The following is a 72,089-nucleotide window of genomic DNA, read 5'->3' as shown; positions in this document are numbered from 1 at the left end:
TTTAGTTAATTCACTTTTAAAAATGAAACCTAAATAAACATGATCATAGTGAAGTTAAATCCTGCACACAATGAGAGAATGCAGAAACAGACAGAAATGAAGATGGCAGTGCCTTACGTTTCTGTCATTATTTTAAACACATGGAAGAAAAGTAAAATAGGATTATCTTAATGGACTGTGATTTTAATTTATTATTAATTAATTAATTTATTTTTTATAAGGCAAAAAGTACAAAAGTAGCAAACACATTGCTTTAAACTTTAATTATCTGTATATGCGGCATGTATACAGTAGCTCTGGGGTCATGAAGTTCTCAGAAGATAACATTATCCTACATAAATTTTTTTGATGTGTTTTTTTTTAAAGGTGAATGAAGGTTATACAGTGTGTTGTTAATTGCAGAGCTCATCTATTTAAAAACAAGAAAAAGTTCTGAAAGAGATCAAACCTCAGCCAGGTCAGAGGAAGTAACACAAAAGTAAGTGAAAAGTAATGTAACACATTACTAACCACAAAAAGTAACTAAGTAACACAACTAGTTACTTTTTGGGGAGTAACTCAATATCGTCTTGTGTATTTAACAGAAGAAGCAGAAGCAACTATTTAATTTTTTAATATTTTTTTTATCATAATGACAAAAATGTACAACCCTACTTTTACTAAACTAATGAACACAACTTCTCAGAGGCAGATGCATTTGCTTTTAAGTGTTGCAATATACACTAATCTGTCGCCTATCCAAGTTTTAGGAACAACAAATAATAACTTGACATCTAGTTTATCATTTGGTATCAGAAGTGGTTTATATGAAAGGCAAAAGCCTTTAGATTTCACTTATTTTACCAAAATAAAATATGATCATGCCTTGATTTTTAATCATTTAATTAGAAGAGTAAGATCTGACTTTGCTTACACAAAAGTCTTGTCATCTAACAAAAATAATGTACAATATAGAATATATTGTGATGGTGCAGTGGAAAAAGAATTAATATTGTGTATGACTCCATTGAGCTTTGACGACTGCATTCATACATCACTGCAATGGCTCAAATAACTTTGTCAAATAACAGTCATCTGGATTGGCAAAGAAAGTGTTCTTGCAGAACTCCCAGAGTTCATCCAGATTCCTTGGATTCATCTTCAATGCCTTCTCCATCTTACTCCAAACATGCTCAATAATGTTCATCTCTGGTGACTGGGCTGGCCAATACTGGAGCACCTTGACCTTCTTTGCTTTCAGGAACTTTGACGTGGAGGCTGAAGTATGAGAAGGAGCGCTATCCTGCTGAAGAATTTGCCCTCTCCTGTGGTTTGTAATGTAACGGGCAGCACAAATGTCTTGATACCTCAGACTGTTGATGTTGCCATCCACTCTGCAGATCTCTTGGATGCCCCCATAGTGAATGTAACTCCAAACACGATTCTTCCTTCACCAAACTTGACAATTCTGTAAGAATCATGGGTCCATGCGGGATCCAATAGGTCTTCGGCAGTATTTGTGATGATTGGGATGCAGTTTAACAGATAATTCATCAGAAAAAAAAATCTCCCTTCTGCCACTATTCCAAATAATCAGTTAGAAGTCAATTTATTATTAGTTTCTCTTACAACTGACTTTTGTCAGGTAATGTAGTTATTTCCGCATGCAGTTGGCTTTTTACTTTCAATGATTTTCATAGACAATGGTGGTTTATTTTGCTGGGGTAACCCCTGATCAATAAGGAACCAAGCCAAAAGAAAACAAAAGAATTAATCAATAATTAATCAATGGGCTATGACCCATTTCAGAAGTCAACATTTCAAATCAGAGCTATCGAAAAATATCTTCATATTATTAAGATGAATGTTATGTTCAACAATGGCAATCATGAGGTCTCACTGAGAGAAGATTATACTGTTCCTCAAAACATTTAGTGAATATAATTTAAAGGAACGTAAAAAAAGAAGTCCATCAATTCCAGAATCAAAACAGAACTAGTTTCAAAATTGCCAGAAATTATTTACAAACTAACAATGGTTCAAATGTATAAATTACCAATTCAAACACTACAGTAACTGTGTGAGTTAAGCACCTCAGATTAGCAGGTCGGTCTTCATGTTGCCCTGTGTTAAACAGTTAGTATAGCAGAGCCCGCCAGGCTCAGTCAGGGGCAATTGGGCCTGGGGTTTGTTTTCCCATGAGTCATCTATAAACTCCGCTCAGGTGCGCAGCGCCTTCATCCAGTGTTTTACACACATCGTGTGATGTCACCCAGTCGCTGCACAGCCAGCACAGCAAAAATAATATTTAGCCTCAAAAAGCGTTTCTTGGATTAGTTTCTATGGTTACTTAAATATTGTGAAGAGCATGGTGGGACACCCATAACACTATAGAGAACAAAGGTTAAGCTCAAACTGCCTGCCAGTTTCACTAGACTTTAGGCTCTGGATGATCTTTAAAGGTGCTTTGAAGAAACACAAACGCATCTGGATATTTTAAAACACATCAATGGACGAATAAATAAATAACTGATAGAGATCTTCTGAGCAGAAAATCGTGGTGTAGTACAAAGCTGCTGTAGGGCAGGACTGTCCGGTGCTGTATGTGTGGGGATAGATGTAGTGTTTTTCATGGAGGATTACCAGGTTTACCTCTGTACTGATGTTTGTGAGACTGCACAATGGTCCGCAGCAAACCAAGTCCAAGAACTACCCCCCTTCTGCTCTCCCCTTAAAAATAGCCTTAAACAAGAGGTTCTCTCACTCGGCCAACATCAACATCCAATAAAGCTCAAAGATAAACATGGGGCGGGTTCCATGGCAGAGTAGATTTCATCCCTTGGGAAACGTGGCCAATTCTCCCCCATCTGCTCAAACACGAACCTGCTGGCTTATACGCCAAGAGATTTTTTTTTTTAAACGACTCCCGTTAGAAAACTTTACCTGGAATTTTTACGTGATTGTCTTCGCGCTGCTAGGAGCATTATATATCACATTGACCTTCAGTTTTGATTGGCTTGTATCAGGGACAGGTCCGTTTCTCTTGGACTCAGCGCTTGTATGATTCCCTCATGCACACTTTTAATGGAGAGAGTGGTCTGAGTTTAAAAACATCAGCAACGTTGCCATCTCACTTTCACAATGTCCTTGACTGTGTACCAAGATAAAGAGAACAATTTTAAGCTGGAGCCAGTTCAAGACATGGACGAGACGCAGGTGTTGCACTGCAAACAGAGGAACCTTCTGGAGATAAAGATGAGACTTAGATGAGGTATAACATTAGAGTATAGCATTGCAGATAACCAACGTCTCACATTTTGGATCCTTGACGCATGTAACTTGTAAAAACAATAAGCTCAATAGCGGTTAAAGTCATTATTGGTTGTCTGGCTGCTGTTTCGCTCTGCTATCTGAGAACTCTTTATTTCCATCAAAGGCAAAAAACCAAGTTCAACAACTATGGAACATGGTTTAATACACATCTGTGTAATTGTATTATCGAATCATCTGAACTGACTATGTGAAAACATCTCATGTGTTCTCCCATCGTCTGGACCTCTCTGTGTGTTGCTTGAAGTCAAATGACTGGCGTATTGGAATATTTCAGCCATTCAATACACTTCTCCCTTGTCAACAGATGTTTCAAGGCAATGAGGCAGCAGGAATCATGTGACAGGGGAACAGTGTGGGAATGAGAAACAACGGTGAAATGTGTGCTTTTGTGTGAAAGTCAATTCGTGCATTACACCAATCTACTGCAGATTTGCCACTTTGTGCCAGTCAGCAGATGTTAAGCTTTTTAATGATGCAGCATCTGGGATTTCTTACAACAGCATATGATACAATAACGCAACTGTCATTTACACTGAACCCAAAATACTTTGCTAAGTACACAGAGTTACACGGAGTGTTTACAAGGGTCTCTTTTTAGGCACATTACCAAATTTACAAAAGTCACTTCCAAGAAATCAGTTTTAATATACGGTCTCTGTCAGAGTGCTACTCTTCAGGATATTACAAAAACTCGGTGTTCTTTTAATCTCAATTTCATATGTGGTCGGACATGTGCATGTGTCATTATAACAATTTCACTAAAATCAAGCTCTAATTGAATTTTTGACCAGCCAGAGATGCATTTATTCAACTGTTAAACCTACCACATATAAAGCAGTAAGTGCATCATATTACACTGATCAACTTACATATTAAAACACAAAAGATGACATTAAAATCACCATAGAGGATTTTTCTTTAAATTTTACTGAGGTATTTGAACTTGTGTATAAAATCTGTCTGTCATATGCATAACTTGAAACTTTAATGTTTTAAAATATAGCCATATTCCTATAGGACAAGAATTGCTAAGCGGTTATTTGTGTAATATACTCACGGCTACTTTATTAGGTACACCTTATTTGTACCAGGTTGGACCACCTCTTGCCTTCAAAACTGCCTTAATCGTTTGTGGTATATAGATTCAACAAGGTACTGGAAATAGTCCACAGAAATGTTGGTTCATATTGACATGATAGCATTACACAGTGGCTGCAGATTTGTCCCAAAGTGTGCCAAGAAAATATCCCCCACACCATTACACCAACCCCACCGGCCTGAACTGTTGATACAAGGCAGTATGGATCCATGCTTTCATGTTGTTGATGTCAAATTCTGACCCCAGCATCTGAATGTCACATCAGAAATTGAGACTCATCATACTAAGCAACGTTTGTCTAATCTTCTATTGTCCAATTTTGGCGAGACAAATTGAAGCCTCCGTTTTCTGTTCTTAGCTGACACGAGTGGCAGCCAGTGTGGTCTTCTGCTGCTGTAGCCCATCTGCCTCAAGGTTGTACATGTTGTGCGTTCAGAGATGCTCTTCTGCATACTTGGGTTGTAACGAGTGGTTATTTGATTTACTGTTGCCTTTCTATCCGCTTAAACCTCTCTGGATATTCTCCTTTGACATCAACAAGGCATTTGCATCCACAGAACTGCCACTCACTGGATATTTTCTCTTTTTCTGACCATTCTCTCTATAAACCCTAGAGATGGTTGTGTGTGATTATCCCAGTAGATCAGCAGTTTCTGAAATACTCAATCCAGCCCGTCTGGCACCAACAATGTTACATTTACTTGAATCATATTTTTTCCCCATTCTGATGCTCAGTTTGACCTGCAGCAGATCATCTTGACCATGTCTACATGGCTAAATACATTAAATTGCTGCCATGTGCTTGGCTGATTAGAAATTTGTGTTAACGAGCAGTTGGACAGGTGTACCTAATAAAGTGGCCGGTGAGTGTATGACATGTATGCATCTTATAAATCACTAGGTAAGAATGTGTGAGTCAGATAAAGCTGTTGAATAAACACTTATGTATAATTGCACGTGTCAACCATAGACTTTGAATCACTCATTATTGAAAATCACTTCAAAATGTTACAAAAAGAATCAAAGCCAAGAGAAAAGTACATGACTGTGTTATGGCATTAACGAAGGACAAAACTACAATTACATCAGCATGTTTTGTTCATCTCATATCTCTTTCTTTAAAGCATCATGAGTAACGTATGTCTGCTATTAAACTACTTTCACTTTTAAACTACTACATTAATTACTGTAAACACAACAGATGTGTTCAACAAATGCATATACAATCACAATAGCGTACAACAAGTCTGTCCTTCTAACAACAATTCACAAACAATTAGTTGTTGTTAAAAATAAATTTTTACTTTGGACAAAGTGAATAGAGTTTTCACTTCTGGATCCAGACTGCAGCAAACAGCTAACTAGAAACTGCATAGAAACTGCATGTAAATAACATCAGCACATCAAAAAGCAGACAACCCAAAAACACTAGCATCACAGTTGCCGTTCTAGCATGGATAAGCAGAACTGCAAAGCAAAATCACTTGATTCATCCATTCTAATGATTGCAGTAATAAAGTTAAGTACAATCATGGACAGCTAAATTAGATCATCGACAATAAATGGGACGGGAGCTAGATGAAAAAGAACAGGGACATACAGGGGTCTTCCAAATGTTCTCCGCCTACAATAACTCTAATGAAGACCTGGAATTGCCTGTAATCAAATACACCTGAATCAAGCTGGTTCTAATCCCCATTAAAGATCACGTTATTATTAAAAGTCCTGTTATTAAAGAATGAAGTCCAAAGAATTGCTTACATCATCTCTCTGCCAGGGGTAAAAACCATTCTACCCTGCTATAACAAGTTGTTTTGCACTGGTAACAACCATCTCGGAATTAAAACAGCTGGTTTACATACTAAAAACAGATCATTCTGTGCAGATCAAGGAACTTCTGCAGTACTGACCGTGTTTATGTACTGAAGCTACATTGTAACTGGCAACTTGCCTAAGACAAAAGAAAAGAGGATGACTTGTGGAAAAAAAAAAAAGATGTTAGAAGAGGTATCTGTTACTGATATGGTTTTGGTTTCAGCACAGAGTGTAGACGATTATATGGGTAATCCCATTACCCATCTAAACATTAGGCTACAAGCCAGAAGGATCTAGAGCTTTAACTGTGATTGATTCCCCCTCATTTAACACATACAGGCCCCTTAAAGTGAAAGGAAATCATTTTCGCAAATCAAGTGCTATAGAGGGATCATTTCACAAAGACCTGTTCTCAGCCGGCTTTCGTCCACATTTTAAAATATCATAAAAATGATGGATTGCAGAACATGGATAGACATAAAATTTCCAAAATGTGCATATAAAAACTCCACTTAAGGTGGACCTTTTTATTCTTAAAGACGACATAAGGGAAACACATTCAAGAAAAAATTCTTTATTTGCTTCAAAGACGTGTCTCGATTTATGTAAATGAATAGCTCAAACAGTAGAGTTTGATGCTAAGGTCATGGGTTCGAGTCCCAAGGACTGCATGAACTGAAAAACAAGCGTGCCTTTAAGAGATTTGCAACCCATGGTGCTGGGCTGAAACATCTACCAAAAATGCATGAAGGAAAATTAAATAAGAAAAGAAACCATGTTGCTGGCAATTCCAAAGGCGTTCATCATTGAGACAGGCCTTTATTTTTACTTCCAAACATAGAGCTTTGGAATGGATTGAAATGTTGTTTTATTTAGCATTTCTGTGATAATTTCCGATGGTTTGGTGTGTCATGACCCTTTCAGATATTCAGCAAAAATCCTCACCACATCTTGACATAAAGATGTTTATTTTCTAAACATATTTCATTTAATGCAATGAAATGTGCTTCATAGTTTATGCCATCAGAAAATGCTATTTTCCAAAGCCCTCTTTGTCTAGCACAAAACGTTTAAAGGGCACTATACCCACACTGACCACACAAGAACTTCCAGGAAGAACATTTGGACCAATCAAAAATATTTGCGTGTATGCAATTTTGACAAAAACAAGCTTCAGCTATAGTCAAGCCACAAGTGAGTGCTCCAAACACCATGTCCAATTTCAATTCTTCAGCGTTTTCATTGGGTTATCAAATTAAATCAACTCTGAGTTGGTCCTGGGCATTGTAAGAGCTATGTGGGATTCTGGACAAGTAAAACAAACCAAGAACCTAGAAAAGTGAGATTAGAAGCAGGCCGGTTGTGTGCATTTGGAGAAGATGCAGATCTGAGGGGGGCCTTAAGGTCACGAAAGACTAAAAGAGCTTTGCCACAGAGAGAAAAAAAAAAGAAAGAAAAGAAAAGGTGGACGTGTGGGCCGTGAGCCAGACAGTACTGATGGTTAACTAGCAAGCAACTGTGTTAAACTCCTTCACCCGGAACAGCATCTGTAAATATCCAGCTGTGCAAATACATACGTGTTTAGTGCTCCAGGCCGGGTGCCTTGACTGAAGGAATGAGCAACACAAACAAACAAATGCAAAGCCGTTTAAATATAATGACTTCTGTGGTGTAATGAAATCAAGCATGGCAGATATGTTTCAATACTCTTCTTCCGCACATTACCCCTCTATTAAAAGCCGAAAAGGATCTTATCGGTTTGTTTTGCTTCATTCTTGCGGGTTCATATTTGAGTTGGTACACTGGGGGATTATAAAAGCTTATCTAAAGCAACTCGAAGGAAACTGTTTGCTGCGGGTCCTGTAGATCATTGCAACTCTATTATCAAGACCAGTACATTTAAAAACATTAAATAACAAAAATAAAATACAGTTAAAAAAAAAAACAGTAATAAGGATGGACCACTCCATTGGAGTGAGATCTGCGAGAGATTTGAGCTACTAGATGAAGTGTGTTGAAGGAGGAAAACTTTATTGCTTATATTGCATCAAATGCTATTTGTTTACCAGAAGAAAATAAAAATAAAATAACCAATAATAACCATATCATAGATCTCTGAAATTGAGGCCTGAAGTAATAGTACAATTAAATAAATCAGAAATCTGCCACTTTAAATCAAAAGACTATAGAATACACAAGACATGTCACTCATATAGTTTGGGAAAAGTGTAATGATTAATATGGCGAATGAAGCCCCTCCTACTAGTACAGGAGCCAATCTTCAATCGCTATAGGTTGACGTTTCTCAGGGGGAGAAGCTCGGACCAGATGTGTGCTAATACGACAGTTTTTGTGGTAAACAAACACACTGGAATCTCATTGAATACTTACTTCACAAACATAAAAAATTCATCCAAATAAAAGCAAGAAATCTATAGTTTTTAAATTAACCAATTATATTTGAAAATACTTTTTTTTTTTGGTTTTGTAATCGGTATGAAACGAACGAGAGGTACAGTCCATCCTGTCAAACGCACATCACATGACAGCAGCTACGCAAACTTGTAAACAGAGTCGCTCTAATTTCTGGAGGAGATTCGCCATCCAGACCAAATTGTGAATTACTTTAAAAGACCAGCACGATCAGACATTCATTATTCAGGGAATGATAATGCGTAGCATGGTCATAAATGAGGTAGGTGTCGTGATCTTGTTCCTTTCGAGTGCACATGCGCATTTGCTTGAGTAACCTAAAAAATTGCAAATTTTGTTTCATTCGAACATTTAGAAATGCTACTTATGAGACAGTTGTGGTTTTATTTTATGGTGATTCCAAATCAGAAAGTCTGTGGGGTCTTAAAAAGTATTAAAAGTGATTATGAGAAAATAAAGACCCATTTAAGTTATTAAAAAGTCTTAATTGCGTTTTTACGAGGTCTTAAATTTTGTTTAAGTGTTTGTCTCCAAAAAAAGCATAAATATATTTATTTTCCTTCTAATATTAACAATTGCATGCTCGATCCACATGATTGGTTCGGACCGGAATATGTCATTTTTTGTATTTTTTATTTTATTGGAAATAAAAAAATTAAAATATATACAAATACATAAAAAAATGTAAATTACAAAAATCATTCAATCTAAAATAAAATTAAGAGTGAAAAACAAAAACAAAGAAATCAATATAAATCAGATATCAGCTATGGCAAGATATATGATACAAACAAATGAAACGTTTTTAAGGCAATTTTTGTTTTCATTTCAGCCAGGGCATCTGAAAAGATTTTAGTGGAGTGTAGTGGAGGGGTTTTAAAATATCTGCATTTCTAAATATTTCAGGCCGGGGCGTGTCCGGCCAAGCTCATCCATCCAGATGATAGTTTAGATCCTGCATAGTTTAGCTGCAACACTAATCAAACACACCTGAACATGCTAATCAGTGTCTTTAAGATCACAATAAATCTATAAGCAGGTGTGTGTGATTAGAGACTGTGCAGGACACCGGCCCTCCAACACAGAGTTTGCCCACCCCTGGTCCAGGTGATGTCACGTACTTTGCGACAAACGTGGGAAGATGATGTGAAGATCTCCACATGGAGTGAAACCACAGACCGAAACAGATGGCAAAATGTAAGTTTAAGGTTTGATCCGGATTTGAACTTGAAGTGGCAATGAGGTCTTAAAATATTCTTAAAAGGTCTTAAAAAGGTAATGAAATTACCTTTAGGATTCCTGCATATATATATATATATATATAATGTAATCATAAGCTTGGCAAACAGTTGCAGAGAATTCCATGTTTCCCCTTTCAGACAGAATGCCTGAGATTACTGCCCAAGAAGCATTTCAAAGATGGCGGCCAAGTGAAACGGCTTGTCTTAAAGGAACTTTGTTTAAACTTTTTTTCATTAAAGGCTACAAAGAAACTATTCAATTCAATTCAGCTTTATTTGTATAGCGCTTTTACAATGTAGATTGTGTCAAAGCAGCTTCACATAAATGGTCATAGTAATTGGAACAGTGTGGTTCAGGTTTTAGTGTTTAAGTTCAGTTCAGTTCAGTTTAGCTCTGTTCAGTGTGATTTAATCATTACTGAGAGTTCAAACACTGAAGAGCAAATTCATCGATGCGTAGCTCTACCAATCCTGAACCATGCGAGGCAGTGGCGACAGCGGAGAGGGCACTCACTTAAACACTAAATGATCCATATTCCATAGCGAAGATACATTACATGTATTATACCAAACTGATCATCTTTCCAATGCATCATGGCACATGTTTTGGGGGGCAAACATGTGCTTCAAGCTCAATAATAAAAGTGTTTTACAAGCCATGGTTAAGCTGAAGGACTAACCTTTGCTTGGTACCCACCTGGCACATGAACATCCTGCATGACATCAGAAGGCCTGGAGGCCTTTTAAATCATGTCCCAGCAGAGTTTTATAACACCAAGGGTCACTGCAGACTGCTGGATAACATAAGCAGGTGAGGATGAGCAATGCCTACCACAAACCACAAAGCCAGAGAAGGTCAGCTTCTATGGCATCACCTTCACACTACATTTGGCTCCTGAAGCTGGTTTGGGCTGAGAAAGCACAGGAACCATCTCCCTGACAGGACCAGACCCTGCTGCAATGGGAGGAAGAGTTCCATTAGCTCAGCTCAGAATGAGTCACAAAACCCTGACACGTCAATAGTGTGAAGTTCCTTTTCATGAAGAACTAGGGAAATTATGAAGGACATTTATGACTGGGTTCTTTCATCGACTCTGGACTCTTTAATGCCGCTACTATGACATTCAAGACACTCTATAAAAAAGGTACAAAAGCTGTTACTAATATGCCCCCATTACAAAAGGTACTGATTTGTACCATTAATACAGCATCAAAATGCTTATCATTGTGATGTACTGTCAAAGACTATAGAATAAACAAGACATGTTACCCTTGTAGTTTTGAATGGGGAAAGGTGTAATAGTCAATGTGGCGAATGAACCCCCGCCTACTAGTAGAGTAGCCAATCTTCAATCACTATTGACTGACATTTTGCCAGGTGTAAAGCTAAGATCAGACATGTGGTTTTACAACTGTTTGGTGGTCAACAAATGCACTGGAATCTCAGCAAATTCTTGCTTCACAAACATGATAAATACATTTAAATAAAGCTTGAAAACTGTGCTTTCAAATGAACCAAGTGCAGTTGAAAACAAAAAAGTTTTCTGGTTTTGTACGCTGTATAAAACGAACATGAGGTACAGTCTGCCCTGTCAAACACACATTACATGACAACAACTACTCAAAGCACACAAACTTGTAAACAAAAAGATGCTGTCATTGCTGGAGGAGATTCGCCATCAAGACCAAGTTGTGGATTACTTCAGAAGAGCAGCGCGATCAGACGATCATTATTCAGAGAAGGATAATATGTAAAATGGCCATAAATGAGGTTGGTGTCGTGATCTCGTTTCAAATGCACATGCACATTAGCTCGGACAACCTGAAAATATGCAGATTTAGTTTGCTTCAGATGTTTTGAAACTAACCTCATTAGACGGTTTTTGTAATCATAGCCTGGCTAACAGTTTTGGAGAATTTGATGTTTCTCCATTCAGACAGAATGCCCGAGCATACTGCCTGAGAGATGTTTCAAAGACGGCCACTGAGTGAAATGACTTGCCCTAGAGGGGCTTTTGTTCTGTACACTATCAGTCACTTTTGTCCAAAAACCTGTTAAACTGCTCGTTCAAATATCTAAATAGCAAAAACACAATAAAAAAAAAACTTTAGTATGTAGACTAGGTAAAGACAGATTTGTTGATGTTAGGTATCAAAATAGAGATGAAAAGTGACTTTGAATGTGCCATAGCTGTTGATCACAATTCAGTCAGCTAAGAAAATAATCTATTGCTACTAGTATGCAGGAGCAATGTTGCTGGTAAACTGATGTCATTAATGGGCATTCAAATAAGACACAAGGTAGCTAATTAGGGCAAGGGGGCACATAAACAATATTGTTGTCCATTGGTAATAGCAAAGTAGCCAAGAAACAAAAAGTACAAAGTATGTACTTATGCACTTACACACTCAACAGGATAGTATATGTATGTAGTGGCGTCCCAAATGGCACACTAATGTTTTTTGACTAAACGGAAATTCAAACCGTTTCCCTGATGACGTTTGACGGTTGCCAAATCAGTGAAATAAACGGCCGACTTATCAAATATTACCTGCCATGAGTATTGCCGCATTCACCATCGGGAGGCGCTATAATCACTCTCGTAGGAGAATTTTGCTTTCACCATCCAAAATAAATAAAGTTATTCAACATGTGCGTCCGATAGCTCCACCCCTTCCGCTACACAAGCAAACCTGCGGTTTGTTGAGTGCGTGAAGTTTCCATCATTCCACAATTCATTTTAGCGGCTAAATGAGTGCATAATCCGGGTAATTAAAGTGCACTTATTATTTTTAGAGTTTTCAGTGTGAACACACTACTTACACTATTTATACTACAAAATGGCGTAGAATAGTGCATAAGTATGCGATTTGGGACGCAGCTACAGACTCAACAAAATGGAGTATATGCACAGAAACCTTTCATTTCAGCCAGCCAGTCTCAGCACTTCTGGTAAACCATCTTTCCATTATAAAATTGGCACGTTTAAGGTCTGATTTCATAAAAAAAAGCAGTGATCTTCACTGTCTGATGGATATACAATATGAAGTGGGTCTCAGACCACACAAGAAGGCCTAGATTAAATTACATTTCCCCTGCCATGTCTTTAAAATATGAGTTTATTTTACCCCAGTATTTTCAATGGAGTTTCTGTGCTCACCTGCTGCTACTGACGGCGCTAACAGTTACAGTCTTTCATGTCGTTTTACACTTGAACAACTAAATGAATGCTTAGGTCTATTTAATGGAATGCATTGTAATTACATTAAAACAATGATGCTGTAAAAGGAGCCTTATAAAATTGAATATAGTCGCATTAAGCTGTCACCGGAAGTTTATCGTTGGCTATAAAACTCTAGCTGTGCATATACCCCATTGGACAACAAAAGACTAAAAACGTTTGCTTGGTTTAATGAGTCTTAGGGCCTACTCACACTATGCTATCCGAAACGCGCCCAGGCCCGTTTCTCAGATTGTTTGAGAAGTGTGTGAGTGCTCTGAATAGGGTTCACTTGGGCTTTGGCACAGCTTGTGTGTAAGTGCAAAACCCGCCTGAGCCCAAAACTAAAGGCAAGACGTGACTTTTAAGGGACTGTTTGAAATGGATTAATTAATAATTCTTACTGTTCAGTGAACGCAAACAGTCGTAGTTTATTAAAGACGCAAACCCCTCACTGCATGACAGCTGCGCACATTTAGCAAACCTCCTATTTCTTGCAACACAAGGAACTTATGATTGTTTATGAGCGTCAAAAGTTGCTGATCTGTTCGGTGGATTATTTGACTGCGTGTCACTGCATATCAAACAACTTAAAGGATATAACTAAAGAAATCTCCACTGTGCTGAGCGAGAGCGCTTACTGAACAGCGCATCATCGATGACGTAAGCATGCATAGGCCCGAATGTAATGTGAGTGCAGGCCGTCGGGGGAAACGGGAGGGGGGGACAAGCGTGCTTTGGCCCTGTTCAAGGCAACTGTACATAGTGGGAGTACGCCCTTATTTTCAGCTGGAACACTTGGATGGTAGGGTCAGACAGGAAGACTTGCACCAAGGTTGTGTAGCTGACACATATGCAAGTCTAAATGGTGCTATCATGAATTGCCCAAAACTCCAAGGACTGTTTCTAGCTCACTGCCATTAAAATATAAGGTAGTTATGAAGGCAAAACGTCCCAGTACTTGCAAGATATAAATAACAGTGTTTGATGCAAGTGTATGAGTGAAAAAACGTTTCCAATTAAATTAAATGTACAGTAAAACCTTAGTGAAAGATTTTGTCCTTAAATAACTGATGTGGTGGTTTTCTATTGGTTAATCTCATTTGGGTGACAGAATAATAGGGCCAGTTGTTTTCATTAAAGGTCACAAGGCCACATAAACTAAAACGAAAAGGATAATAACATGTACAATAATTAATACAGTATTCTTGATTAAAGAGTATGTTCATTTAAACTTAAGGACTGCAGGAATAATTTATTTCTAAAGATTTACCTTTGTACAGTTCTTCATCCCAGTATATTTTCTTCTGAGAGCACAGCAATACATTTAGATGAAAGAATTATCTGATACCTCTTTTCCACTTTGATCCAAAGAAGCTTTAAGTCACATCTGAAAGATATACTTAAGATAAAAATATCATAATGCATGGTTAATTTATTACTTTAAAGCTGTTCTGGAGATGAGGATAACTATAAACTGTGGAAAATGACCAAATGTTTTGTATTTGCATATGTGGTATCCATTTTCAATAGCATCCAAAATAAAGTAAACATTGCGAATAATAAAAAATGATAAAAATGTCTACACATATTCTCATTGTTGCCCTCTTCTGGTCATATTTGACAAGGTGAATCATGATCCCTGATTCTACAGTCTGCTCCTGAAAAAAGGACTAAATGACAAGCACAAAGCTTAAAGAAAAGACAATGATGTTAAAAAAAACAAACAGTACTTTTCCTGTAAATGAAGATAGATGTTGATGAAGATGGCATACCGGTACATGAAAGATGAAGATAGGAGTGGTGGATTCAGAGGTCTGGAAAACATTCAGAGCTGTTATCAACAGGCAATTCTTCTCAAAACCTAAAGGCAGGCAGAAAGTACAAACACTACACTGATCAATCCCTGGCAGCCTAATTAATTCTGACAGAAGGATTAGAGCAGGGTGACTCCCAGGTCATGTGATCAACGGTGTTATACACCGAAAAGTGAGACCCAAACATTTACTTTCCTGTGGTCCTGGGGTCAGGCTCTCTGGTCACACACACAACATAGGCAAGACTAGCAGAGCAGTACAGAACTGACAGTCGGGGTTGCCATTTGAAGTTGCTGCATATTCTATTTTTTTTTTTATAGAAATAAATGTTTATTTAAAAAAAAAAAGCATTACATTAAATCAAAAGGTGAAAGCAATTACAAAACAAATGTCTATTTCTTATCTTTTTCAAAATATCCTGAAAATATTAGTTTCCACAAAAAAGCAACCAGTGCATTACTTAAACACGTAAATCTTTCCAAAATAGTAAAAATTTAAATATTGGAATTAGCATGTGGCACTTGAGATTGGAGCAATGACTTCTGGAAATTCAGCTTTGCCGTCACAAAAAGAAATGCCTTTTTAAAATATATCAAAATAGAAATAATGTTTTACAATAATCACTTTTTTACTTTATTGCATGCAGTCTTTAGTCAATAAGCATACTGAAATACTACCAAACATTTGAATGCCATATTTATTTCACTTATCTTTTGCAATATAGTATTACATTTTTGTGTCTGTGTGAATTCAATTTTAATGCACATGGGGACATATATGTTACCAGTGGGGACCAAAATTAAACTCATCATACATTCTTATAAATTATTTAATCATAAGATTACCCACAGGGATATAGGAACTGTGTGTGTGTGTGTGTGTGTGTGTGTGTCTCTCTCTCTCTCTCTCTCTCTCTCTCTCATTAAACACTCAAAAGGAATAATCCATTTTAGGAGAATAAGTATGAAAATGAGTATGTTTACATGGACACTAATAATCGGACTTTTATACGATTAAGACAGTACTCTGATTAAGCGTCTTCCATGTAAAAAGCGTTTTTTTATGACCTTAATCCAACTAAAGTCATAATCAAACTAAACATAAATCAGATTAAGACGTGGAGTATGCAGATTTTAGTAACAGTACAGACATGTAAATACCCTAATCAAACTATTACCATCATGTAGGCTTTTTGCCGCATTTTGCGACAGGATAGTCTATTCACACACCTGTTTGACACTATTCTCTGCACCTACCAAGTCTGTGAAGGACCACAGACACCTAAATTTTAGGTGTTCCCCCCCCAACAACATTCTTCATACTCGCAGTTCAATATTTTGTTTGTCATGGGGACATGCATGAAAATGTTCCTGATTGAGAGTGAAAGTGTCAAACTGCAGTTAAAGTCGACAATTAAAAAGAAACTCCAGGGATAATGCGATGATGCAATGACATTACTCAAATTATGTGCAATAACATGTTAAATGGGATCATGAAAGAAGCATTCAAAAAGCAACTCATGTAAACACCTTAATCATAATATTGTCTTATTGAGATTAAGGCAAATAATAAAATTTTATTCCTTCCTTTTTTCCTTCACTTTCGTCAATTGGCGTTTCATCAAAATTTTGTTTCTTGTCACTATTGCCACTGGCTTGCTTGTATTTGCATCAATGGATCTGCTTTTCAGTGTTTTCACTTGCAGCGAAATTTAAACCAGCCTGAACTGAACTTAAATGAACTTCAACTTAGAAAACTGGACTTACAGTTTCAATTTTCTAGAACGTATATTATATGTTTAGCTGCTTTGACACAATCTACATTGTAAAAGCGCTATAGAAATAACCATGAATTGAATTGATTACTGATGTCTATGTAAACTGGGTCAATGATGCACAGATATAATGATGCATAGTAACTATAGGAGATGTAAGCTCTGTCTATGTTTATTTCATTGAAGGACATGGGGTATAGATGGATGCATGTACGCCCAATCTTTCAGAGCAAAATTTCTAAAAGGAATTTGGGGGCAGATTCTTGCATTTGATTTGTTTACAAATCTGGAAATTAAAAAATAAATGAATAAATAAAATAAAAAAATCGTACTTTTGCATACAAATTAAATCAGTGCAAGTTCTCCACATAAGGCTACAGGATATGATCTTAACACATATTTTATTAGATTTACCCATGTATTTTCTTACAGCTCTAACAGCAATGATTGAATCTGAAATCAAAAAATACCATCTTGTTAAAAGACATCCATTTGATACTGAGTCAACAAGAGAGAGCAAAATATCATCTGATAGAAGTTACCCGCTGAAAACCTCCTTACGCGAGCAAGCCACAGATAATGGTTGCAATGTTGTCGATGGCTAAGTGCCAAATTTCTTGTTGCTTTAGAGAGCATGGAAAAAAAACACTGCACATTTACTCAGCCGTGTGCTACCCAAGTTAAGTGGTACAAATTGTTTATTTACAGGTATTAATCATAATACTATCCAAAGAGATGAAGGACACATGTGTTGGTTTAGATAACTGGGCTAGATACTGTCCATCATCCACTGTTTACACAGGTTCAACGTCTTCACGGATCACATGCTGATATCAGACCCAAAATTGGAACAAGAAAACGCAAATTCCACAGTAAGTTAAAAAAGTCCTAAGGAAATAATAGAATTAAATCTTTGACGGTCCCAGATATAAAAGCTCACACAAAATAAAGTTTTAAAGTAAAAATTAGGTAAAAGGCTCAGGGTTGTTGATCAAACAAAGGGATGTGATGGGAAGTTTCAGTCATCCGTATTATCCACGTGTGCTCTTTAAGAGTTTCTGGGGGGGAAGAAAGAAAGATAAACAATTACTTGGAGAGGTAATCACTGCACAAACAAAAATGAGTGTATTCAACTTATGCTTTTTAATGACTTTAACACATGTATATCAATCTAATACTTTCTTAGCATTTATCGACGAGCTACCCTATAAAAAACTTGTTTTGTTTTCATTTATGAATGTATTCTATCGTATTTATTGGTGTTTTTTGTAATATACAGTTGAAGTCAAAAATTTTAGCCCTGCTGTATATTTTTTTCCCCAATTTCTGTTTAATGGAGAGAAGATTTTTTTAACATTTCTAAATATAATATTTTGAATAACTCATTTCTAATAATTGATTTATTTTAGCTTTGCCATGATGACAAAACAATATTATACTAGATATTTTTCAAGATACTAGAATTCAGCTTCAAGAGCAATTTAAAGGCTTAACTAGGTTAATTGGGGTAATTAGGAAAGACATTGTATACTGTTTGTTCTGTAGACAATCAAAAAATATTGATTAAGGGGTGTAATATTATTGACTGTACAATATATATATTGTGGATATACATCATGGATGTGCAGCAGACAAATCTGCAGCAACTGCGTCATGCTATCATGTCGATATGGACCAAAATCTCTGAGGAACATTTCCAGTATCTAGTTGAATCTATGCCACAACAGATTAAGGCAGTTCTGAAGGCAAAAGGTGGTCCAACCCGGTACTAGTAAGGTGTACTTAATAAAGTGCCTAGTGAGTGTACATAAAAAAAAAAAAAGATTTTAAGAAAATAATAATAATAAATAAAATAAATAAATAAATAAATTACAGGAGGCCTAATCATTCTGACTTTAACTGTAAATTATATTTTAAAGTGTATTAATCTTATTTAAATTAACAATTTAAAATGAAAAAAAAAATGTTTTTAACAAATAATTTTAACATAATTCAAATTATTATTTTGAATAATTACAAATATTCACTATGTAATATAACAAAAACATGCATAAATATGAATATCATAAGATTAATTATTTCTTATAAAGTAAAAACAGATTTACTACTGAAACTACTAAACATGCACTTTGTCCAAATGGTGGCTGACCCCTGATTACAAAATCTTGTAATAGCCCTCATTATTCGCCAGCACCCAGTTTCACCTTTTTTCCCTCTCTCTCAAATTCCCACTTTCCGTGGTAGAGCTCTAGATTACACACCTGTTTTCAGAGGCGGCCATGCTGAACCCGTCTGCGCCTGTAAAGCGTGTAATTCCTAACATGTTTAGTTGTGACAGGCCATCATGACTTCTCTCTTGATTTGGAACAAGCAGAGCATTTTTCGTGCCCCTGCTGCTCAAGTGCATCTGTACAAGGAGGACTCTGCACACAATTACATCTTAATCAAATAAGCTGGCTTCCCTCATGAAAATAAACGCAGCGCGATGACTCAAAATTGGCCGGATCTCTGTTCAATGTTACTGTGACTCATTTGATGTGGTGCCCCGTTCAAATCTAAAGTGCTGGAGAAAAATATCCATCAAAGAGTTGGTTGTAAGATGATGTAGCCTGATTCCTTTTGCATTATAAAGTGGGGGTTGCTTTTTCAGATCATGTAGAGCCTGAACTTCAAAACAACAGATGAATAAATAAATAAAAATTACAGGAGATTTAGTTGAGCCTAATCTTTAGCACAACATTAAACTAAATCCGACAGCAATCAACACAGCAACTCTGCCAAAGAAAAAACTGCATTCACGGTTAAATTTCTGACAAATGCTCTCATTCCTGAAAATAAAAAAAGTCTGGTGGAAAAGGTCTGATCAGTTTAGGGTAAATAAAACAGAACATGTGCAGATCTTTTCATTCTTAAATTGGACGAAATGTTCAAATTGGTCAAGAAAATGTGTCAGTGGAAAAAATGCTAATGGTCATAAAATTAGGCTTCAATTATTTATGGAAAGTACCATTTCGTCTTTTTCTGACCTTGGCACGTTCAGGTGAGTGGGAATGTGTTTTTGTACGGATTCATTTGCAACAAAATACCACTCCAGCATGGTGTTTAAAGTTCCTCTGAAATCACAATTAAAGTTTTAAGGTGTTATAATATCAATATGTTAGTCTTAAAGTCCAGCTTTCATCAAAATATCTTATTTTGTGTTCAGTCTTATTATCTTTTGGCATAAGCCATGTGATTTCCAGTTAAAAAAATAAAAAAAAAACACTTTCTGGTTGAATATATTTATTCATCATTCGTTCATTCATTCATTCATTCATTCATTCATTCATTCTCCTTCGGCTTATTCCCTTCATTTATAAAGGGGTAACCACAGCAGAATGAACTGCCGACTATTCCAACATATGTTTTACACAGTGGATGCCCTTGCAGCTGCAACCCAGCACTGGGAAACACCCATACACTCCCACATTCACACACATACACCATGGCCAATTGAGTTTATTCAATATACTTATAGCACATGCCTTTGGGCTGTGGGGGAAACCAAAGTACTCAGAGAAAAACCCATGCGAACACAAGGAGAACATGCAAACTCCACACAGAAAGTCCAACTCGCCCAGCCGGGACTCAAACTAAATCTTCTTGCTGTGAGGCGACAGTGCTAACCACAGAGCCACTGTGCCACCCACGAATATATTTATAAATACACCTTTATTTATAGTCAGCATAAAGGCAACTAGGACATTCAGAATGAAGTCCTAGTTACACCCAAGTGTGCCGCAAGCCTACGTTTGAGTGAAGGTTTCGGCCGTTAGATCGCCCCCTGGGGGCTGGCTGCAGTACAAGTCATAAAGCCCGCCTCCTCCGTGTTAATGAAGGAGACTTGAGCCCAAATAAAAAAAAATATTACACTTGCAATAAAATGTCCCGAAAGATAGTTCTGGTCGATTAAGGCACTGGTTATTGTGCTGAAATAGGTGCAGATCTTCATTTTTGTAAACAGTTTGTTTTTAGCAGTAATTTAATGCTGGGCGTGTCATCGTGATTGACAGCTGTGATTGACAGTTTCTCAAAGCGCGGCGTCTGAGCTTCGGCAGGAGACTGAAATGTTATTATTCGATTTCTGTGTTATTTTACCATGACAAAATGAGTTCAGCAGTAAACTATAGTTTCTGACATACATGATCCTGGTGGAACACTGTTTATTCGCTAAGTTCAGGGCTTTTTTCTGGGCTTTATTAGTTTGCTGATACACGCCTAGCCACCCAGATAGCAAAACACAGTTCCGGCTAGATTCTCGCCTGCCGGAGACTTATCTCTTAGAGCTCAGACTGACTAATGTTACCTCTGCTGGACCTACTCCGGATGCCTGGACTCACTGCCCGATTCCAGTCCGAGTCAATCGAGCCAGATGCGGCGGCCGAGCGAGCCGGCGCTGCCGCATGCGAGCCGGAATCAGCCCGCGACGCCGCGAGTAAGTTATGCGCTGCGGCCTGGAGCTGGCGCGATTGAATATATAAAACCCTCATATTTGTTAACGTTATTACATCCATTTGTGTTGATATGACAGCAAACGCATGCTGAGAAGTTCGGGGGGCGTAGTTGATTTTACATAAAGCGTTTGATTGGAAGCTCGACTCTGCTCATTTTCGCGGCTCCTCCTCTGGCTCCATCAGACAATCCTTCTGCGCATGTCTGGCTCCAATTTCAGCAGTCTTTTGCGACAGTTTGTGCCCGTCAAGCAGGCGTTTTGCCCTCAAGGCGTTCAATGGGAAAAAGGGCTGTCGCGTCGTCCATATTTTTTACAGTCATTGGTTACACCTTTACTATTTTTTATATGCTGAATGAAACACAGATGATACAGACAGTTTAGTGAACCAGTGACCAATCGTTCATTCACCTTAATGGAAAGCACATTCACAGTGTTCTTATATATTTCCCCTATGACTGTGGTATTTAAGCAAACAAAATTGTAAATGAGTGTGTAATAGACTCAATTTTGATTATGTTAAAGTTGTGGGTCGGTGTAAACAATGCTTTTTGTCTTGCATGCTACACTGTAAATTTTTTTTTGTTTGTTTTTTTGCCATTTGTTATTGAAACCTGATTTACTTAACTAAACTAATCACAGTAATAAACGTGTGATTTCAGTTGAAAATGTTTATCATTTTCTTATACATGCAAGTGTTTAGGCCAACACTTGATTACATGCATTACAACCAAATTCAGATGCATCTTGTATGAATAAGACGCTTCAGTTTTTAAAGAGCTAGATCAGATATGATCTAATAAGAAGTTGAAGTGTGCAATGATGTCATGCCATGTCAGCATTTTGCCTTCAGAATTGCATTAATCCTTTGTGGCATAGATTCAACAAATACTGAAAATATTCCTTAGATATTTTGGTCCATATTGACAAGATAGCTGAGAAATAAGCATTACAAACTTGCATTCCAAATCTTCTAAATGTCAATTTAATCTTTGTTATGGAGCATCCTTATAAACATTTAAAAATGAACACCTTCAGACTGTGTCCATTACAATGGACATCACGTCAGTCCATGTTTTTTTTTGTGGTTCCTGAGCATTTCATCGAACTTAAAGCCTGCAGTCCATGAGAGTGGATGATTGTCATCTAAAAAAAAGGCAGTAAGGCTCGGCGTGTTGTAATTTGAAAAGAAAACCTCTATACTCCAGACTCAGACGTAAGCAATGTTTTATTCAGACTTATTGATATGTTTGTAAATATTTCTTAAATTGTATGTAAAAAAAAAAAAAAGAGGGATTGCATTTACTAATTAAAGTTTAAAATCTTTTTTAACATTGCAAGCTTTAGATCAGAATATTTTCAAATGTCTGTCCATTAGGATGTACAATGGGATCTGTTACTAAATCTCCAATAATGCTGATTGAACTTTTTTATATATAAAAAAAAAGACTATATTGATGGGCTAATTCATTGTTGCAACAATTTTATATGCAGAATATACAGATCTTGAAGTTCGAGTGTATAGCAGATAGAAATATCCCAGATGTGGACATAATTATGAGGAAGATGAAGATAAAGTTTGTCATAAACAAGGTGCAATCTAAACAAACAATAACCTCAAAAGTAAAGTACAAAAATGCTACCTTAATGCTATCTTAATAATTGTGATTTTGAAAATACATTTCAAGATTATACCAGCAATTATGTATGTTTTTAATTGTATTTTATGTTGGTAAGTCTGAAAATAATGTTTGGAAAGTACAACTGTTCTGACCTGATGTCCCATAAATATAGACAAAAAAAAAAAAAAAACTTAAAGGGTGTTGAATTTTTATTATTAGAATTTGGTCATTTGAAGAAGCCTAAAGAACTTTAAAACATACTTTCATTTCTGAAACTTGGAACATAGTTTAAGTTTGAAGGAGTTAAGACTAATATATTGACACAAACATCCTAAAAACAAAGATTTCCCTTTCAGATTTACTTTAAAGTTATATTGAAATCAATCGTAATAATCACAGGATGCACAAAGATGGCAATACTGTCTCCACTAGTAATAAACTGGATCAGGAGATGAGCTGCCATTCACCTAATGTAGCTCTTGGCAGCTCACTAATGACCAAATTGATTGCTGTAACACATACTGTTGAGAAGATCAATATAGGGTGGCCACGGGTGACATCTGCTAACAATGCAGCCTGATTAAATTAATATGCATTGGAAACCTAATCCAGCCAATCTCAGGTACCCACTGTGCTTGTTAGAGAACATTACTGTCCAACATATTGTTGAACCTCAGGCTAAAATAAATCAATTGGAGTATTAAGAGGGGAAGTTGGAAGAACATTTTGTCTGATAGTTCAATGGCGCACAGACCAGAGATAAAAGAAGTCCCTTTCTAACCTTTGTGGAATAATAAACGCAACTAACTGTTTACATGAGAGACCTGCACTCACAGAACAAAGGTTCAAGAACAAAAGCAGACCACAATTTATTTCTAAGTCACATGTGGAGAGAGGAAATCAGCATATTTTGTGCATAAGACCATGTGCATTGGATGTGGATGAAAGTTAAGATATACAGTATGTGCATGACTTCAGCATGACTCAACAATCATGCCTTAAGACATTTTACAATTATTTTTTTACAATAAACACTACAAAATGATATATATCAAATCCAAACATTGATTGTATTGTATACAATAAAATAAAAAAAAATCCCATTTACAGGCTGACAACATTAACTACAAATATAAATGGGGTCTGACACGTTTTGAGTTAGTCCACTCATAAAAACCCACAGAGGCAATCCAAAGTGGACAAAAAAAGACAAAATTTACTCCCAGAAAAAAGAATCATATATGGTGAGTAAAGTTATTAAGTCCTAAAAGTCTTGTAATAACCCTCATTATCCCCTTTAGGGTTTTGCCAATGAGAGTTTGAATGAATGTTTTATAAAAGGGTTAAAACACCAATGCAAACAGATCTCAGCACTGAAAGAGGGTAACAATAAAAAAAATAGGAAAAGAAGAAATACAAATGAATTTGCTTCCAATCGTATTAATAATCAATATAACATTTAATTTAAGTCTCTTATAATTTAATACAATATAAACAACTAAAATAGTCACACACAAAAAAAACTGCCATATATGCATTACATACCAAAAATCTATGAAAATAAATGAAATGTTTTTCAAAATATTGTGATTGCTCAGTCATTAATTAAATTTCTCAATATTATTGGAGATTTGGTTTTTTTTGTTTTGTAAAGAAAAGACATTTTGCTAAATGTAAAAGTAGGTAAATAAAAATATATATTTGTAACAAAATCTTACAATATTACTAGGGATGCAAGATATATCGACGACCCTATCGTTATTGGTCGATAAAAGCTATTTTTAATGCTATCATTATTGGTCCGATGTCTAAATAAGGCCGATGTCTTTAAGCTGATCGATTATGTAAATGTACAGAACTGCCTGCCTCACGTGTTCAGGGGTTGAACTTTTTACCGACTTGTCCAGTGCACTATAATGAAGCTCACCTCACATTGTTTATTCCTTAAAAGTTCGTCCTTTCTTTGTGTGGTACCGCTGTGCGTTAATATCTCAGTAAGTAACCATATTCCTTATCATTGTAGATATGTTTGATAGTGTCATTGTGTATTTTGGTTTTAATCGCCTCAAGAAAAATTAAACGTGTAAACATAAAACACACATCACACAGCGCCCGCAGTTAAAGTTTCAAACTCACAACAGTTTAAAATAAACATTTCATTGATAATTTTTCCCGCAATTGACAGCAAGAATAAACATAGAAGTGCTGTCTGATTGACAAGCAGCACCTGCATATGTTCAAAATAGTCTAAAATGCCAAATGGGACAAGTGTATGCACATTTTCTAAAGTAATACTATCTTTATTTAGCTTTTTGCTTGTACAGTGGCTCTGAACTGTCAAAACTCCTCTAAATACGCTTTTTCAGATATTACATATTTTTAAAATGCACATTACTGTAACACATTTTATTCAAGAACATTTTAGCTGGATTCAGTTCTTAGTTCTTTCATTTTCATTTTATTTAAAATCTACTTATTTTACTTGTTTGTAAATTAAATCCCATTTTGTTACTGAACCAATTTTTTTATATGCAACAGTCAAGTTGAATGTTAATTTGCTAAGCGAAAAAAGGAAATAATTTATTTTTGGATTCATGTGAAATCGTGAATATATTTATATACTCACCTTGCAATTTTGAAATGAGTGCTTTTTTGCTTTGAGTAGGCTATTCAATTCATAAGACCAGTTTAAACTTTTCTGAAGTTTTTAAAATAAAATCTGTTGTTTACTATATAAAAATATAAAAATATATCGACTATAGTATATCGGTTACCGGCTTCCAAATTTTAAAAGTTATCGGTTATCGATATAGGCCAAAAAATCCATATCAGTGCATGCCTAAATATTACTGATTTTATTGCTTTTTTATCAAATAAATGCACCCATGGTGTGCAAAAGATTGTTAAATATTAATATTCCCTGATTTTTGACTATATTATGATACATTTTTGCTTTTGCTGAGAATAAATCAAAATGACATCAATCCACATAGTCAGCTACTCGATACTGTGGGGCATACTATTTGTAAGTTTCATTCTGCAAACTGAACTAATGCAGATTAAAGGCCCTAGTTTGAATAATTCTTACGACAGCTTTGTTTGATACCTTTGCAACAGCTCGAACATGGTGAGTTTTGATGGTTGCTGATTTTTCCTCAAAAGCTTTTACCCTACACTCCTCCGCTAGACGATGCAGGACCATCAGGAGGTTGAGCTGAGCCTGCGGACACAAAAAATCATCAATCACAAGTTAATTAAACATGTCTGACACTTATCCAGAGTCAATTACTGCTCAATTATTGCAGACATCATCTAAGAACTCTCCAGGAGCACAGCATGTGAATAAAACACACTGAAACTAATTACAATTCCTAATAAAATAATGTTATAAACTGGATTAAAATGCAGAATTTCTAATAATTGCACAAATATCCTTAGTTTACAGCTTAAAACAAAAGGCATACTGGTTTACTTTAGTCAAAAATGCTGCTAAAACTGAACCAGAGCATAAAAGGACCCCAATGCTTGAGTGATGGACAACCATGTAATCAATTCAAGAGGTTCTTTAGTAACTTGGTGCACAAAAGACTAAGCGTTTGGAGTCAAGAGGACTATCAGATGTTTTGTGACACTCAAGTGAATATTATCCTCTGTTGTTCAGCCAGGTGTAGTACGCAGAGTTCGCCCCAAACCTGTTCATGGATCTTCAGATAAGTACCACAGTAAAAGAGGATTGGGTTACAGGAACTGCCAGGCAGGTCCAACAGGAGGGGGTGTCCGAGGAAGATAAATCTCTCAGCCCTCCCCAAAGACGCAGGCCCTTGTGCAACCTTGTCGGATTAGACCAGGAAATTGTTTCATTTTCAGCACTTCATCTGTCCTAGTTCATCTTGTCACGAGATGCTGAATGGGGGTCTGCATTCGGGGATGGATTTCAAATGAGCCACGGTCTCAAATTGGGTTTATGTACTCAAAATCACCACCGCTTGTGCTGGAACATGTGCTGACAGGACAACACTGTATACAACATAATCTGTAACAATAACATAAGCACACAGAAATGTAATTTTACTCTTCGACGCGAGTCTGTCTTCCTTATGTGGCTCATAATGCAGATATGAAGTAATTCAGTTGCCTCAGGGTTCACTGTTTTACAAAAATCTATGCGCATATGAATATTTATTATCTAAAACACCCATATGAGACCTCAAAAGCATTGGCCATCACTATTTGACATCACTTTCTCACAAGCTTCTGTAACATTCAAATTAACAGTAATTGTTAAGGTCCCGTCTTAAAAAGCTCATGTTGTTTTACATTTACATTTAGTCATTTAGCAGACGCTTTTATCCAAAGCGACTTACAAATGAGGACAAGGAAGCAATTTAGACAACTAAGAGCAACAATGAATAAGTGCTATATGCAAGTTTCAGGTCTGTAGTCTAAGAAGGGAAGTATTAGTGGTATTAGGATTTTTTTTTTTTTTTGGGGGGTACAGTTAGTGTGATATTAAGAGAGGCAATTGCAGATTAGGAAGTGAAGTGGAGACTAAATAGTTGAGTTTTTAGTCGTTTCTTGAAAATAGCGAGTGACTCTGCTGTTCTGATGCAGTTAGGGAGTTCATTCCACCAACTGGGCAGATTGAGCGTGAGCGTTCGCGAAAGTGATTTCTTCCCTCATTGGGATGGAACCACGAGGCGACGTTCATTCACAGAACGCAAGTTTCTGGAGGGCACATAGATCTGCAGAAGTGAGAGCAGATAAGAAGGAGCAAGGCCAGAAGTCACTTTGTAGGCAAACATCAGAGCTTTGAACTTGATGCGAGCAGCAACTGGCAGCCAGTTCAAACGGACTAGCAGCGGAGTGACATGTGCTCGTTTAGGTTCATTGAAGACCACTCGTGCTGCTGCGTTCTGGAGCAGTTGAAGAGGCTTGATAGAGTTAGCTGGAAGCCCAGCTAGTAGAGAGTTGCAGTAATCCAGTTTGGAGAGAACAAGAGCTTTAAACTGCAATATTAGGCTATATGATTTTCTATTAGGGGTGTCAAAATTATTCCTACTGGTGCATCACGATGCAGATGAGGAGCATTTGGTGTTGATTTAGCAATAAACCATAATGGGTTATGATGTATAGACTGATGTCATTTGTAGCAGTAGCACACTACGGCGAGTGAGGTAAGACATGTGTGCAAGTAGAATACTGCATAAACACAGGCAAAGGAGGTAAGATACGTGCAAAAACTATATTAAAACACACAATTTGCTGCTTGAGAGTTTGTTGAAACAGTCTTTCACTGACACTGAAGGAACAGTAAAACCTAGAACCAGGTTCAAAGACCTATTTTCCATGATAACATGACATCTTCTGATAAATCAGCCCTGTAAAAGAAGTCTGTGACTATTTTATTTATTTTTTTGGTAAAAAAAATTAATAAATAAAAATGCCACAGTAAACATCTGTAACCCGTTTAGAAAGTTTCCTTATTATATACAGCGAGCGAACACCCGTTCAATTTTCCAGAATTCCCTGCATGTGACACTTTTAATTTATTTTTTTTGTTGACATTATTGGTCCTTTTCATTTTTTTTCTCTTGAGTTATGCCCATTAGAGTTTTATGTTATACATTTAATGTTGATAAATGTTTTTTGTATTGCTTAAATTTGACGTTACCATATTGTGGTGTTTAGTAGATGTGTGTATTACACTATAGCTGTGTAGTAGTTTGTACTTAAAAAAAATAAAAAAAACATTGATGTATGACAAAAAAAAGTATTACCGTAAAATTTATACATTTATGTTCCTATCCAAAGTAGGGCCTGTGTAAACCTTTTGTTTATTTGTTTAATTGTTAAGCTACAAAAAAAAGTCAACTGAAATTAAATGTTTCAATGAAATGTTGTGCATGAATCAGATTTTTAAAAATGTAAAAACTGTCACTCGAAGATGAAGGACAATATATAAGACATCGACAAGCAAATCAAAGGCAAAGGAAGGTTCAGCTTGACTCGTGTATTTAGCATTGAACTGCTTTGTTATAAATGTGCTCGTTTATGTTTTTATTGTAAGAAGTTTATTTTAAAATGAACTAATGAACCAAAAAAAATACTGAAACCCTATCCAATACTTCTATAATACATAAAAAAAAATTAAGAAGAATGGAGAAACAGAAACGGGATGGAGTCAATCTATTGCGCGGTAAGGACAAACTTCGCATGACTGTGGTGAACGAAACATGGGGTACATCTTATAACAGGACAAATAGTTTGTCAGAAATCTTCTAATTAAGGGCTGGCAGAGCTTTGTCGGTTAAATAGTAGCGAGACAGCATTTCAAATCGAGGTTCAACATTTGTTTTTGAGGTGTCTTATCAGGTTTGTTGTGTTAAATGTAGCCATTTCCTTTCCACCTTCTGCAATGCCAAGTTTACATATCTCGCAATGTTGTCGTCATGAACTTTGTAATACCTTTGAACCGCAGACATACTCACACTTTCTGCTACAAGCTGCTTCAGTGTTCTACTTTTCCAGCATTTAACCAATAGCGTCTCTGCAACAAAGTAATGTCATGCCGCACATATATACTGGACATCCCTAATAAATTGCACTTTTTTATTACATTAAGTTAGTAAATAAGAAACAAATGGCTGATGACAATCTTTATACTTTATTTAAAAAAAATCAAATAACAACAATTATAGAAAAGTTTTGTCATATTAGATAACATATTAGTAATAGATTATGGCTAAGTGCTGAATGATTGCAATCTAGCCTTAAATCAGTCAAGCAAACAATCAGTTTTAACAATAAATATACAAATTCTGCCAATAAATGTTTTGACTCAAACTATCCTCTGGAACTCAACACAGAGATTTACACAGATTCCTTTTTTACTACTGTAATACTCCTAAGACTATATTAAAAAAATAAAGCCTGTTTTTACAGCTTCATAAACTGAGTGCACAGAGAAATAAGCTTTGCATTGTGAACATATTCATAATTACAAAATGTGAAACCAATTTCCTGCACCTTCACCTCTACTATGGTCTGCACTGTGTTCTGCAACAAACTGCTAGAAAGACAGTTCTGTATATTATCTCCTGCACTTTCTCTAGATTTCGAAAAACACGCATACACAAGTGAAACAAGTGACCACATCTGCTGAACCTTATCCAGCTAGTTTTCCTAATGATTTCAGCTGAAAAAAGGCAGCGCTCCTCGTGCATCTACAAGACAGCCATTTGGATGTAATTTAAATCTATTAATACCTCATTTTCATAATTGTGGGTCATCTCCAGGGCGTCTGAATACTTCTCCAACAGCTGGTGCTGAAAGTGTTTTCGAGAAGGAAACTGAGAAGCCCAGGTTTCCCCTGTGCCAGAGGCTTTGCCAAAACATAACGACCGGGCTGAACTGATTACAGCAGAGGCCGTCTCTGATGCCTCAGCGAGAGCAGGAGAGTGCAGAGAAAACCGGTCTGAGCAGCATTAGCAACATTAAAGGGAATTTGCATTTCTGCCTTGGAGTGTGCGGGACAGATGTTGCGCTGTCCAAACATGATCTGTCCGAATGTCATCTTGTTCTTATAACAGAAAGAACAAGATGAATCTGGAATTACATTTCCTGGAGGAAATCCCTTTGCTTACATGGCTGAGAAAGAGTAGTGTATAAGGCGAACTTAAAAAGCTTATGCTACCCTAAAAACATAAACACTCTCATTAAAAGAAATCAACAATATTCTGAACTGTAATATCCAGCGACATTTAAAGGGTCACGAAACACCAAAACACATTTTTTGAGCTGTTGACAGTCGTATATGTGTCCTACACTGCTAAAAACACTATAAGGACACCTATATTTCACTAAAAAGTGTAAATTGGTTGTTTTTGCGTTATTTCAAGCAAATTTGTACTTCCTGTTTGAAACGAATTTTTGAAGCTGCGTCACGGCCATGACATAATAGCGTTGTATTCCAGCGTGCAGACTGGGCGTCTGTGCCAGAGTGAGTCTTATTACGTCTTACAGTATGTTGCATTAATGCATGAGTAAGGCTTGGTTCAAACCAATCAGCGCGCTCTATTGTGGAACTTCATTAATATTCATTAGTGTCACCGTGTTTACGCCACAAAGACGCCACGTTGTGTTGGCAAAACAAGCGTGAAGTATTGCTTTTATAGTTTGCTGCCGTTAAGTTTCGTTTTCATTTTCTCTCTGTGAGAGCTCAGTCTCACGTGTGGATTAACAGTGTACGCGACGCTCGACAACAATAACTTACGTGTCTGAGGAACATTGTTTACCTAAGAGCTGTTCTCATCTGCAAACGCTGAAATCTGAATTCGCTTGTAGTATTCTCTCCATAAAGACGCGGCTCTAGTTGCTGGTGATTGTCCTGTCTCTACAGATTTGGTAAGTGAGCGACCAGTGCTCTTTGTTTATTCAGTTTGTTCGTATCGAATTAAGTTACTATTGCACTGAGTGCAGAAATGTTAGCACCGCATTTTGTGACCGGAATAACACGCGGCTTTCTGATGCTACCTGCCGTGTGCATCTAAGTTTCCGGGAAATGCGGAGTTTTTTTCTCTCTCATTCGCCGTGCGGTATCAAACATTGCATGAAAAATACACGCTTGCAGCAGTTTCTTGAATCAAATATCTCGTTTGTCGCGAGAGGCATGAATGAATTCCCTGAATGAAAGAGACAAACTGCAGTTAAAGTCCAACTTTTAATAATTTGGCAAATAATTCGACTACAGATGTCCATGTAAACACAGTCACATTGTCCGCTGTGGGTGTGTATTTTGACTCTGAAACTCGCGCGTGCACAAATAGACACTCCTACACCATCCCACTTTAGTTCCTCCGACACTCCCCCCTAAACAGAGCTGGACACGCCCACTTTTCTGACTTTTTCCAAAGTGGAGGTGCTGAAACGAGGGGGTTTCATGGCCCTTTAAAATGCACTGTTTTTGGGTAGGTTTTGTTGAGGGAACAGCCTACATTTTGTGATTGTGAATAATAAATATGTTAATACACTACGTGATAAGAGTCTTGTCACCTATGAAAGTTTTAGGAACAACAAATATTAAATTGACTTCTAGTTTATCATTTGGTATCAGAAGTGGCTAATATACAAGACAAAGGCCTCTAGATTACGCTTATTTTATCAAAATAAAATATGATCATGCCTTGATTTTTAATTATTAGGACAGTAAGGTCTGACTTTGCTCAGACAAAAGTCTTGTCACTTGACAGAAATAATGTACAGAATAGAATATAATATAGAATACAAGTCATGTTGCCGTGGAAAAAGAATTAATATTGTGTATGACTCTCATATTGCATCCATACATCTCTGCAATGACTCAACTAACTTATTAATAAGGTCATCTGAAATGGCAAAGCGATCTTGCAGGAATCCGAGAATTCAAGATTATTTGGATTAATCTTTAACGCCTCCTGCTTCATCTTAGCCCAGACATACACAATAATGTTCACCTCTGGTGACTGGGCCGGTCAATCCCAGAGCACCTTAACCTTTTTTGCTTTCACCAAACTTGACTGACTTCTGTGAGAATCTTGGGTCCATGTGGGTTTAAATAGGTCTTCTGCCATATTTCTAATGATCGGAATGCAGTTCAACAGATGATTAATCAGAAAAATCTACCTTCTGCCACTTTTCCAAATGATTAACTAGAAGTCATGTTATTATTTGTAGCTCTTACAACTGGGATCGACAACAATCCTGGAACAGATCGGGGTTAAGGAGACTGGTGTGATGGATTGCGCAAGGGTGTCAATAACGATAGTGAGCGGGGCGGGGGTGTTGCAGACAAAAGTGAAGAGTTGGGGAGTCGCAGAGGAAAGTGACAGTGAACAGCGGATAGGGGAGAAGGGCGGTTAAGGAGGGGGATTGGTAAGATGAGGTGACGGATCAGATTTCAGAAGTGCCAGATCTGGATCCGGCATGTTCCGGCACAAACTAAGCCTTGAGCGGCGGTGAATTAATTATTTATGAATTAATTAATTTGTTTTCTTTGTTTTACCCATAACCAAATCATAAATAAATAAAGATAAGTTAAACACAAATCACCACCTGGCAATCACTTTTTTCCGCTGGAGTGGACATGAATAGGCAGAGTGATCTGTGTATTTATAATGACGTCAACAAACTTGGTTGGTAAAAAGGTGCACAAGCAACAAGAACCAACGAACAGTATCTGAGCTTTTCGCTAAAATTACAAAGTACAAGTGTGAAAGCTTTCCCAGAAATGGGTTGCGGCTGGAAGGACATCCGCTGCGTAAAAACTTGCTTTATAAGTTGGCGGTTTATTCCGCTGTGGCGACCCCGGATTAATAAAGGGACTAAGCCGACAAGAAAAAGAATGAAAAGAGTAAAAGCAAACGATTGAAACAGTGTACTGATGAGGTGACACCTTACCTGATAGATTCAAAAGACCGAAGAGTCATTAGATAGAGACAAGATTACTTAAATATCACGTTTAACAACTACAGTGAGATGCGATCCAGCGGTACATCCTTGATAAACTGTCCGACGTGCACTGCTCTCTGGGGTGTTGTGCTCAAAGTACCCGCTGACTGCCTGAAGCTCAGATGTGCCGTTTGCTGCAGTGCATGCCAGAGTGTGTGTGTGTGTGGTCACGTGATGTGCGTTTTAAAACTAAGATGTATTAGTGTAAACGGGGCCTGTGTATGTTTTTCGTGAGTGGGTTGCTGCTGCAACTGGGGGCTTCGTGGAGGATCGCAGTGGACGATGGCATCGTCTATCGACCCAACCCAAGTACTTATTTACAACATTTTATCATCTAAATAAGAAATAAGTAATTCTAAAAATAATGCTAAAATTATATTTAACAGAGACGCTTACATTGTGTTCTTAAGTGACCAGCAAATGTAACCTAAAAGAAGAGTATGCAAATAAACACAAGAAAGAAGGTCAACACCATTTTAAGATTCTGGCAGGATAAATCAATTCTAGCAATGCAGGATTAAAAATGATCTTAAAGTTTAAAATATAAAGTAAAAAAATGCATTTATCTATATTAAAAATATATATTGATTAAAAAAGTCTGAACTGAAATACTGATATCTGTATGATGCATTGTTTGAGAATAGCTTCAATAATTCCAGCGCACAGATTCAAAATATTGACCTCACCAGACTCGACAGGCCAGGATTTGCATTTATCAGCTCTTAAATCATCCAATTACAAGCCAGACACAACTTCTATGACCTGGTGTGAAACTGCCAGGGGGTCTTGGCAGCGGCCTCCAAAGCAGAACCTTGATTTCTACACTTTCCCAGAGATCTTTAACACGAGGGAGGAAACAGTGCTGTCGGGGGCAAAAGCAGCCAGGTCTACGATTTTAGGGGAAGAGATCTGGAAAAAGAAAACAGACACTTTTTCACAGCTTCCTCACAGGATGCAGCTGATTATTTTTCGTGTTCAATCAACCATCAAATGCAGCATAGGCTATCTCAGTTCGACAGGGAGAACAAAGCTCTGTCTTAAGCCACTGCTCCACTCAACAGGACGCACTTATAAACAAAAGAGATCAAATAGTATGACTGGGATTATCTTCTGATGCAGAGGACAGGAAACATGATTCAAAGCCATCAAGGTGATTATCGTGGTATGCTGGTAATCTGGATCTAAAGTTTCTGAGGAAAAAGAACAAGTGTACCTGTTCTTGTTTTACAGTTTCAATTGGTGTATCGACTGTAAACACCACTGTTTTTAATTTGCCATTTAAACATCTCTGTCAGGCTATTTAAGCTAATTGAGGCCTAAAATTGCTTCATAATTATATAACTACCTGGAGTTAGAGCAGCAGAGGCTACACCTACCGTTTTCTGTAGAATTATTTTTGTATGACTTCAAATTCAGTCTATTCCTCACAAACACAAAATTTAATAAATAGCTTCAGGAGATCTGGAATACTGAATAGAAAAATTACATTTATAGTTCATTTACATTCTCTTAGACCATTGAAGATGTAAGTGACTTTTATGCCATTGAAGCAGCTGATTTCCATTTCAGGGTATATGCAGGAATCCTGAAGGTAATTTCAGTAAATTTTTAAGGCATTTTAAAATATTTTGAATATCTCAGAATATTTTATCTTATTGCCACTTCATGTTCTAATCAGTATCAAACCTTTAACTTAATAAACAGTTGTTAATAAACAGGTGCAGTTAAATAAATCAATGGAACACAACCATGCAACAGAACTCACATAAGCTCGGAGGAAACAAAGCACGTGGTTGTTTTCAGCGACAGGCTTCAGCAACTGTTTAAACTCGTCTTTCTCCAACCAGGAGTACACAAAAATACATTTGTACATTTTGCCATCTGATTTGCTCTATGGTTTCGCTACATGTGGAGAATGTCGCAAATTACGTGCATCACCCAGACAGAGGATCCTGGCCAGATGCCCCCCAGCTAGAACCAATCATGTGGATCGAACACGCGGAGTCAAACATATTAGATATTGCTTGAATAAACTTTAAGACCTCGTAAAAACGCAATTAAGACTTTTTAATACCTTTTAAGGGCCTTAAATTTCTCATAATTGATTTATCAACTTTTAATACTTTAAGACACAGCGGACACCCTGTATTTGAAATGCCACTCCTTGGTGATTCACAAAATGCAAGCCAAAGATTACAGGGACTATATTTATAAAAAAAAAAATAATAATAAAAAAAATAAAAAAACGTACGAAGGCCAAATAAAATCAATACCTGTAAAATAAAATCCTAGAAAACAACAGTCCTGATAAGACACCTTTCAACGCAAAACAACTGGTCTGAACGTTATTTAGAACATTATTACCTTTAACCCACAAGTTTGGCAATTGGTCCTAAGCACAATCACAACAGACAGATTCAACAGACTGACCGAACCATTTTTGTGTGATTCATAAGGAGAGATGAAGCATTAGAAAACAAAAGAGAAAAAATAAACTGTATAACACATTGAATTTAGAATGTAATCACTCCATTTGGATTTTTTAAAAATGCACTCAGTGCTGAAAATGCTTAACAAATGTATAAATAATTCTACAACCAGAAAAAAAAAAACAAGATTAACGGCTTATTTGTAAGCCAAAGCACAATAATAGCTTGACCAACAATTTGATGGCGACTCATTCATGATGCAATGTAAGGCAAAGTGCAAAGAGCCTTATTAGGAATTTTGTCATTAAAGGCAAAAGAAACCAGATCAAACCAGTACATATTCATAGGAAGGTAGAAAAGAAGGCTTTCTTTCATTATTTTCCTGCATTTTTCTTTTAGTTTAATGGCTGGATTAGACCCCTGTAAAGCAGAGCACCTTTCAGGCGGCTTTTACATCCCCACCTCCAGTCTCCATAAAGAACAACCAGCTGCAATGGACCTTTAATTAGGACCCTGTTAGCGCACGGACAACCTACACATACACACACACACACACATCCACAAAAAGAGAGTATAATCAACCAAGTACAGTGCCCCTCATATTAAAAACAACGGATAAGCAATTCCCCTATTCCCATGGAAAACACTAGGCAAACTTGCCAAAAGGCAAACCTCAATCAACCTAAACCACCGGACTCCCCTTTTGAAAACAGAAGTTCCTTTTAATCATCCTGAGCTATGAAGTGGTCAGTTTTAGGCAATCAAAGAGGCGGCATGTGACACTGCCATATAGCTATTGCATGTAACAACCCTTACAGTGGCCACCTCACGTGAGGATGCATGAAACAAATTGGATTCATCAGTGCCGCTCGGATATAAAATGTTAAACAAATGTAAACACATCTGCTAATTTAAGAGGCCAAGTTCCTTAAAATAAAATCGACTTCAAAAGTCACTACATGGTGGTTTGATTTTAATGGCTTGTCCGCCCATTTGTGGTTTCCTGATTCTAGAATTAGTTCTTTTCTTAAGTGACAAGATGGGTAAGAATTTTACAATGTTGGCAAACAAATCATTTCTGTTGGAGTCATGGCCTCGCAGTCACTGCACAGCTTCTGATATATACTGCTCATGGAAAGGATGTGAGTTTTAACAACAACAACAAAAATCAATACAATGTACACACCCAAAAATCATTTACACTGACAGTGATCGTTCATACAAGTATAGACATTTTTTTTATTAAATTACTAACACTTAAGTCATGGATTACTTTAATGCTCAGCAGAAAAAAAAACATGAAATAATATAAAAAATAAAATACAAATGAGCAGCAAGTATTGTGCCAATTCAGTGACTACTGACAAATGTCAAAAACATAGAGGCAAACCAAAATCAATATATGTGCACAGAGAGAACTACAATTGTATAGTTCAACAAAGTGGTACCTACTTGTCATCCCAAATGCTGCAATTTCTGCATGAAAAGTTACACACCAACAGTGTCAGCATGCGAGTTAAAATCCATACAGGGCCATTTGCTGAGATTGTGGTTTAAAGCAAAGTCTCTTTAAGGCAAGACATTTCACTCGGCGGCTATCTTTGAAATGCCGCTCAGGCAGTATGCTTGGGCATTCTATTTAAATGAATAAACATCAAATTCTCCAAAACTGCTGGCCAAGCTTACGATTAAATTCCGTATTACGAATAACCAATAAAATTAAACAACAACTGTCGATTTAGTTTAATTTCTAAATGTTCGTATCATACAAAATCTGCAGAAACTCACGTTAGGTCTAAGCCCCTTCCTCAAAGAGTTGCCATTATATAGCAATCTCTGATTGGCTCAAGTACTAGATGGCGAGTTTTATTCGCCATATAGCAATCGCTGATTAGCTCCTGTACTAAAAGGCCGGGCTTATATCGCCATATTGATTGTTACACTTTTCCCCATTCAAAAGTATACGAGTGACATGTCTTGTGTATTTTATAGTCTTAGTTTAAAGGAACAAAATTTAAGATTTGTTTATTAAAATTACCAAAACCCACTAGAACGGTGTTTTACTTTACTTTTTTTGTGTTTTACGGTGTCTGAATTATGTACTGACGTTATACCAAAAGTGTGGAAAAGTCTGCAAATGTAGAAAAAAAAGCAATTGTAACTTGTGTCATCATGTTAATGATACACAGACTCGATTTCTGATTTGGTTTTATCCACTTGTTAAGTCTGATGTCATGTGAAGTGGTTTCTGGGTTCAATTGCTCTATCAAACTGGTAGACTCAACCCATGGCACTAATAAACGATTACTGCAATACTTTTGAAAAACCATGATCACAATATATACAGTGCCTATATACAGCCTGAAGTAAAATCTTATTCCAAATAACTTTTCCAGCCTTTGAAATGTTTTTGTAGTTTTCTCCTAACCTGAGCCTTTCTACAACTTTAATCCAAAGGTCGTTTGAAGCAGGGTGTAATGTGAGTAAAGGTATACATTTTCACAGGGTATAATGATTTTCAATAGGCTAGGCATGGGACGATAACCGTCTTCAAGGTATACCGCAGTTTGGAAAAGTCAAGGTTTTAAAGCCACCAACATTTTCTGTAATATGGTTCCTAGGGTATGTGTAAGATTTTTAATTGTATTTTTTTAGGACAACAGTATCTCCACCAGACAAAATATCCAAAGATGCTGTTTTAAATTCTGTGTTTTTAAAACTAATGAAGACAGCAAAAGTCAATGATTTATTTGAATTATTTAGCCTAACATGTTTACTTCTCCAAAATATTATAAATCTTTTAAAAAATACAATATATTGTGTTCAAAGGGAAAAAAAATTATGTTAATTTTACCCAGACATTTAAAAAGACAATATTTTAGAGCAGTAATCACAATACTGTGATATTTTATGCATACAGTGTCTACTATAGGCACTGTATATACATTCCTAATGTAAGATGGCCAAAAAATGATTTATTTTTATAAATTGTTACAATTTTGGTGTCTGTGATGCAGCAAGTCCTGAGATTGTACCCCGAAACACTTTTGCATATTTCACGAGTTACAACTTAGACCAATAGAAAACAAAAACACCAAGGATGGCAGTGTGTGCATTTTTTAGACTGCACTACCATTTCCTACTACCATATGTTTTAATCGTTTACATGAGCACAATGTATTGAAGATGACAACTCTGATGATTCTACAATCTGTCAGAGAATCATCACACTATGGCTTTTATTTGGTTTTTATTTTATCCTGTGAATATACACATCCTCTTGTTTTTTATAGATAACCATGGGACCAAAGTTCATGCGGAAAATCTACTTTAATGTTCCGCTGGACAATAAAAAAAAAATAGAAATCTATGATGTTCTGATGATATTTAAATGTTTTTGGCAAGCTATGCCTTTAAAGACAAAAATATTTTCTATGAAGTTTCAATCTGCTAGCTAGTAGCTATATTGAAAAAGAGAACTTTCTAATTTCTGCATATTAATGCAAAAGAACATTAAAATGCATCAAAATAACATTACACAGTTTCAATTTGCCTCCATGTAGAAAAATAAATCACAAGGACTATTTTTTTCCTTTACTTTGGAACATTTTATGAGCTCTGTCATAATGACATGTGCAAAAAGACAACATGAAAGGAACCCACAATGCCACATGTATCCAGCTCTTCACATTAGTTTCCTCTCTTAGCCAAACAGACTCAGCCATGCAACAAACTATCTATAGTCCAAAGCATTTGTTACAAATCAAGTAGGGGTTTACAAAATAGCATGGTATAGAAAGGGATGCAGACTACTATCAGATCTGCTGACGTTAGACACGGAAAAAGGCAGCCTTTGCCATATTGTAGTGTACTTTAATGTTCGCCTGACAAAATGTTTAAATGAATTGTGCTGAAAATGATTTATACAGATCATGTTCCTTCAACATAACAGATTTCAAAAGGTTCACAGAATCTTTCAATACACGATAAAGTAACAACTAAGTTACAGCTTACCTGGTTAATGACAACTTGTATTTTGTCACTATCTCCCTTGGTCTTTAACATTGTCTAGACTAGATTTTTAGTCTTCGGTGTGCAACGTTACGCTAAGATGGCTAAAATGCTGTATTAGTAGGCAGCTTACTAGAATTTGAGACGCAGACATAGACGACGACAACAACAACACAACCTTTATCTCTGTCCCGCTAACGTTAGATATGACATGACTTACATATTAAACAAACAACGTGCTCAATACTACATATATTTTAACGACAGTTTTAAAATACTTGTCTGATAACGTTACATCTGCAAACATATATCCAGACGTATATGATAACGTTAACCGCGTTTGTAAAAAGAACCTTCTTCAACTCACCATCAAGTCCGCGTTTTTTCCAATCCGTATATTGGCATTCTTCTTCATGTGGTGCTTCAGGGCTGCTCTCGGTGCTTTCTTCGACATTATTGGCGGCGTGAAAGGCGTTTTATTCAATAAACGTCTAAAGTATCGCTCTCTGCTGTTTGTTTATGCCTTTTTCAAAATATTGCGCGTTTCACTACCGGCTCCTGTTGATGACGTGTATAGCCCTCAGTGGTTGTTCTCGTCAGCAACGCGTTGTGCGTGATTACGTCACATTTGAAGAAAAATTGAACGTGAAAACTCTTTAGCTTGGTCGTTACATCATATTCATCATTTCTTTTGGCGTGAATATAGGCTAGGCTATTAAATCAAAGGCAGACTTTCACACTATTCTGTTATGTTTTATGAACAAGTTACACTACTTATCCAATTCTCCCCCAAATTAAAGAACTTCAGTTATCAAAAGAATTCCTGAGATTAACATTTCAATCATTCATTCATTCATTCATTAGTCCCTTTATTAATCTGGGGTCGCCACAGCGGAATGAACTGCCAACTAATCCAGCATATGTTTTCCCATCACTGGGAAACACCCATACATGCTCATTCACACACATACACTGCGGAAAATTTAGCTTAGCTATAGCACATGTGTTTGGACTGTGGGGGAAACCGGAGCATCCATAGAAAACCCACGAACACGGGGAGAACATGCAAACTCCACACAGAAATGCCAACTGACCCAGCCGAGGCTTGAACCAGTGACCTTGCTGTAAGGCGATCGTGCAACCCACTGCACCACCGTGAGACCATAAAAATTAAATATTTAGGATAACTCTAAAACCACTGAGCATATTATCTACAATTGCATCTACTCAAAGTTATTTTGGGTTCATGTACATGACAGAATGCCTCATGTCAATATTCATGTAAACTCTTTTTGCTATAAACAAGTTAAATTTGATAAAACTAAAGAAAATAGTACACAGCATTACCTGGTTAATAACCTTTTTATGCTTTGCAAAATTCTTCACTTCTTTGTTACACTTTATGAATGAACTTGCTATTTTGGCTTCATCACTTACTACTTTGTCAAATGATAAAGCTGCTAAAGTAGCTACTTTTTTTCTGTGAATTTTCCACTATAGCTCCTTCCCAACGCTTTGAAGGTTTCTTTTTTATAAACATTCATCATTTATTTATTTTTATTTTATTCATTCATTAGTTCATTCATTCATTCATTCATTTTCTTTTTAGCTTAGTCCCCTAATAATCTGGGGTCGCCACAGCGGAATGAACCGCCAACAATCCGGCATATGTTTTACGCCGCGGATGCTTTTTTAAAATAAGCTAAATCATCACAATTCGTGAGTTTTTTGGGCGACAACTTAATTGTTTTATGTTCAATTGACTTACATTTGTAAAAACAATTAAGTTAACTTAATTGTTAAGTTATCTGTGTTGGGACAACATGAAGGAATTGTGTGGAACACAGCATTTTTTTACAGTAAAAGTTAGACTTTTATTTTATTGTTCTGTTTTTGACTGATTGATTTTACACAAGTTCAATTAAAAAATCTTGTTTTGACATTTCCCAGGTAGCAAAGAATTTTTAGTTGTTAAGGATATAAAATATTTAATTCCTTTTGAAAGGTCATTCGTTCATTCATTTTCTTTTCGACTGAGTCTTTATTAATCAGGGGTCGCAACAGCCGAATGAACCGCCAGCCTATCTAGGATATCTTTTACACAGCGTATGCCCTTCCAGCTGCAACCCATCACTGGGAAACACCCATACACATTCATTTATTCACACACATACACTACCCAACTTACCTGCAGCGCATGTCTTTGGACTTTGGAGCAGGAAACCTACGCCAACACGGGGAGAACATGCAAACTTCACACAGAAGTTTGGGCCAAGTGACCCAGCCGAGGCTTGAACCAGCAACCTTCTTGTTGTGTGGCGACAGCGCTACCCATTATTGCAAATTAATTTTTGTTTGACAGATAGACTAACATTTCCATAACTTCAAAATAATAATAATAACAATTCTAATATACCAAGAAATCATAGCCCTGTACAAAATGCAATACAATATACATTGTTATTCACTTCTTTTCAGGTACTTTTTTTGTCCCCTAAACTGAAAGAATGTGAAACATCTGCAAAGCATTTGTTGAATTAAAAGTAAATTAATATATAAGATGGAGCTGGACTGTTGCCAGATCTTTGAGTCCACTTTAATGGCACGTGTTTTATAGTTTCTATTAATTGCTCTGGGCTTTGGCATTTGGCTGAGGTTAAAATGAAAGAGAGAATAGCTCCAGGCACTATTCATTTTATTAAAATGTATCAGCTAGGCTAGTTCCTACTGTTATAACCTATAACGACAAAATTTTTTAACCTAAATGGAGCAAAAAATGTGTTTTTTAAATATTTGTTCAGCTCATTCTTTTATTTTTGCCTATGATCCTTCCCTCACTGATACATTGTAATGCAAAAGCAACAGAGCTGTTAAGAAACAATGCGGTCGCTGTAATTGAAGACATATTTTTAGGTGTTTATTGCATGTATATATATTTTTAATTTTAGTCTAACCTCAAAATGCCACTAAAACAACATCATTTGTAAGCGTGGGAGCAGCAAAGAATGGAGAAACAGTTCAAAGGACTGATTAGTGGTAGTTCTTGTTCTGGTATTTCATGTGGGTTTCATTTACAGATTGCTGAAATCTTTCGCATCGAGACATTTTAAGAACTGAATACACAATCAGATATTTTCAGCTGGAGGGATTTTGCAATTACATGCATAAGTGCAAAAGTAATTTCACTTAGAACTAGATCCAAAATCGCAAATGCCAAACTGAATACCTGCCATATTTTTATAAGACTAAATAAACTGTACTGTGTACAAGAGCTTAAAACACCATGGTCAGCATAAGAGTTAACTTCAAAATAAATGTACAACAGTGATTTTATTTACACTTTATTTCAATTGCAAGAAGTACCTACTTTAGGCATGGGCTGGTATAAGATTCTGACAGTATGATAACCAGAATAATATAAAAAAATATCTCAGTATCGTGGTAACTGCTCTAAATTAAAATATTTTTAAATGTATGAGCAAAAAAAAAAAGGAAAATTTTTCCCATTGAACGCAATATATTTTATTTTAAGCATTTAAGATATTTTGAAAGAGTAATCTGTCATGGTCCTGACTTGACAGTCTTCACAACAAAATCCTGAGTTTACTCTGTTTAGACCAGGGATGGGCAAACTCGGTCCTGGAGGGCCGGTGACCTGCACAGTTTAGCTCCAATACTCATCAAACACCGCTGAACAAGCTGATCAGTGTCTTCAAGATCACTAGAAATCTACAAGCAGGTGTGTTTGATTAAAGTTGGAGCTAAACTGTGCAGGACACTGGCCCTCAAGGACCGAGTTAACCCACCCCTGGTTTAGACAGTATTTGGTCCCTCTCTAAATTGAGTTAAAGTTACTCAAGTTAATAAAAAAATGAAAGGATTTAAATATGATTGAGCACTGATGATGAACACCTGCTGTTAATGAACAAACACAGGAGAAACACAAAACTACACCTGACTTCAGTTGCAGCCATATGAAATCAGCTGAATCATAATACATTGAATCTCTCAAAATCTCAGCAGAAGATCTTTAAGCATCTCCACAGACAGCCACTTTACTTTTTACCAACCTGTTTGCTCTTATTTAAAGAGGGACTAAATACTCTCTAAAGTGAGTAAAGTTTACTCAGAGGATTTTGCTGTGTTGTCTGTTCTGTTAATGTTTAATGTTTACCTGTTCATCCTGTGCTTGTTTACATGTGCTGCATCCCAATTCGCATACTATCCATCCTAAATAGTAACTGAAATAAGAATGAACATGTCCCAAATCATAGCATATTGAAAAGAGTATGCCAAAGGATCAGTAGCTTTTGATGATCCTTGAAGATATTGTTGCCCTAAAAACGTCTTTGGCAACAGGTAAAACCAACAACATCAAAACAAATAAAAAAACTTATATTATACAGTATAATAATTTTTTTGGTGGTTTTAAAACCTTGATTTTTCCAAACCGCGGTAAACTTTAAAACCGGTTATCGTCCAATGCTTAGTCTACTTCACTGATTTCAAATAATGTAAAATGTCAAAATATTATAATGATTATAATATCAGATGCAATTTTGGGTTTAATGAATTTATTTTTATGAGACTGAGTACAATGTTAATGTTTGTCTAATAATTATAATTATACGAATGACATTTTGACAACTTGTCTTTCAATATGTCTTTTAATAATAATAATAATAATAAAAAAACATTATTGCTCTAAAATTGCCTGACCAGATTTTTTGGCATATAAACTATTATTACAATGAACAATCCACATTAAAAAAAAAAAAAAAAAAAGACAAAGAAATCTATATTTTTTTTTTTAAAGATTTTGGTATTATTGTTATTGTTTATTTATGCTATTAAATTGCATTATGGGACCTTGATCTTTCCTCCAACATCTTTTAATGTTGAAAAGTTTGAAAAAGTAAATTTTAATCGAACATTTTAATAGTTTGAAGTGGCATATTTTCTGTATTGGTACAAAAACCTGGTAATAAACTGCCAAGATTTTTTTAGTTATTTTACAGATTTATTTCTATATACTGTACAGAGGGGGGAAAAGTATTGAACATGTCACCATTTTTCTTAGAAAACATACTTCTAAAGGTGCCATTGACTTGACATTTTCACCGGATGTTAATAGCAACCAAAGAAATCCATATGCAAAGAAAACAAATCTGATTAGTTTACAAATTAAGTTGTGTAATAAAAAAAATAGTGCAGGGAAAAAGTATTGAACACATAAAGAAAGGGAGGTGTAGATAGACAATGAAAGGCAAGACAGCAGCTTAAATATCTTAGTAGTTATTCAGCAACCCTCTGCCCTTAGTTATTGTAAATGAATATCAGCTGCTTCAGTCCAACATCTACATTGCCAGGATGATAAAGATGAAACCAGAGTGGACATTTCAGCAAGACAATGATCCGAAACACAGCAAAGGAAACACTTAAATGCTTTCAGAGAAAGAAAATCAAGCTGTAGAATGGCCCAGCCAATCACCTGACTTGAATCCAACAGGGAATACAAAATAAAGATCAGATTTGATAGACGAGACCCACAGAAGCATCAAAATGTTTACACTCTTTTAAAATATTTGAAGAAAATTACACCTGAGCAATTCATGTGACTTCAATCTCCATATGAGAGTCGTCTTTAAGCTGTCATTATTAAAAAAGCCTTTTATACAAAGTATTTAGTATGTTTCAGTACTTCAGTACCTTCTCCTTGTGTTACTTAATTGTTATTACACATAACTCATTTTTCAGATTTGTTTTGGTTTTATTTTCACGTTTGTATTGTTTGGGTTTTAACCAAAATTTGGTTGAATTCCATGTCAACAGCTCCTTTATAAAGGTTATTCCCAGGAAAAAAACATGACATGAATACCCATTTTCCCCTGCTGTATGTATATTATTTCTCAAAACATTATTTCAAACTTCTCAAATGTTAATAAAAAATCACTCAGTTAAACTGCAGGGTTGAATTTTCAATATCAAAATTCAACAGAGAGATCAACATCCGATAATCCAACTCATTAATAAATTAAAAAAATTTGTAAGTAAATGAAAATAAAAACAACAACCGTAAATCACAAAAAAACCCGAAACTGTTTAATAAAATATATTTTGTACAGTGTAAATATGCACGATGTGATAAATTTTTGCCAAATAGAGAAATATTAACCTCAAAAACCTGCTGAAAGTTTACTTTTACGATTTTTATCATTGCAATTAAATATTTTCTACATTGCATATCAGCATGCTACAACATATTTTATTCCACTTCATGCTTGGCTGGAATGTGTTGGCAGTCTCAACCAAAGCTTCATACATCATTTACTCACGAGAACTTCCACGGCCACTCCTGAAAATAAAGCTTTATCACCATCATCTTCACACACAACTTCTAACACCACCATTTCCATATCTCATCCTCCCAGACCCGACCATCACGTCCTGTAAAAATTGTGTCTCATTCACAGAAACACCGCCGTTTTTAGTTTCCTCCTCCAGACACATGTTTCAAAGGCCGACAGACATAATGCTAAGACTATCACTGGCAAGATACTTCAGTTGTAATTACTCTAACCCACTTAAGACACAACAGATTTATAACATTATGTGGATAGGACCATTTTGGTAAATGAGGATTGAGGGGTTTAAGAAAAGGACGTATATTAGGATGAAAGACTTAACGTGTCCAAACAATGTGAATCTTAATTCGTCAGCTAGCTCGGTCGGTGCTTGCAACTCACTGACAATGAAATGCTACCTAGGAAGGTTTGTCTGCATTTTTTGTCTATATAAAACATACCCAGCAGGTCAGCAGAACAAGTAATGGAGGTCATGAAATTGTTTTATCGTGGCTGATGAATGTAGCAACCAGGTGCTCAGAAAAGGCCTACTGAATCCAGTGTTTGAAGTTTTGCCACAATGGCTGCAGAGGGGTAATTTAAACCAGAGCAAATGGATTATAAATCTCCAGAGAGCCTATAAGTACTTTGTTGCAAAGACTTTGATAAAGAACAAGCTTTAAAAAAAAAAAAAAAAAAAAAAAAAACAGGTGGTCTACAGATATCACTTTAAGATAACATTTAAGAACATATGATTCTACATCTATGTAGATGACCACAGCTAGCATAAAAGCTTTTAATCCATTTAGTTTTTAATCCATAATATTGTATTAAATAATATAAAGTAATGTATTTTACTTGAGATTTTAAATTGAATTTAATAACTTAAATCATACTGACAAAAAAATAACAAGCCAAATATATATATATATATATATATATATATATATATATATATATATATATATATATATATATATATTGTATTCTAAAGTCAGAATTATTAGCCATCCTTTGATTTTTTTTTCTTTTTTAAATATTTCCCAAATTATGTTTAACAGACCAAGGAAATTTTTACAGTATGTCTGATAATATTTATTCTTCTGGAGAAAGTCTAATTTGTTTTATTTTGGCTGGAATAAAAGCAGTTAATAATTTTTAAATATATATTTTAAGATCAAAATTATTAGCCCCTTTAAACTGTTTTTTGATAGTCTGCAGAACAAACCATTGTTATACAATAACTTGCCTAATTACCCTAACCTGCCTAGTTAACCTAATTAACTTAGTTAAGTCACTTTAAGCTGTATAGAAGTGTCTTTAAAAATATCTAGTAAAACATTATGTACTGTCATCATGTACAAAGATAAAAGAAATCAGTTATTAGAAATTAGTTATTAATATTATTATGTTTAGAAATGTGTTGAAAAAAAATCTTCTCTCCGTTGAGCAAAACTTGAGGGACAATAAACAGAAAGGCTAATAAATCAGGGGGCTAATAACTGTATGTACATGAGCTGAATAACCACAGAGCAGATTTTGCTATTTTTTTCTCTTTCAGCTAAAAACCAAAAAAAAGCCATTTTCGACTGATAATTTTCAGCAGTAATATAAAGTGCATTCCTAAAATTATATTTATCTAAATATAAAATAAATCTAAAAAAAAAAAAAAAAAAACATAAATTAAATTAAATTAAATAAATAAAAAAAAATGTAAAGACTGAAAATCTGAAAATGTAGCATCAAAATTTAGGACAGTTTGGAGTTACTTTGCAAAAACATCCATGCAAAGCATCTTATCATGCAGTAAAGTAACTGTGCATTCACATGTGGCTTAAGCATCAATGCTTTCCATTTACTTTGAATGGGTGACTTGAAGCATTGCCGAACAGAATTGTGCATGCGTCAGAGATCCTACAAATTCCCAAATTGCTAATTATTTTGCTATATCTAATTTGTGTACTTTCTGCAATAAAGAAACTTTATTTCACTTATTCTATAGTTGCACTCAAGTAAAATTTTTGTAACAACATTATTTTTTATTTATCATTCTTATTCAAATCTGATTTAAATTGGTCTATAAAATATCTATGTCTGTATTTCTCCGATAATGATCATGCTCTCTATCTTATTATTAATTTTATTTCAAAAATAAAATTCTAAAGGAAGTACCTAGATTTAATACTTTTCTTGCTGAAATTTCATTTAATATTGAATCTCTTAAGCTTATTAATAATAATAAGAATAATACGTTTCTTAAAGCTTATGATAATCTTTTTTCTTAATGATTAAGGCTTTGAAAAGTTTTCTTCTCTTTCTAATGTTTTGTTATTGTATTTTTCTTCAATGCAGTGATGTTATTTTTCTTGTATTCGATAAAAAAAGGGAAAAAAAAGATTTGTCTGTGCTGCTTTAGTGGCGTTGCTCGCTGCAGAAAGTGGGGATTTCACAACTTTTCAAGCTCCAAATGGAAAAGTCAGCCAATCAGATCGCTTTATGCAAATACCCCAGTTCAGTAATTTCATTGACATTTCATTGACATTTCATTCACACAGGGCTTCAACGTCAACACTTGACCGAGGGCTTGTCAGTAGTTGGGGCTGATGCAATTATCACAGTATTAGCCCCAACTTCAGACAAGCCCTCGGTCAAGTGTTGATGTTAAAGCCCTGTGTGAATGCACGATAAGTGTTTTACTGAAATTTCAATGTTCTTGCAACCCCTACGTTGATGACATAATTTATTTTGTTTATTTTTTATATGCTGTCGTTTGTTAAATAACATAACTTTTTTTACATTTAGTCTTTTTGCTGACGCTTTTGTCCAAACCACTTAAAAATGAGGAGGACCATTTCTTTCCCAAAAACTTTCTTTCCCAAGCCAAATCTGAAGCTTATCTAACAAAATAACTTACAATATTGGTCCAAAAACTAGTACAGCCAAATTTATATGTTATAGAAAATTATTAAACACAAATTTTAAAAAGAGGGAAAAATCAAGAAAAGCAAAAAAACCTGAAAAAATTCAGTAAAATATTTGTAGGTTATAATTTTTTCCAATATTTTGCTTATTTAATTTAATTGTATTATCTTTTAATTTCTAAATAAGTTTAATGACTAAAATATCATTTTAATAAATATATATGTTTAATAAATCTGTTTTGTTTTAATGCACCAAAATACATTGCCTATATTCACTGAGAAATGGATACAAATATTAATTTTCAGCATGGGGTGAACTCAATTATGCTGAGCACTGTTTATTGATGAACAGATCCAAAAATGTACAGTCAAGCTCGAAATTATACATACCCATGAGTTATGAATAATTATGGGCTTGATTGTTTTTTTTTTTGTCATGGAAACACTTTAACCTAAGAAAACAAAGCATTTAGACCTCCAGCATGGATATCCAACCTAAAACAGGTGCATAAATGCTGCAGTATGTGACACACATTTGCAGCAGAAACGTGTTAAGGGTTTTCTCTGCTCCTGCTGAATGTCAAAACACCTCTGTAAATATGCTTCCCACATGGATTTGTGAACAGGTGCAAAATAAGCATTTCAATATGTCAAAGAACTATTTAACATTTAGGTGTCATCCAAGATTCAAAGATCAAGATGATCAAGATATACAGTTGAAGTCAGAATTATAAGCCCCCCTGAATTATTAGCCCCCTTTATATTTTTCCCTCATTTCCGTTTATTGGAGAGTTTTTTTAAACACATTTCTAAACATAATAGTTTTAAAAACTTATTTTTTATAAATGATTTCTTTTATCTTTGCCATGATGACAGTAAATAATATTTGACTACAAAATTTTCAAGACACTTCTACAGCTTACAGTGACATTTAAAGGCTTAACTAAGTTAATTAGGCAAGCTAGGGTAATCAGGCGAGTCATTGTATAACAGTGGTTTGTGTTGTAGACATTTAACACTAGAACCACCATGCGGTCAATTTTACCCATGCATGTTATTTAAATGTACATAACAGACCTTCAATTAAACATTCAAGCTTCCCAGTCATTGACATTTACTAAAGTTGCCTTATTTACAATTCCCAGATATACAAAATTGTTTAAATAAAAATAGGTTAAAAAGTGTGACATTTATACCTATAAGTGCCAGTGTGGGTCAGATTTACCCACTATAAACAAATGTTTGTATTTATGCACTGCTTATGTTTGAAATTACTCACCAATAACTTTTACTTCCAATTTCACTCACTGAATTAGTGATTATAATAAATGAATTAAGTCACAATGACTAAAAGAAGGCGATTTGTAGAGCTATTAAAAACACAAAATGCAATAAATGATGGAGAGTCATTTATTATATATGAGGAAATAAGTTATGCATCAGAGTATGATGGCTCAAATTTTAACTTACTCATAACCTACTCTTAAAATCTTTATATCCTGAAATAATAATTTTATACATGAGTCTAGACAGTTTTTGTTAACAGTGGCGAAACACAGTGAAATAGTATGTTTGATTTTAGCAATTTCTAAACAAAATTTGTGCTGGGTAAAATTTACCCGCACTAGTGATTTTAGGTATACAGCGACCTCTGACGGTTCTAGTGTTAAAAAATACACAGGCTCATTATAAAAACGTACTGCTATAGAAATTTCTGGAGAGTGCCAAATATGTCCCAGGAGCTACATTTTTTGTAGTTTTTGTTTTTGTGAATCCCCCAGAGGCCTCTGTGTGCGATTTTTAAGATCTCAAATTTGCCATTTCCGCCTGTTCTTTTCGTGTAAATCTACTAGGAGGCCGCTTTTTCAACTGTCTGACTCATTGAATGACCAATGGACGGCCCCCCCCTTCTCTTTTCCTAAACCCAACCAATAGTGTTTTCAAAAGCATTGCTTGACCAGCACCCATCCACTTCCCTAAACCCGTTGAGAAAAAAATTAGAAAAGCAATGGTGTCATACCACCCGTAGCGTTCATTTTAAAGATGAAATGAAGTCATAAATACTTTTGGCTACATAATTTGCAATCTCCAGAAATGTTTATAGGGCTACGTTTTCAGAATGAGCCTGTGTTGCAACCTATATATTGTTTAAGGGGGCTAATAATATTGATCTTAAAATGAATTTAAAAACACTTTCGTTCTAGTCAAATAAAACAATTAAGACTTTTTCAAGAAGAGAAAATAGTATAGGAAATACTGTGGAAAAAACTCCTTGCTCTGTTTAACAGAATTTGGAAAATATAACAAAAAAAAAAAAGAAAGAAAATTCACAGGATGGCTAAAATTCTGACTTCAACTGTACATTTCAGCATGGGAATGTGCATGTCATCAACAAAAAAACACAAAACCCATTATAATTCCTCATCATTTTAAAGTCAAATATGGTGGGTGTATTTAAAATATTGTTGTTTATCATCCTGTCCTATAAGATGAAAGTAAAATCCTCCTCTAGCTTCTTCATGGAAAATTATAGGATTAATGACCTTAACAACATGGTTACGGGGCAACTGAAACATATTCCATACGATTGCAAAAAAATCACGTCAGCATGTTTAAGCGGCAGAGATAACTCTTAAAGATGCTACCATGGAAAATCTTAGTACTGGCTGAAACATTTCCTCCAGCATCATGGGAGTCTTTGATTCCTGGCTGTATTAGATCATGTGTGCATGATTCTTGGGCAGGAACTGCATTTATGGCGGTTTTCTCCACAGGAGGTCTGTGAAGGTATTTCCAGATTTTGAGCAAATATGATCAGTCAGTCATGGATCCATGAACTCTGGAATTCCGAGAGCAGAACTTCAAAGGACCGGTTCTGGATATAAACTCATATTCCGTGGGGTGAAGGAGATAAGCAGAAACATAGCCATAAGTCCTTCCACTTCCCATCATAGGATTCATAATCGGCTTGGAAAAATATTGCAACACACATGAAGTTAAATATACTGCCTGTCCAAAAACAAAAGTGACTTTTGATTTAAGAGTGCTAATACTTAGAGGTCTATCTTTAAATCTTTATTGTAGTCATTAATATGTTCATGGCTTGCTATATGTTTAAAAATCAAATGTTTTAACCCTAACTGGTGCAGCATGTAGTTTTTATTTCTTCAACAACCATATCGGAAAACAAATCCAACATGGACATGCAAATATTCTATCGCAAATTGAAAATAGGCTTCATTTTCACATTTGAAGTGAACACCAATTGACAAGTCAACGTCTTAGAAGCAGATTTCACAAAGACTCGATGTCAGATAAGGGCGATCCTTCAGGATCTTCTTTAGCTTTGCGTTGGTCATGCCATTGTTTCAACCTAATGGAGTTTCACAAAGTTTATTTCCATCAAGTGTTGCATTGGTTTTTGGTCTAGAGGCATCAACTGTGTGCTTCAGTACATCTCAAGACTTTCACTGTGAAAATTAAACCTCCATTCACAATGTTATTCCAATTAAATGTTCTTATTGTCATCATTGAATATGGCTGAGTAATATGCTATTTAAATATTGCAAGTTTGGTGCCTCGTGTCACAAATCCAATGAAGTTGATACTGCTCTCTTCTGACCAATCAGCAGTGTGTACCACACATTTTGGTAATTTTATGGCTGGCTTAGAACCTCACCCGATGTGGTAAATGTTTCAGCTACAGAACCCAGTGGAAAAGCCCCCAAATTGAGCCATATCGAACTGAACCAAACCGTACAATGCAGTGGAAAAACACTGTTTATGCTTTTGCGTCAGGTAGTTTCGTGAACTCAATTATAGGAACAGGTCTGGCTCACCATCAGATCATCTTGCTGTTTTATTGGCACCGCTTCTTAAGTACAGTGCGAAGGGTTCACATGAAATGCATTTGCTTACTCAAAATGCACTTGAGTCACTGTAGTTACTATTGTGCTGGGTTAGACCCTACATTAAAAAAGAGCTAAGTTAGTTGCATCCAGTGGTGAACTAAAGTCATTACCTTGATAGTTACTTTAATAGTTCCTTGGGCATGTACACACGTAAAAGAAAGTGCTTTTACCAATAGTTATGAAAAAAATAAAGTTACTCCTGTGTGAAAGCCCCTACTTTAACCATTTACCTTTGATCATTTTATAAAATGATGATGTCTCTTCAGGGGACTTAAATTAAATACCTTGCTTCAACCATGTATCCCCACCAACATCCCTCCTACCCCGATAAGCTTTATTTTTATTTCATTTATTCATTTTCCTTTGTATTATTCCCTTTATTTATCAGAGGTCACCAGGGTTCTCCTTTTCTATGTACATTTGTTTATGTTTTACAGTAGATTGCTTCTGTTACAAGAAGTGATTACAAAAAAATAAAAAATACCTTTGTTATTAAATACATGTACCTTGTCTTGAGAAAAAAGGCAAAAAAAAATGTACTAAATAAGACAAAAGAAAAAAAATGAAATGCAGAAAGTTCATTATAGTTGAAATAGATTATGAAAATGCTGTTTGCACTGTTTTTTTTTTGTTTTTTAAAGAAATATTCACTAAAAAGTTCTAATAGATTTTTTCTGAAGAGAATGGTTTCATGTGGGTTTAGAACATTATAGTTGCTTTTCCACTATGGTGGAACTTTTCCACAAAGTTACCGTTATCTAAAACTAGTCATGTATGGTTCCAGTTGTCTTTTTCACATGAGCCTGGTACACTACAGAACAATTACAAACTTGTCGGTACAGATTTTATCCATAGCTGGCTCTGTGGAAGCATGCTATTGATTTTTTTAATGTTATTTACCAAAGTAAATCTGATAAAACAAATTCAAAACTTCTTTTATTATTGTCAAAGAGTATAGAATATACAAAACATGTCACTTGTATAGTATTGAATGGGGAAAAGTGTTAATGTCAATATGGTGAATGAAGCCCCGCCTTCTAGTACAGGAGCCAATCATCGATCGCGAAAGACTGAATATTCTTCAGGGAAGGGGCTCAGACCAGACTTGAATTCCTGCAGATTTTGTCAGATTCAAACGTTTAGAAACAAAACTAAACAGAGAGTTGTTGTTTAGTTTTATTGTTGATTCGTAATATGACTTTTAATGGTGTGCTTGGCCAGTAATTTTAGAGAATTTGATGTTTGCCCATTCAAACAAAATGCCCAAGCATACTGCCCAAAAGGCGTTTTAAAAATCGCTGCCGAGTGACATGACTTTAAAAAGGGGCTTTGTTTTTGTGCACATTAATGTTTACATTACCCTTCCATAACGAAGGCAATCAATGACAAAAGAGTTAAGTTATCAGCACCACAGTAAAATATGAAACATACTTGTGCTCAGTGTTGGGGAAAGTTACTTTAGAAAGTAATGCATTACAACTTTGAGTTACTCCCCCAAAAAAGCAACTTATTGAGTTACCTAGTTACTTTTTATGCAATCTAATGCGTCATATTACTCTAGAGTTAAGTTTGCGTTATTTTTCCTTACCTGGCTGAGGTTTGATCTCTTTCAGAACTTGCAGGTGTTTTTTCACCTTTTTTTACAGAGAAGCTCTGCATTTAACAGCCACCTATATAACCTACACGTTCATTTTTCTTTAAAAATTGTAGGATAAAATTAAATTTTGAAAACTTTCTAAGCCCAGAGCTCCACAGGCTGTATATACAGATTAATGACAGCATGTAAAGTAATGGGTTTGCTACTTTTGAATGTTTTGTGTTATTAGTGAAGTAAATTGACTGTCTATTGAGATAAAGATTGCAATAAAGCCTAAAGGCCTATTCACACAGGGATGCTTTTTGCTTGCATTTTCCGTTGACGTTTAACACCTCATGACTGAATAAAAGGCGCCAATGTGATCGTGCACACCAACGTGCGCAGGTGTAAAGCGTCATTTTTAAAGAAACACCTCATGCTCGTTTTTTTTTTTTTTTTTTAACGCGCCACATCAAAATCTTCAGCAATCAGATTGCCACTTTTGTTCATGTGCATGAAGCTGCTGAAGTTACAGTTAACAGCACTTGGAGGTGCTCAAGTACAAAACTGTCAACGCGAGGGCACATTGAAGAAGATTCCCAGAGGCGATATGAACGTGGAGCTGCTTATTGCACTAGGGAACACTAATCATTTCTTCATCACTAGAGCTGGAACTGTTACTTGAAGCATCCATGCTTGTTTGAATCGCCAGTAACTTTAACAACAACAAAGAGCATAAAATCACTGTTTCTAAGCTCTTTGACAACAATCATGTCTGTCTGTCTTCTTCAGAGTTACAAGCGGGTGTCAGAATCTTAGCTCCATATTCTTCTGCTCTACGCCAGTGAAAATCGCTTGGGTTTGAATCCGGAAAAACGTCTCAAAAACGTGTGTACGAGCCTTAAGAGTACATGAAATAGTTTATTGCGGCAAAAAAAAACAGATTTCAAACCTTTTAAATGTTTAATAAAAAACATACAGTAAGACGATAAAAAACCCCAAATCAAAATAAATCTTTGAGCTTTATAAATTAAATAAATTGCTTCGCGTGGTCTTAACAAATGTGTAAATCATTTCCCAAAAGAGAAAAAAATCTTACTATATTACAAAAAGTAGTCACTTGTACAGTAACATTAGACAATGGCTGAATCTGCTAAACAATAAAAGCAAGAACCATTTTTTTAGATTAGTCGGATTAATTGTTTTATCTGGAGAACGTAAGCTAATGTAAATCATGTGTTGTTTAGTTGAAGGTGGGGTGCGGATATAGTGCTTCACATCCAGTTTTGTTTGAGTTTTTTCGATGTTGTGTTTCTTACAGTTGTCAAGAGTTTTAATTAAGCGTAATCTACACTTAACAACAATTCACTTCTCTTCTTTGATGAGCTCAAAATAACAATTATCCATTGCAAAAATGTAAGTCTCCGACCTGCCAGTGTTTCTGTTTCTGACTGTATTGATGACGGGTGATTCACGAATGAGTCATTTATTTTAACCGGATCTTGAACCGTTGCATTAAATTGAATGGAGTTTTTGTGAAGTACTACTAACATACCAAATGCTCTCTGACTTGAAATGAACCCATATAAATAATAATAATAATAATAATAATAATAATAATTCCTTAAATTTATATAGTGCTTTTCTGGGCACTCAAAGCGCTTTACACAATGGGGGGGATCTCCTCATCCACCACCAGTGTGCAGTATCCACCTGGATGATGCGACGGCAGCCATTTTGCGCCAGACCGCACACCACACACCAGCTGATTGGTGGAGAGGAGACAGTGATGAAGCCAATTGAATATGGGGATGGTTAGGAGGCCATGATGGACAGAGGCCAGTGGGCAGATTTGGCCAGGATGCCGGGGTTAAACCCCTACTCTTTTCGAAGGACATCCTGGGATTTTTTAACGACCACAGAGAGTCGGGACCTCGGTTTAACGTCTCATGCGAAAGACGGCGCTCACTGAGCAGTATAGCGTCCCCGTTACTATACTGGGGCATTAGGACCCACACAGACCGCAGGTTGGGCGCCCCCTGCTGGCCTCACTAACACCACTTCCGGCAGCAACCTAGCTTTCCCATGTGGTCTCCCATCCAGGTAGTGACCGGGCGCAGCCCTCCTTAGCTTCAGTGGGCGACCATGTGAGAGTTAAAGAGAGCTAGCTGCCGGCAGTTGGTGGATTCATTTATTAGAACAGTATCTGTTGTGTAAAAACAGACCTGATGATGATGATGATGAGTCCGAGCTGACCATCTGTTTCAACGCAGCATGCTCCCTCATTGATTGTGTAATTCAATTGGACTAAGGTCATTTTTATTCCGCAATATATTTTATAAAAGCCAATTCATTCATTCATTTTCTTTTTGGCTTAGTCCCTTTATTAACCTGGGGTCGCCACTGCGGAATGAACCGCCAACTTATCCAGCACATTTTTATGCAGCCAATGCCCTTCCAGCTGCAACCCATCACTGGGAAACTAAAAGCCAATTAAGCAAGGTATAAAGTAACTTGCGTTACTTTTAAGTAGCTCAAATAATATTACTTACATTTAAAAGTAATGCGTTACATTACTTATTAGTTTGCAAAAGTAATATTATTACGTAACACGTTACCCTCAACACTGCCCATGTTGACCTGACTGGATTGACAAGGAATGAACCAGTTGAGCAAACAAAACCATTAGGCCTAATAGTGTAAAAGCAGCTTATGATTACAAGCAAAGTGATGACAGAATTTTTAGGGGGTGAACTAACTAACTCTCTAACTCTGATCATTTGAAGGAACTCACAGGGTAGCGCGCTCTCCGTGTGGACAATATCACTTCTGTTCTGTGTCCGTGATGCTCATGACTCTCATCCCTGCACAAGAGAAATAGTTTAGAGAGGGAGTTTCATAACTCTGACAGAGGCATTTTTCTCCCTGGCTTCCTGTCTTTGTTTAAATTATGAACCTGCATGTGAAGTATTTCTACACGTCAGCATTATGTATCCGATAGTAATGTTGTGGGAGTGTGTTAAATATGTGCTTTCAACAGTTTTTTTTTTCTAAAGTAGCAGCATGGAATTAGAAAAACAGCCATCAACCTTTAGGCATTTTCAAGCTTTCACCTGTGTAGTAAATGCCACATGACGGATCACTCTGGAAGTGCAGGGTGATGTCATGACAATGCTGATTGGCTGCTTTAAGCTTTATACTTCCTGCCTGGTCTATGTCTCTGTTATGTCATTAAAATCACTAAATGGCCTAATTGCAAACTCAATCCATCAAGTCTGTGCTTATTTAAACAGAATTTTCATGCCTCATGCTCACGAGAGCCTGAGAGGCCTTTAGAAACGCAGTCATTTGTGTAAGTGAGATTTTGTGAGTGAAAGCGGAAATAGTACAGATCGACTGAGTTTTGTTTGCATTCCCAACTGTATGTTTATGTCCACTGCGGTATAATGCATGACGGCAGGCCTGACTGAAGCTGTGTGAATGCTGGACACTGGAACCCCCCTCTGCATTAACCATGACAAATGACAACAAGATTATGGATAAAACAGAGCCACAAAATCATTCTGATGAAAGAGAAAGAGGCTATGGCAAAATTGACCATTTGTTATGGGAATTAAGTAGTAGTTATATATGGATGCTGGAAACAGCAACAAGGTTGTTTTTATATTGGAGGCTTTAATACTTTTTTGAGTACACACACAAGTCTGGCTGTTGTTGATTTTTTTTATTTTCTTTTGCATCATGTAGTTTAAGTCTCCTTGCATAACAATAATTTTTTTTTCCTGAATTAAAGATCCAATTAACAATCTCACTGCACCTTCTTGCAATAAATCCTTGTGGAATAAAAAAGTCAGTTTTATTAGACCCCTTAAGATTCCCCCTGACTGGCAACAGAACCACTGAACCCCTGGTCCAATGCGCCACCTGGCTTGAAAAACCCATTCTCAAAAGACTTATTTTAAGTCATTATTTGGTAGCACACATATTCTAAATGCCTTCAGCAGAATTCAAATGAGCCATTTTAATCTAGATTAATTCCAAGATTACAGTGAAATTTATCTAAAAAAAAAAATAAAAAATTGTAACAAAAATTTATTTAAAAAAAAAAAAAAATATATATATATATATATATATATATATATGTATATATATATATATATATATATATATATATATATATATATATATGTATATATATATATATATATATATATATATATATATATATATACATATATATATATATACACACACACACATACATACATACATACATACATACACACATACATACATACATACATACAGTTGAAGCCCCCTTCGATTTTTTTTCTTCTTTTTAAAATATTTTCCAAATGATGTTTAACAGAGCAAGGAAATTATCACAGTATGTTTGATAATATTTTTTCTTCTGTTGAAAGTCTTGTTTGTTTTATTTCGGCTAGAATAATAGCAGTTTTTAATTTTTTAAACATCATTTTAGGGACAAAATTATTAGCCCCTTTAAGCTATATTTTTTCTCGATATTCTACAGAACAAACCATCATTATACAATAACTTGCCTAATTACCCTAACCTGCCTCGTTAACCCAATTAACCTAGTTAAGCCTTTAAATGTCTCTTTAAGCTGTATAGAAGTGTCTTGAAAAATTTCTAGTCAAATATTATTTACTGTCATCATGGCAAAGATAAAATAAATCAGTTATTAGAGATGAGTTATTAAAACTATTTTTAGGGATAAAATCCTCTAATTCCCATAAATGCATCAATATTGTGCAGTCGGGAGTCCAAGCTAAGCTAAAGAAAAGGGCAGTGTTTGCAATGTTTCAATGTTTTCTCCCTACATCTAAGCTAACACAGACCATTCATCCATCCTCTCTCACTCACTCACTCACTCTTTCTCTCTCTCTCTCCCTTCTTGTTGTGTATCTTTAGAGTGACTTACGTTCCTGTCTCACTTCATATGGCCCATTATCTGATGACATTCCAGAGTGTCGGAGACACAGTGGATATTACAACAAGTTACTGTCTTATCAGAGCATCATCTTACAACCGGTCAACCAGTCAACTACTGGTAAATTGTCTCAAAAAAAGTCTGTTCTACTCACTAAGGCTGGATCAAGATGACAAAAAAAAAAAAATTATATTGTGAAATATTATTTACATTTAAAGGGATAGTTTATGGAAATCTGAAAATTCTGTCATTATTTACTCCCTCTTCACTTGTTCAAAATCTAAGCTTCTCTCTTATGATTAAAACTAAAGAAGATAGTTTGAAGAATGCTGGTTGCTGGAACCCACTGACTTGCAATATTTGTAATATTCTTCAAAATATCTGTATAACAGAAGAAGTAAACTCATTAAGGTTTAAAACCACATGGGGAGAGTAAATGATGAGCTAATTTTCACTTTTCATTTCAGAAATGCCCCTTTAAAATGGCTTTAGATTTGCATAAATTTTATAATATAATTCCAGTCTTCAGTGTCACATGATCCCTGAGAAATCATTCGAATGCAGGTATGATGTTTTATTTAACTTTAACAATAATTGGTGCTCAATGAATAATAGTGATTTTTATTATTAATGTTGAATGTTGTTATTTAATTGCACCAGCGTTTTTGTGGAATCTGTCATCAATTTATATATATTTGTCAGGATTCTTTAGTTTAAAAAATGTTTATACATTATTAAAATATTTCACTCCTGGACAATTTAATGTATCTTTGATAAATACAAGTTATTCGCATCATTTGAAGTACCATTTGAATATTACTGAATCATAGTTTCCACAAAAATATGAAGCAGCAGTTTTCATAATAAATAAAAATATATATTTTTGAGCAGCAGATCATCATACTATAATGAATTCTGAAGGATGGTGTGACTGAAGGCTGGAAAAATGCATTTTACATTTTAAACTATGTTTGATAAGAACACAGTTATTTTAGTTTGCAATAATATTTAATGTTTTTTTTATCAAATAAATGCACCCTTGTTCATATAGTTTATATCCTGTATTATTTCCTGGAAGCACAAACACAATCATGAATGCATTTAGAACTCTAAAATGCTGTGCAGTGAAAAAGTACAAGGAAAACACAAGCAGGTCTGACTACTTGAGCAAACCCAAGGAAGCACAATATCTCTCAAGCCAAAGAGGTCAAAGGTCAAGAGAGGTGTGATCAGAGCAAACAGCAAATAAAACTGATTTATGGCACCTTTTCAGAGTGTACTCAACTATATAAAACTGTCTTGACTTGAGTTACCACCCCTGTGCAATGCACACCCACAAACATCCACTAATACACATTTGCTCGCTGGTCTCCCTTCTACGGTCCTCCCCTGAGCTCAGGAGACAAGGGAAAATTCATGCAAATTTTATGAGCAGCAGGGTTGAGGTTCCAGATGTAAAACGATGAATAACATATTTATATTTTTTGCAGAACGTTTTGTTGTGTTGCCGTATTCATACTGTCTTTTTTAAATTTTGTTTGCTATTGATATATATTTTTCTAGTCAAACAGTTTATATTGATTTCTGAATTTGCTGGAATGATTACAGAATTAACTTCATATAAACCTCATGTTATAGTCATTTTAAACACCACTTTTAGACTCAGATAAAATAATACTTCAGACTTGTAGAAATGGGGCTCACATAATTTTTTTAGCAATGATTATCACAAAATATTCATGCTAAATTTTATGAAGTTTGGACCATAGGTGGTGCTTAACCAGTTAAAACAACATCAGTTTAAGGCAGAGATACTCAAACTATGGCCCACAGGCCAATGTTGGGCCATGGTAACTTTGATTTGGCTCACCAACCCACCTGAGAAGAGAGGGAGAATGATTGTGATGCTTTAGAGATTGTCATTTTCAACCTTTTATTTGTATGTTATACTTTTAAACTGAAATAAAATGTTTCAATTCAAATGCTGTAACTTATTTTAAAATGATTATACTGTGACCCGATGAATAGAGGACAATGCAGAGACTTTGGTGAGCAAAGTCAAGTCAAAGGCAGATTATGCTTGACCAGTGTATTCAGCAATGAACTCTACTGTGTTATAAATGTGATTGTTTATGCTTTTGATGGCATAAGTTATGACTTTTGAAAAGCTAAACTGCATTACTTAATGTGATTCAAAGTGATTCTTAAATATTAAATAAATTAGGAAAGTACCCATGTAAAATAGTTTGCTGTATTTATCTTCGGCCCATGGCTCTCAATGATATTTGTTTTTTGGCCTTTGTTCTAAGTTTGGGCACACTTGTTCTAAGATAAATGGCATTTTGGTGGTTTCGGGATTATTTGAAGGCCTTAAAGTGCTTAGACCCTGTTAATTCCTGTTTAACCAGTGGGATGACATTGGTGCCTTGACCCCGGATGGGAGTGAGATTTAGGGGTGAGTGTAGCAGAGGCCAGCTAGTGAAGTGCTGTGCAGGTAAACCTCACTTCTCTGACCTCTAAAGGTTCTCTAGTGACAGACACTAGGGGCCATGGTCTTTAGCCTCCTTGATAGAGCAACCGACTCCCATGCGGAAAATTACCAGTTTGATCCCAGCTCAGAGCAGGTTGGGATGTTATGGACCGGCGGGGTTACATTGGTGCCGTGACCCAGATGGGAGAGAAGTTTGGGGGTGAGTGAAGCAGAAGATACTAGTTGAAGTGTTGGCAGGTAAACCTCACTCCTCTGACCTCTAAAGGTGCTCTAGCGACAGGCACTATAGGCCATGGTCTTTAGCCTCCTTGGTAGAGCAACCGACTCCCATGCGTAAAGGTTGCCGGTTTGTTCCCAGCTCAGAGCGGCTTGGGTGGTTTAGGACCGGAGGGGTTACACAGCTATATTTATATTCTAAACATGTATACAATTACAGCAAAAAAGAAATAAAAATAAAAATGAATGCGGATGCATTCAAGAGCCATTGCATACATTAACATATATACAGTATGTGTTTTGCAAAATATGTGCTTAATATGAACATATTTAAATATTACGTATAATTATTGTAATAATAAACATATAACAATGTATGACATACTGTATAATGATTTATGAAGCCTCTTGTGGTGCTTAAAACTTTTAGGTATATAATAATGATTTATGAAGCCTCTTGTGATGCTTAAAACTTTTAGGTATATAAAAAAACTTTAACAATTTTTTAGGTACATAAATTTAGATTTTGCCATTATCTACATTATATACTAAGTAATATTGCAATTAATTAAAATTATAAAATATAATCAGAATCAAAAACAGAATTAAAAGCTAAAAGAATCCTATGTCTAAGCAGTTTTTTATTCTTTTGTGTGTACCTTGTATCTCTTGTATTTCCAAATGTCCCCAAAAGTATAGCAATACCAGTAAATTTTGACCTCATGTGGACATTTTTGGTCCCCATGAGGAAAAAAGGCATATAGATTATACAGTCTGTACAGTTTAAAAATCATTTTGTCTATGGGAAGTCCTCATAAAGATAGCTGTACAAGTGTGTGTGAATGTGGTCGGCTGTGCCATGCTCCAGAGTGTTGTGTAAGAGTGCTTCCTTCTGTCTGAGGGAGTGCAGAGTGAATGTTATCAGACTGATGCTGCACACAGACGCTCAGATAATAATGCAGCCACACTCTTCCCTCCCATCAGCAGCCCCTGCCTGAATCCAATTAACCACAGGGCACCAGGGTGAGGGGGCACAGAGGGTGAGCGCACACACCCACACATGCACACACACACTGAAACAAACAGTCACATACACTCACACACACTCTCATACATGCACATGCATGCTGTGGCTGTGTTGCTGACTCAATTATTACCAATAATGCATTATTTTCCAATCACTCAACAAACAGGAGTTCATTATTCATTGTTATTTAATTATTATTTGTTTTGTTTTCATTTGACTTAATTTATTAATTTTTTTAATGCTGTAGACTGTGACAAAGACCTTAGAATGACCAAAAGGCGACACTCAATAGAACGTTCCATTGCAACAGCAGCGCCCAGCAACAGCTTCGGATTCCGCCATTTTGGAGTGAAAGCGGTCAGCTGTCCATTGGATCTTTTTGCTATCTCGATGACAAGCAGCTGCTTTGTTTTTTATTTATTTATTTAAAAAGCACAATAAAGCTGAGATACAACCTGAAAGACGACAATACAACACTTACTATGACAATTATCTGCACTTTAAACAGTTTATTTTACAGACTTATATTATGCGGTTGTTCTATTGGAATTTTCATTCCAAAATGGCCGCCAATCCATCTAGTGGCTGATTCCCAAATCGCACTAGAGTGTCGCCTCTTAGTAATTCTATGCTCTTTGAGTGTAAATTAACTGAAAAAATTCGGCGTAGTGATACGGAACTGTAATGAGGTCAAGACCTGCCTGAAACTACTTCAGCTGTGGATTTATCTGAAAATAAGTATACATTATGTACATCAGCCAATCAGGATCAAGCATTTAATATCCCGGAAGTATAATACAACTAGAAATCCCTTCAGTTAAGGAAGCCATCCAGCTATTCCGTGGTTACTATGGTAATACAATATGGTAATTACATAATGGTAATAGTAATATAAACAATCGACTCAATAGAGGGTTGTTGCTAGACCAAATATGGTTGTGGGCGAAAGTTCACAAAAATGAATCGCATTATTTATTAAATTTCCCATTAATTGTATTTTATTAACCTCTACCCCCACCCCAACCCTAAACCCAAGCATCACAGTAACGTAAAAACAGTTGCACTGAGTATTATTTATGTTTTCTAAATTACCCAAAAAATTTTATTTTTTATGTCGACCACTACCCTAACCCTAAACCCAACCGACATAGTACTGTAAAAATATTAATTATTGTTATGCAGTGTCATAAAAAATACAGCTATATTGATGTGCATATCGTATTTTCGGCCGACTGTGTATCCTATCTAGACTTTAAAAGCTCAGGAATCTACGTCATGGTGAGCTGCGGTCAGCCATGTTTGTGGACATATGCGGGAACGCAAAATGTAAACCAATGGTAATCATTACTTTAAAAATTACCGTTTTATATCAAAACATCATTTCAAAAAACATCTCACTCAGAATAAAATACTCAAACATGTAGATAACTTTATAAACGCTCTTTGTGTGTCTGAGAAGCTGATAGTTCTGTATGTATTCCATAACATTCTGTCTCCAGCGATAAAGTGTAACTTAACTAGCCGAGCACAGATGCAGAGGAGGTGTATTCTGAGTGGATCAAATAAACGAAGGGGTTTATCCACAAAAAAAAAAAGTTTCAGTGATAGTTTTCTTCATTATTTAAAGTACAACTGCTTACAGTTTATTGCTGATGAGTGTATATGTGATACAATAAATCAATAGAGATTAATAGATGTCCTAAATACTCAGAATGCTTTGCGCTGTTATGAAACATTCCCATTCTCTATACTGTACTGTAAGTTTTATACAACTATATATATATATATATATATATATATATATATATATATATATATATATATATATATATATTAGGGATGTAACGGTATTGTAAATACCGTCATACCGCAATATTAAATTTTTTCGATATTACCGAAGTCGCATGACTCGGTAAAACTATAGGTCTTCTGAGAAAATTTGCTCAGGCGAATGAAGCGAACGGGAGGTAGCTGAAACTTCATTTCCCATCAGCCCCGGCGTGGCCATAATCCTTTGCGGTCTGTTGTCGCTACAGAACCAGTAATGCGGAAATGGAGTGTGCTGCTAGTAGCGGAGATGAAAAAAAGATGGAAATGATCGAACCTAAAGCGGGTGTTGTCGCCGCGCGCGTGCTGAATAGCGGTGCTGTCGTGCGCGTTCTGATCAGCTGTGTTGTGGCGCGCGTATTGTAAAGCGCCGAGGGGGGGTTGAGCGCGCATACTCAAGAGAGGTGTTGTCACGCCTACTGAAGGGCTGGACTGGATGGAGGTTGTGTCGCGTCGCGGGGGCACTTTTGATCGTTTTGGAAGGGCATTTTCTATCCAAGACTAAAAAGGGCATGTGCACTGCACAGGTTGAGCCCTATGTGTGCATGTGCCTGCAAGTTGGGGAATACGACTAATAACAGTCATGGGGACTGCAGAAACACAGCACACTGTTCAGATTGATGCAGACATTGACTTGTACCGCAAAGAGATCTCTATCTCACTCATGGTTTGTCTTCTCAAGTGGGGGAAAGACAATGCACAACGTTACCCCACTGCTGTCAACATGGGCCAAGTCATATCTCTCTTGTCCCAGAATCCTCAGTCCCAAATGAGAGGGTTTTTTTCTGTTGCAGGTGACATTGTAAATACCCAGAGATACCAGCTTTTACCAGATTATAGTTATATGATAATTTTCCTTTAAACCCATCTCTATCTAAGTGAGTGATTAAATGTTGAATGTGATGAGTTTTCAACAATACTAAATTGAAACTTTATTTTTTTACATGGTTTAATAATTTTTTGTTATTAAAATTGAAGTTCCTGTTTCAAAGCTAACAGATAGATGGCTAATTTGTATGCCATTGACACTTTTGGCACTTTTTTGGAGTATTTTCAAAAGTTTTTTTTTCCTGTAAATGATTCAATAAATACCGTACCGTGACATTCATACCGAGGTATTACCGAACCGTGAAATTCTGATACCGTTACATCCCTAATATATATATATATATATTTATATATATTTAGCATATAAGTATACTACAGTGCTTAGTACAGTTTATTTAATCATGATATGCTGTACAGCACAGTATGCTGTAGCATTTTTAACAAAAAGGTGTATTTACTAGAAAATATACAGTGTAATACATAAGCAATATCACACGAGTAGCAGTGTGATGGGGTTGTATATCGGCACTGGCGGGAGGCGTGCGTTGGCACGAGGCCGCAGACCCAGTGACAATATACAGCCATATCGGCACTGCTACAAGTGTAATATTGTATTTATACAACAGTTCGATGGCATAACCGCGTATATTAAAGAGAAAATCAAACACGGAGAGTCTAAAAATCTTTTTGTCTAAGGAACTTCTCCCATTCCTTTACATCTGCAGCTGATGTCAGAACAGCAGAAACCGTTACTAATTCACCAACATCACTTTAGAGATAGTATTCGAATAATTCTCTAGCGTAATGTCTAAATGATGACAAAACAAGTAATTTTGCTCACTATTTAAGATTATAAGGTGAGCAGCATGAAATGCCATCAGTCTTCAGAGATTTCCCAGCATTTCTCTGTTGCAATCGGGATATCACAATAATTAACCCCGAAAAAGCCTAAGCAAGGCAAACACTACTAGATTACTGTTGTGTTTGCGATAAGAAAAAACACTTGATACATGCGGCCATTTCTTCTTTCTCTCTGTCTACTGAAATAGTCTGGCCAACCAAACAACCAACCAAAACAAAAAAAAAAAACTCAAAATACATACATTCCTGATATGTGAGTCCCATCTCACACTCAACACACTACAATTACTATGGTGTAAATAAAGCACTACAACATACAACATACATGATCCAGAACTTCTGATATCTGATCCGGCACCTCATTTTCCCGATCCCCCTCCGCAACCGGCCTCCTCCCCTGTCCGCTGAGTTTCACTTTCTTCTGCAACTCCCCAACCCTCTTTACTTCCGGATCCATTAAGCCTGATTTATACTTCTGCGTCAAGTGACCGGCGTAACCCACGGCGCAGGCAACGCGCGTGGCTGTGCATTTATACTTCTGCGCGCTGTCTCTGTCGGTCTGCATTAACACTTCCGAAACGCTAGTGGGCAGTGAGGTGTTAATGTTCCTCTGTGTCGAGTTTCTTCTCTGCTTTTTTGCTTTTCCTGAACACTTCCGGGATGTACAAGTGTCTCAAATTCGCTCATTCTGAGTCAGGAACCGGCGGACGTGCAACAACTTTAACTATGAGGTAAACACAAAACAAAACTTTTCATCCGGAGCTCCTTCACGGGACTTCACACTTGTAAACAATCGCTCGCGCCATTCGCGCGGCTCTCGGTCCCGCCCAGACTCGTCAGCGCTACCAAGCCGACCAATCACAGAGCTTACGCTACGCGTCGTTGTGACGTGTAGTTACATTTTTTGAGAGGTGCAGGTCAGTGACGGCGATGGCCACGGCGAAAGGCTATGCGTCAGCGTCGTAGCATACGCCGACGTTTGACGCAGAAGTATAAATCAGCCTTTACCCTGATCTGTTCCGGGACCTCGCAATTTACAAATTAAGCACTGCTCAAAAGTACATTATGTTGTCCAACAGCTGCATTATTTATCACACTGTTGTAATTTTTCCATCTGCTGTCACTCTATGTGGGTGGAGTAATACACAAGGGTGAAGAGGCTGTATGAGTGCTGTTATTACGAGAATATAGCACAGCTATCAGCCAATCAATCAGATTCGAGGACCAGACAGAAATGTTGTATCAAATTTATTATAATATGGTTGAAAAACACTGTACTATATACTACATATTACTAAAGCATTTTTTCCATGTGGGGCATCTTGGGTATTTTTAAAAACAACATGTTTCCACCTTTTATTAAACTCTAAACAGAGACTGCTTAGTGTTTTTATAAACTGGGTTCTATGGGGTTATTCTCCTGCAGTTCAACCAAAGGAAACTTTTTCAAATTAAAAAATTACTTTCAATAACCACAAATTAACCCCACAAAAAAAAAAAAAAAAACTTGAGACGAGTCTTTCCACAGCAATATCATGGACATGTGTTACCATTACTGTATGTACAGAATACAGTCAAAAGCTACATGCATGCTACACGTAGTGGAAGACTGTGTGTGTGGATGTTTCCGAGAGATGGGTTGCGGCTGGAAGGGGATCCGCTGCGTAAAAACTTGATAAGTTGGCGGTTCATTCCACTGTGGCGACCCCGGATTAATGAAGGGACTAAGCCGACAAGAAAATGAATGAATGATGAAATAATATTTTACTAGATATTTTTCAAGATTCTTACAGCTTAAAGTGACATTTAAAGTCTTAACTAGGTTAATTAGGTTAACTAGGCAGGTTAGGGTAATTAGGCAAGTTATTGTATAAGGATGTTCTGTAGACTATCGAAAAAAATATATAGCTTAAAGGGGCTAATAATATTGACCTTAAAATGGCATTTAAAAAAAATTTATAACTGCTTTTAATCTAGCTGAAATAAAAGAAATAAAACTTTTTCCAAAAGAAAAAAAATGTTATCAGACATACTGTAAAAATGTCTTTGCTCTGTTAAACATCTGGGAAATATTTAAAAAAGAAAAGAAAATTCAAAGGGGGGCTAATAATTCTGACTTCAACTGTAATACTAATGTCACATCACATCAAACAAAAGTTTCTCTTTCAGATGGCAAATTATAAATGAATAGTTTTAAAATGGTCCCAAAACCTGATTTACAGTTTGTGTTTGTGGTGGGTCAGTTTATAAGTATTTCTGCCATTATGCATTGATTTTCCACACCCATTTGTGTTTTTTTAGGGTAGTGGTCTTATATTGGTTTTCTCTGTTTAGTAAATTTGGCCCTTCTATTGTATTATTACAGAAAAATTATATTACATTTATTACTCCCTTTTTATATTGCACAATACTGCACTTCTCCCCAAGAAAATCACATATTTCAAATGCACATTCTTCAGATAAAACTTCCTGTATCAAATAAAATAAAATAAGTTAAAATAAAATAAAATAAAATAAGGGGCTTCATGGTGGCACAGTGAAAAGGACTAATGCCTCACAGCAAGAAGGTCACTGGTTCAAGCCTCAGGTAGGTCAGGTGGTATTTCTGTGTGGAGTTTGCACGTTCTCCCAATGTTCACATAGATTTTCTCGGGGTGTTCCAGTTTCACCCACAACTCCAAAGACATGCGCTATAGGTAAATTGGGTAAGCTGAATGATCCATAGTGTATGTGTGTGAATGAGTGTGTACTGTATGGGTGTTTCCCAGCACTGGGTTGCACCTGGAAGGGCATTCAGCCCAGATTAATAAAGGGACTAAGCCGAAAAGAAAATGAATAAATGAAAATAAAATATAATTAAATACAACTATTGCAGAGCCATTAATCTTTTTCTCTATTTTCTTTTTTATGTTGCAACGCTATGTTATCAAACCCTCTATTTCAATGTGCAAATCTTTACAATCTCCTTGACTTTGGTAAGCCATGCTGTAAAAAAACCATCCACCAGTCTGACTGTGTGAGCCATGAGATCTCCCACTGACAAGAATGCATGTGCAGTGATGCATGATGCCCTCTGTTAGCTTAACGGTTTGTTTTACTCTCAGGTTCACTGACCTCAGCCTGTGAACATATGAGTGTACAGAGCTAAGATGCCTCTCATGCCTGCAGTCGCCTCTTTCTTTCTCTCTCTCTTTCGCTTTTAAATAGTGTCTTAGAGCATTTCCTCATCCGACACATTTCCATTGAGCTTGATCTTATCTTTACTAACCACTAGACACTAGAAGTTGTGGCGACTGGCTTGTGTGTTCTTCCTATGTATCTATACTATATTCAGACTAATGTACAGCCAGAAACAGAGCGATCACCCATGGGTTTGCATGCAGATGTCTAGTAAATCCTCCTCCTCTGTAATTCATTCTCTGACTTGCCACAAAGGAAGTGAAATTAAGCAGATGTGGGTAGTTTTTCATGGATAGAGAGCTACTGATTCTGACACTCTGCTGTGAGGCGAGCGCTATATCTGGATGAATCTGTGTCAGCTACGGAGGATTACATGATTTAAGATTCAAAACAAAAAATTAAATTAAATAAAATACTAATAATAATAACGGGCGACACAGCGGCGCGGTAGGTAGTGCTGTCGCCTCACAGCAAGAAAGGTTGCTGGTTCGAGCCTTGGCCGGGTCAGTTGGCATTTCTGTGTGGAGTTTGCATGTTCTCCCTGCGTTCGTGTGGGTTTCCTCTGGGTGCTCCGGTTTCCCTCACAGTCCAAAGACATGCGGTACAGGTGAATTGGCTAGGCTAAATTGTCAGTAGTGTATGAGTGTGTGTGGATGTTTCACAGAGATGGGTTGCAGCTGGAAGGGCATCCGCTACGTAAAAAAAACGTGCTGGACAAGTTGGCGTTTCGTTCCGCTGTGGCGATCCCGGATTAATAAAGGGACTAAGCGACAAGAAAATAAATGAATAAATATAATAATAATAATAATAATATTCAGTGCAAAAATATTCAAGCAGATATACACTACCGGTTAAAAGTTTGTCAGTCAGTTTGAGTCAGTCTTTTTTTTCTTGTTTTTTTTTTTTTAAAGAAAAATTTTTTTTCATCAAGGTGGCATTTATTAAATGTAAAGAAATTGTTAAATATTTATTAAAATTTAAAGGAACTGCTTTCTTATTGTATGTAGTTTCAATTGAAATGATTACTCCAGTCATTATTGCTTTTAGTACTAATATCATTAATAATAATAATAATAATAATAATATATATATATATATATATATATATATATATATATATATATATATATATATATATATATATATATATATATATATATATATATATATATATATAAGCGTGACCTCTAAAGGATCCTATGACACTGAAGACTGGAGTAATGAAACTGAAAATTCATCTTTAAAATCACTGGAATAAATGAATAAATTAAAGATGCAGTATGTAAGTTTGACATCCAGTGGTTGAACTAGGTATTGTTTTCCTGGATCAAAACAAACGCAATCACAGGTTGCCAGATTGAGGACCAACAAGGCTGAACTAAATCATGTTCTAAATAAAAGCAACAGCACTCGACAGAGGGAATATTTTTCCTATTAAAAGTCATAAGTTCCATATGACATTTACTGCTATACTACTGAAAGCAGCAGCAGTTCAACTCAGATCTTGAAAATAAAATTCATTGTTTGAAATTGAACTTTAGAACTGTGACTCAAAGCCAACACATATCAGTCATTCAGCATTTACATTTCAAAACGTTAAAGAGGTTTAATATGTATTAATTCATAAACCTTACCATTTTGTGAGTGAGTGAGTTCTGAATGGCTGTATTTTAATTTCTGCTGTGTTTCTTCTGGTGGAAATCCCTCCCATATTCATAGTCTTCCTTCACAGTTCGTGCAGATATGATATATGCTAATGATTCAGTACAGCACCACTGCACACTGTTACAATACAATTTGCAAGACTAATTTAATAATCTCAAAATAGGCTTGGTTTATTACAGATTCTTTGATCGCAAAACTATTTACACTGCAAAAATGGAAATAGAAAATAAAGGTGTTGTTTTTTGGGATATTTAGAGTGCAGTGATTAATATTTCATAAAGTAGTCATAGTTGAGGTTAAAAGTAATCTCAACATTAATTAATTAATTTTCCGTCCGCTTAGTGCCTTATTTATCAGGGGTCGATACAGCAGAATGACCCGCCAACTATTCCCGCATATGTTTTATGTAGTGGATGTCCTTCCAGCCGCAAACCAGTAATGGGAAACACCCAAACACTCTTGTGTTTACACACACACATACACTACGTCCAATTTAGTTTGTGCAATTCACTTATACCGCATGTCTTTGGACTGTGGGGG

At 36.0% G+C, this 72,089-nt stretch overlaps 1 protein-coding gene across 2 annotated transcripts; it reads right to left on the bottom strand.

Annotated features, from left to right (window-relative positions):
- Positions 1 to 17,096: 17,096 nt before the first annotated feature.
- cenpw (centromere protein W) lies at positions 17,097 to 40,354 on the bottom strand. 2 transcript variants are annotated; one of them, NM_001326438.1, is given in 5 exon segments: positions 17,097 to 17,770; positions 19,739 to 19,813; positions 19,815 to 19,825; positions 25,930 to 26,043; positions 40,116 to 40,354. In NM_001326438.1, coding segments are annotated over 5 exon segments (297 nt in total). In that variant the 5' UTR covers positions 40,203 to 40,354; the 3' UTR covers positions 17,097 to 17,760.
- Positions 40,355 to 72,089: the final 31,735 nt, after the last annotated feature.

The sequence above is a fragment of the Danio rerio genome, chromosome 16, assembly GCF_052040795.2.
Source record: "Danio rerio strain M-AB ecotype USA chromosome 16, GRCz13ab, whole genome shotgun sequence".
NCBI lineage: Eukaryota > Metazoa > Chordata > Actinopteri > Cypriniformes > Danionidae > Danio > Danio rerio.
The sequence above is the reverse complement of the archived record's forward strand: the minus strand, read 5'-3'. Positions and strand labels throughout refer to the sequence as shown.